Here is a 70,764-nt window from a genome sequence, read left to right on the forward strand (position 1 = left end):
AAGGTTTTGTTTTTGGTCCACTGGTCCTTAAACTTCTAGAAACGACCCTCGGTGTATCATATGATAATGAGTCACTCACCTAGAAATCATAGTGTGGCGATCATTGTGCTGTTCTAAAATCTTAAAGCGGGACTACAGTTTCGCCACGCCCCTCCCAGTTTACGGGAAATAATGTTGTCTGGAATCTCTCGCGGAATTCAGACACGTGACGTGACGTAATTTGCCTAATTTGGTGAGAGTTTCCTACAGCCGGGATACTTGAAGCTCATGGCCACAAAGAGCACCGTTAATGCATTTGGGGAAAAAAACGTTTGGGTGTCTAGTTATTCAGACATCTGTCTGAACCAACGATATTAAAAGTGCGAAAAAAAAAACTTACTCACTGTCAGTGAGTCACTCAAAGTCTAACGTCCGTGTCGTGTCCAATATTCCAGCCATGATATATGAGCGATAGGCCAAGCTGTAACTACAGTACGTAAGGACGATCAAAAAAATAATATCGTTTTGAATATATATATATATATATATATATATATTCTATTCTATTTTATTCTAGTGTCTCAGTGTCTTGTCAAAATCTGAGACAATGAACATTTTCTTCAACTACTGTATGTTGAAATTGTAGTATTAACCATCATGGAGTGAATACGTTATTATATGTTTTACATTGCATACGTGGGCGATCTAACGTGCTTAAATGCCTCCAGCAAAGACATATTTCAAATGGTAAAAATATTGCAACATTGATGCCCTAAAGTCACAATTACATATTTAACACACTGCAGTACTGTGAGTGGAATTGTGTGGTTATAATACCTACTTGTGCATCATTGATAAGGTATCCTTTTATATTATGCTGCAACAATAAGTGCTGATAAATGTGAAGGTTGCACACCGGGCCAATTATGAAACTTGCTAATGAGGGTGGGGATTCTTTTGGAGAGTCACTCTCTTGACAAACCACATCAATGTGCACACATGCCTGTGGAGATGAGTCAGCCTGTTGCCACAAAAGCTGCCGTATTACATCGCCGTCCATATTCAATGACAGTTTTTGTGCTGATGAACACTACTGTTACACCTACGGGGAAAAAAAGTAAAAGCTAAACGTGTGAATTCAGGAAGCTTACTGACTGTCACAACAGCTGCTGAGTTTGCGGTTCCCCTGAGGACACGGTGGGTTCCCGGCATGGGCTGACTTCTCCTGGCCGCTGACTGTTGTACCGCTGTCTCGTGTTACTGCTCATTTGTGGTGGCCGGTTACAACCTTAGTTCTAGTTTTGTTCCATGAAATTGTTATAACTTATTCCCAACAGTCTATTCTCTTCAGTTGGTGGCACATTCCTTGGTCGCACTGATTCCAGTACATGGATTTTTTTTGGGGTCCAATCAGATTTCAGCTTTTACAAGTTGCCATATCAATCAAATCTGCCCAGGGCCTCTACAACCACATGCAAATTCAACAATAAGTTTTCATATATTAAGCAATCAGGTTTTAAATTTGTAGTCATGGGGGAAGGGGAACTAGCCATTGATGACATCACCGTTTTTCTGTCGTCTGATTGGTTGGTCAGAGCAAAACTAACAACACAGTCTGACTAGGAAGACACATCTGTAGAAATTTGCCCACATCATTGTAGCGGTGCCTGGAGAGATGAGTTTCATTCATTCCGTAACCATAATTGTGACTCAAAACACTTCTATCATTATTTCAAATCATCTTTCCCCATTGAAATGAAAGGAAATGACAATAATTTGTTGCAAGCCCTCCGACCAAAAAATACACACACACGCAGAAAAAACAAAAAACTTTCAATGTTTTTTTTTTTTTTAAATGAGAAAAATATAAATCAAACAATGCAAAAAAAATAACCTATGTGTGTGTCGTTACTGAATGCTGCAATTCGGTGAGCCTGCTTTGGCCACTGAAAGGCTACATAATACAGTAATGGATACACAAATGAAAAAGAATAGTACTTCTACTACTAATGTAAGTGACTCACTAAGATTATTTAATATCAGTCATTTTTCACAGAGCGTAAAGAATGTATGCATGTGAGCATCGTTGTAATATGTGTCAGCGTGTGCTGCCCTTTTGCTTAAAGGGTTACTGTAACTGTTAATACAATAACATGATATTTAAAAATTTCAATCATATCCTCGCATTAAACTAGCAGTCTTAAGGGAATGTTGTTTGGTTGTTTTACAAACAAAGGGTGTAATGCTGCTTGGTTTGAAGTAAACGTAAACTTTTAGTGGTATTAAAAAGATTGATATATGATTTGTATAACTGCGACGTGATAGTGGCGAATGAAGGGTTAGATGAAGTTGGGAAGTCCCTCCTATAAGATAAGATAAGATTCCCTTTATTAGTCCCACAATGGGGAAATTCGAGATTCGAACCCAGGCCTCCTGGGGAGACTGGGACCGAAACGCGGCGCCTTAGACCACTCGGCCATCCTGGCAGCCACCAAACGACACAACGACTGATGCATCTGGGAATATATCTTGACAATTTCAAGCTGAAAATTACTCAACTCGAAACAGGGACAAACACAAAGTGCCTTTTGCTCGCTTTATTATGGCCCGAGTCTTTGTGAGGTCACGTGAGTGCCAAAGTGAAACTGTCAACAGCACATGGACTTTCTACATGCCCCGGCGGATTGCTCATTGATCCATTTAACTGTCAAGTGTCCCGTTTCAGAATGCCACCCCGTAATAATGATGACGGCACAGTAACAGGAAGTGAGTGCTTTCCTAGTCCATCAAGGCGGTGTGTGTGTGCTCAAGGTGAGCGTCACATGACTCAATCCGCTGGAATTTCATGATGACATGCGGCACGTCTCGACGTTCTACAAGCCGGGACACGTTGGCCTTTCACCCAATTATGTACAACCAACGCTTGCCTGAGGTCATTAGGAAATGTGCCAATCACATGATGGTGTTTATGTAAAGCTGTAAACCGGTCTGAGCATTTATTCCATATTCAGTATAAAGTCCGTATACTGGATTGCTTGTTGCCCTCACCAATAAGACAATTCAGCAGCACCTTATCAGAATGACTAGGCCAAACTAGTAGAAAAGTCGTATTGAGATTTTTTTCCCCCCACAACAAATAGTAGGCATGTGTCACGCACTAGCAACCTCTGTATCACTCATATCAAATAAATGCAGGCAATTCCTTGCTCTCACATATAGAACAACTTTGTACTGCAGATGACATGACATGACAGTAGTAGTACTAATAGTGCACATGTCAACCAGTGCACAGTTTTGCTTGACTAGTAACAGGTTGTTTTACTCGTCCAACAAAGCAGCTTCAAATTATGAATGAGTATTTAAGTTGCGGCTGCTCTGCTCACGTTTCCTCCAAATGTGAAGGAAGTTAGGGATTCCATTGCACTTTACTCACCCGAAAATCACCATATTTATTCACTTACTCACGCACTTGCACCCGCCCACACACATCCCATCCAACACACCCACACAACCCACCCAGCCACACACACGCGCACACACACAGTTCAGTAGTAACAGCAACCTTATGCCACCTAACATTAAATCTATCTGGTTTTATAGATGCTGCAGTTTTCACTGCACATTAGGACACACAGACATTAGCTGGTCTGATAAAACTGATGACAATGAATAATAAAGTAATCACATGATGACATGTAGGTTTTCGAATAGGCAACTCTTCCTGGAAACGAGGTGCTGGCACTGATTTAAAAACCCACTATCTCATAAGGTGGGGGCTGCCTGACTTCCTGATCCCTCGGGCGATGGAGGTACGACCCCGTGCTGCTGTTTTGACACAACGACAGTTTTTTTCCTACTTGTTATATTATACAGTCAAAGATTAATTTAATGTATCAGAATTTCATTTGGACCCGATATCACTTGTAAACGTGACAAGAACTGGGGTGTAAGAATTCCACTGTCAATAGTTATTCCCTGACGAGGCTGAAGGGCCTCTTCCCTGGTGGCCTCGTCTTGAAAAAACTATCCACACGTAGTTGTAAATGTCATGGATGGATGTAGATATGTAACAATAACATGGATATCTTTGAAGAAGTTTGGAAAACAAGCCTGCCCCAGGACAGCTCTGAATGTTCCAGCAAGACGTTGGGTGTGTTGAGATTGTACTTTGCCTGATAGCGTAACATCTATGACAGCATAGAAAAAAAAACGTATAACTATAGGGTCCACATAAATGTATTATAGTCAGATTAGAAATGTGTAAAGTAGTTTTGAACAAATCATTTAAACAAACAAATACCATTTGTTGGACAATACTGATCTGACATTTATAATCCTGCGAAAGTGTTTTGTGTCGACTTGAGTCGCAACCTTTTTCTTACCAGCTGAGCTTCGATATCGTGCTGCCATTGAGGAATAGGTGTTTAGTACTAAAGCGTTAGTGGTGTGTATGAAAGATTTTTTTTGCAAGCTTGTGTCATCGCTTTTTATTTTGGAAGCTAACGTCAGCGAGAATTTGCAATTGATTTACCACATCACCGATACGGAGTAAGGGGACCGTGAATCATTAATGTTGACACAAAACAGTCATCGTTTTTTAAAATAGCTGTCATCTATTTTCAGTTATTACTTCCAAAGAGGTCGCCGAATGCGAAACTGGCTAAACAAACTATTCTTAATCGTCACAACAGCCACAATAAAAGGCACACTTGCAGACGAATGAAAACCGTTATACTGTGCCAGTTTCCCAACGTTTACTGAGTCAAGGCAAATATACTACAAAAAAAAATTTGGGAAATTTGGCACTCGAGGGACATTTCAGGACGAATCACATAATTGAACAATGTGAACGGCCAAATTTACAACAGGTGGAGCAATAAATGTCTTAATTCAATTCGATTATTTTTTTCATGTTTGAAACCTTCCTATTTAAGATGCCGTTCACATTTCAACACGATGACACCAAGACGATTCATAACTGATGTGTAGAACTCATACCCCGTCGCTAAGCCCTAAAAACGTTGAATGCTTTCAAAAATCAAATTGGATTTTTATTCCGGTTACAAAATAAAATTGCATTGCAGCGTTTTAATAAAACGCTTGTCAACTCAAAATCTAAATTACTCTTAATATACCACAATGATGCATCTACGCAATGCAAAAAAAATTCTAAAAGCTTTGACATTGTCCTGACAAACATATTTCAGGTTTAACACTATATAATAATAATAATAGTTTGACCATGTACCTCTGACACTTCTCTGTGCTCTTTTACTACGGGCGACAAAGAGCAAGTATGGGCTTGCTCACAGAACAAGTTCACAAATGATTTCTATTTTTTGTAAATGGGTCAAATTTAACCCACGACTTAACTTTTAATCTAATGATTATGAATGAATCCCCACGTTAATTGTGAATGGATCCTTAAGAAAACCATAAAAGATGCCGTCAGGCCAGTCGGACAACGTTTGGTAGGTGCCGAGGCCTAATTTGAGACCGGTTAGCACCCACGTCAACAATGACGGACTCGGGCACATTTGTTGATTTTGGCAGATGGTCAAGTACATCTGACAATTAAAACGTTTGCCCTTACTCTCTGCCTTTCAGATCAGCAGATTGATGTCTTAGAAAAAGCTGAAGTACTTGTTTGACGTGGACACCGGATACGTGCTGAAGAAACTCATGATCCTCCTGTTCCCTTACACACATGAGGTAATCGGACAAGGTGTTCACCATTTGTGAGAAGCGGATCCCCTATCATATTTTCTTACGCCTTATCGCGCCCCAAAGAGATATTTCGACTGTTAATCTATAACAAGTGAGCATTGGAACTTAGTTAGCAACGTTTTTATGCAGGTCGATTACATCACGAGCAAGCTGGCGGTGACGTGTGCCAACAGGATCTTTTTGACGGTCGTTCTGTCAACTGTAAATTCGTGGAAATGTTCTAGATTTGTAATGTGGATGTGTGCTACTGGATCAATATGAAAACTCCGAAGGCTTGGATTAATACGAGCGGCTCAATGGATTTGCAGGTCCAGCACACTCACACCTTCAATCGGATGAGACTGATACAATAAAGAGGCACACACAAGCACTTGATTGGAACTGAATAGTTCCTTCCAAATAAAAATGAGGAGCCTATTAGTCCTGTCACAGTAGAAGCCGGCAGTGGCGGTCTTTTTTTCTTAAGTGGAATTAAAAAGCGGTTTAATTAACTGTGAGCTCCATTGTTATTGTAACAAAACACTCAACCTCAACCGTGTGAACAAGTATGAATGAAAAAGGCCTTTCCTTGATTGCTTAACAAATAAAAGTGACTTGGGCAGAATGTACCATGCCTTGGGCTTTTTTTGTCTTGCATTATGAATGTAAACATTTCCTAACCAAAGTTGTTTCACTCTCTTAAATACAACCACATTAATCAAGTTGTTCCATGTTTGACCACAACCAGTTTCCCCTTTTCCTCCCTTAAAGGGAGTCCCGATTAGGCTGAACGTTGGCACTTATGTAATAGGTCTCTGTAAACATTTTCAAATTCAACCCCCTGAAAAACTCAGTTGTGATTTAATGCGTGTTTTATTACTACTTGCAGCTCATCTTGATGCCTGTTTTTCATGGGCATGTGTGAAACAAAAATATATGCACACAACTCTACTCATGTTCACTATGGTACTTGAAGGCCCGTATCCTTCATGTTGCCTTCCTTCGGCACACTTGAGTAATAAGGCTTCTGCAGAGCTTGCTGATGAGCTATCATTCGAATCAGATGTGTTGTAGGGAAACATGAAGGACAACGGCTCTCAAGGACTGGAGTTTACTGTGAGAAGAAGGGATGTTTCCTCCTGAAGTGTCGTTTGTGTGCGTGTGCCGGCGTGTGCGTGCGTGTGCGTGGCTGAGGCTGAACGATTGCCTAATGAAGACCCGGTCAACCTATCATTCTGATCATTCTCCGGGTCACACAAGTGATTTTCAAAGTGTGCTACTCCCTCTAGTGGTTGTTTTTGGAGGGTTTTTTTCAACACGTACGGGGTGAAACCTTTAGTCAATACATGACGTAAAATCCGATTACAATCCAAAGGAAATCGCACAAATCCCGCTTTCCAAATAAAATAAAAATCAAGTGGCAAATAAAATAATTGTATGCTTGATTATATTGCAACTTTTTTCTCTAAATATTCCAATTTTAGCCTGGTATAATATTATAATATATATAATATATCTTTTTTTTAATTTGTTGTGTTATTATTTTTCATGGTTATTTTTCTCCTATCTGTTGTCTATGTATATTATACATGCGTACATTAGGGTTTTTTAAATTAATTATTATTTTTTAAAATTTAGTTTTTTATTTATATATTTTTATTTTTGTTATATGCAGTCAGTGCGTGCACAATAGGCGTACACTGCCACGCAGGCAAAGTGACGTACGCCAATCGTAGAGAGTGGGTGGTGTCAGCTGGTGAACCACGTAGCGAGCTACCTAACGTTAGCAAGCTAGGTAAGTTTCTCTCCGCGTTAATTTTGTTGTTGTTTATTATCTGGTCATTTGTTGCGCAATGTGGATCGGATATTTATAATTCTGCTTAATTGTGTTTGTGTCGCTGTGAGTCTCAACCTCATTCTTTAACACTTAGGCTACTCCTCATTAGCTGTGCTTCGCTAGCCAGCAGCTAATGAGGAGTAGCCTTGGTGTTAAAGTTTAAAGGTAAAGCATTAGCGTTTGACACAGCAGTAATCGTACCGATTATCATGACATTTGTCCAAACTAGCAGCATACCAGTTTTGTTGTGTGTATGTACGTATTTTCGCATGCATATGTTCATGTGCCACTGTTTTTTTTTTTAATTTTATATTCTGAAAGCTAACGTCAGCGAGAATTTGCAATGGATTTGCCACATCACGGATACCGAGCAAGTAAGTGGAACGCAAATAACTAATGCTACCGCTACGCAGTTATCGTTTTTGAAAAAAAAACTCAACTATTTTTTGTTATTCCTTCCAAAGAGGTCGCCTAAGACGAAACTGGTGACACAAGTCTTTATAGACACATAAGTTACAATATTAGGTCCACTTGCATATAAATGAGAGTCTCCTTTCTATATATAATTTAAACAATGCTCAAGGCAGCTAGACTACTCACTAATGTTTGGGGGTTTCTGGCGGTTGACATTTATATTCAGGATGTAACAATATTTAATCGAACAATAAGAAGTTGGGTTGCAAAATTCACAACAGGTGTTTGATCCAGTTGTGGAGCAATAATGTCCTGGTTTAATTGGATTTGGGAATTTAAACAGTTATATTGATCACGCTCTTCACATTATGACGTCAAATCAAGACGACTCCGGACTATTGAATGAAAAAATTGTGGTTATTTTTGGGGCCTAGAACGGAAAAATTGCATTTAAATTAATTTCCAAAGTTTATTTAACGGCTTGGTCACAGAACAAGTTTCAAGATACCTCTGTAATTGTTTCCCCAGGTAAACACAAGGGTCGCGGCACTCCGACGGGCGGGGAGTCCATGTTGTTCGACGACACCAGCACCTCAGGCATGAACACTCAGGGCTATTACACTCCAGGCTACAACATGGCGGGTCCCTCCCACGACATGCATGCGGGAGTCAACAACTTGTTCGCTGATCCCATGGCCAATGCCGCAGTCATGTACGGCTCGTCCTTGGCCAACCAGGGCAAGGACATGGTTAATAAAGAGGTGGGATATAAAACTTTTAGTCAGTTTTTAGTTCAACTTGCTTTTCTTTGTCTGCATATTGGAAAAATGCTTTTTCATCCCTTGTAGAATCTTGTGACATTTTTAACCAGGGCATGAATTTGAGGCCCGTTTGCATCCACATCACCAATGACGGACTCGGGCAGTTTGTTGAGTACCTTAGACTATTAAAACATTTGCACTTTCTCTGTGCCTTTCAGATCAGCAGATTCATGTCTGTAAATAAGCTAAAGTACTTCTTTGCCGTGGACACCAGATACGTGCTGAAGAAACTCATGATCCTCATGTTCCCATACACGCATCAGGTAATTGGTTTATGTGTTCAACAGTCGTAAAAAGCGGCTCCTCCATCATATTTTCGTATGCCTTATTGAGCCCCAAAAAGATATTTTGGCCCTTAATATGTTGCAATTGAGCATTGTAACTTAAAACAGGAATGCCCTAATCATGCTGTAATAAACGTGTATGTTATATTACATTGAGTATTTCTCAGCAAAAGTCGAGCCTGTCTTGAGCAGTGATTGCGACAGACTGCAGTGGGTAATGATCCAATTCCACTTCCAATTCCTCTTAACTGGTCTATAAAAATGATTTAGTTGCGAAAACTAAAATACAATTGTGCTTTGAAATATGAGTGCAATTGCTCGGTGACAAAGCTTGTAACTAATAACACTCAAATCAGAAATTGTTTTCTAAGTGAAGTGAATGGAAATGTCCTTAATCTGGTTCAGCCGAGAAAAAATAAATAAATACCAACACTCTAATACTTCATACTTTAAAACATATTATTATAATCGTAATTAATGGAACAGAGAAAGTTAAAAAAAAAAAAAAATTCCAACTTCACATCAATTCAACGTCCAAATGTGCTTCTCTTTTTGGTGTGCCCGCCTTGGCCACTTGGGCACAATATAATTCGGACAGGCGGATATGCTGTTAATTGAGACCTGTCAACTTCTTTCAGCTAATTGGTACGGTGCTAATGTTTGTCGTTTTTTTACAGAGGCTAACAAATTTGCGAATGAGCTCTGTTATATTATCTGTCTAAATGTTTTGCTGTACCATTTGTGTTAAATTTCGTTCCTTACATAGATGCCATTTAGTGTTAGCATTAAGCTGGCAGCCTTTTCGTCTCTTGGTTTTACGCTTGACTGTAAACCTCAAGTGGGAGTGGCAATAAGCAACTTGATGCCTCTTTTTTTCTTTTAAAGAATTTTCAACTATTCCCCCGACTGTTGTTTATTCAAGGTACCACTGTAATGCCAATGAAGTATGCTCACATCTTAAACTGACTCTTGGTAGGATTGGGAGGTTCGCTACCATCGAGACACTCCACTAACACCAAGACAAGATGTCAACGCGCCTGATCTTTACATACCAAGTAAGCCAGCTTTCACACATTCACACTACGGTCAAATGAACGGAACAGCCACAAACAAATCGCAGTCATCAACTCAACCCTCGCACACATACCAACTCGCAGTGGGAAAAACTGCAATCGTTAGTTCCCTATTGGGAAATTACAAAAGTGAGAATGTGAATATTTGATGGACTCTTGGTAGTCCGTGCCCCATTGATTAACTGCACTCATGTATTGTGGCAAAAAGGAGGAGCGAACGGCTTTGCTCGTTAGCCACAGGTACGTATGAAATAAAAAAATTATAGTAAAGTATTATTTTCTGACAAAATATATCAATTCAGCATAACTGTTTTAATATGATCTAGTGGCGACTGGCTGGATTTCACTTTGAATCCAAAAATTTAATTTTTGATGTAAAAAGCACACGCAATGACAATTTTGAATGGCCGTTACAACAGAGACATTGTAACGCTACTCAGCTGTATTTCAAATTGTGAATTGGCGCTCAACTACTGGCTGACTGTCACGCATGAAAACTAGTTGCAAAACACTGCTCACTGCGTCACGGTTCAGTCGTGTTTGCCGAGGTTGCTTTGTGTGCGGTGGGCTGAAATCATCATTCAAGAAATGCACGCCCCCCCGTTTTCTCAATCACTCCGCCAAATACGTGTGGCATCACCATGAAATGTTGTACATTTAACCACCATCAGAACCAGCTTGGGATGTTTTAATTACAAGTGCTCTTTTTGCGGTTCTAGCAATGGCTTTCATCACCTACATTTTACTGGCTGGAATGGCTCTCGGCATTCAGAAAAGGTAAGAAGTTATTTGTTGTTGTTCTTCCCCATCTTCTAGCGTGTTGACTGACTTGTGGTAAAGGTTCAGTCCGGAAGTGCTGGGACTGTGTGCCAGCACGGCCCTGGTGTGGGTGATCATCGAGGTGTTGGTGATGCTGCTCAGTTTGTACTTGTTGACAGTACACAGCGACATGTCTACTTTCGACCTCATCGCCTACAGTGGATACAAATATGTCGGGTAAATATTAAATTCAATAAATATTTAAAAATAGACTATAATCGCTTTGGTATTGATTTCTACAACAGCAACTTAAAGCGTTTACAGTACTGTATACCGATAAGCTAACATTTTACACGATTCGTGTGAACATTTCAATTCTTAATTATCCTCGTTCGAACCCAAGCCCATTTCTCCTCACACGAAAACTGTGAACTTTGAAACTCTGTGCGTGTTTCTGCTAAACATTGATCTTTTTTCCCCAAGGATGATCTTCACCGTGCTATGCGGCTTGCTGTTTGGCAGCGATGGTTACTTTGTGGCGCTTGCCTGGTCCTCTTGTGCCCTTATGTTTTTCACTGTAAGTATTTAGTCTTGTCAAGGACAAATTCATTGGTACCTTGTGCCGTAACATCCGAGGTTTTCGGATTATGATCCTTTGCGGTTTAAAAGAAAAAATGCGTTTGATGAAGATTTGACTTAGCAGGCTCACTTTTTCTGGGTTTGGTCACGTGACTTTGGCAATGCGAGCCCGAAGGCACTTTGACATCAGTTTCAGTCAACAGCAGAGGACGTGGCACACAGACTGGCTGCACCCAGACATTTGAGGAAAATTAATGGATTATTCTCCTTAAATCATATTTCTCAAACACAAAATGAATTTGGGCTGCTGTGTTTAACCCAGTGGGGGCACAAAGAACATCTTGTTACAAAGTATTATTTATTTATTTATTTTTTTTGCCTTGAATTCCCCTTTAAGTCAAGCTGTCACTGTAGTCAGCACTTTCCATACTGGCAGTGTACCTAACGGGCGTGTCATCTAACCATGAATTGTGTGCAGGTACGTTCCCTGAAAATGAAGATCTTGACGTCGCTGACGTCCGACTCCATGTCCACCAGCTCCAGCGCCAAACCCCAAGTGCGCATGTACATCACCGTGGCGACCGCCCTTTTTCAGCCTGTCATCATTTACTGGTTAACCTCTCACCTGGTCAGGTGACTGTGAGGCGTCCACGTGAGCTGGATCGTCCAAGTGCTTTGGCGCGTGTGTGACTGTGTGCTCGCCACCTTCTCCACACGGTGCGGTTTTGTCCCTACACGGCGCGTGCTTGCACAGTGTTGAGCTAGCAAAACGCTTCAAAAATGGAAATTGTGTACTTGAGGTAACCAAATTGTACGAAACGTCTGAAATATTTCTGTGTGCAGTGATTTTGACAAAGGCTCATTTTCTCCCGTCTTACCTGTTTTTTTTTTTTTATTTTTAAAACAAGGGCTGCCACATTCATAGCTTGGTTTCAATTTTCTTTATTAAACATAAAAGCAATTTCCATCACTTATTCCATATCCTTGATGTCCATCTTAAAGTCCTCGTATTAGTACTCTTTTTGTCCTCGTGAGTAAGACAATTAAGGGCACTAGTAGTAGTGGAAATTAGTGGTGGGGAAAGAAAAAAGCATTTCTCGTAGGACACAACGATTTACCAGTGCACTCTTTGTCCTCTCAAAAAACTACTAAACATAATTTTAATAATAGTAGTTGGCTCCAGAAGTTGACGTGCCTACTAATTGGGCCTGGTATTGTTAACTAGTACAACACAGTGATGTTCTAGTAAGGTTTAATTGCTTATTAGTAGGACAAAAGTGGCGTGAATAGTGGGTGGAAAAAACTTTACTAGTAAGCCAGTAATTCTACTACTGCACAGATTTGTCTTACCAGAGAAGGTAAAGAGCGTACATGGACCTTAAACTTGGATCTTAAGGATATGTAGTAAATATTCTAATGGATTTAAGGAAAGCCATTTTTCTTTTGACATCCTTGATGAGGACGCTATTCGTGTGTGTGAAGCGTACCTACTCGTGGGTCCTATCAGTGTTACTAGAGATTTTCAATTGTTAACTAATAAGGTTTAATCATAGACTCGTCATCCAAAACGCATACCACATCCTGTACCATACTATTTAATTTTTCATAAATACTGAACTGGCTTTCCATAAACTCCTCTGTTTTGATGACATCACCACCATTTCCAAATCTGAATTTTTATTTATTTGATATTTGACAACGCATGACTGTTTGGATTTTTGTAAGAAAGAAATATATCCCGCTTTGTGTATTCAATTGTGAACGCTTGTGGACTCTTCCTTGTTTGTTGGATGTTCCACGTGAAATGCTGAGTGTCAGTGGTTTGGCACTTTTTTATTGCTGACGTATTCCTTTACCACCTTAAGTCATCTTAGTATCAAATACCTTGTTAAGTTGAGAAGCTTCATTTTGTACTTTGCTGCCATCTTGTGACATCTATAGATGTGACATCTATAATTATACACTATATATTTTTTCAATTATTGGTGCATTTTCCCAAGAGAATAATCACCATATCCCCAAGACGATTCGACCTTAGTCAGATCCCCACATTTTCAGCTGAAATGAAAGAAGTTGCGTGACGTGCCAGTATTATCAGCAGAGTGGCGCAGCGGAAGCGTGCTGGGCCCATAACCCAGAGGTCGATGGATCGAAACCATCCTCTGCTATCGGGATGGCCAATTGACAGTTCTCATTTTTTCTCTTTTAACCGATTTAAATAAGTGGCAAAATGCCGAAAGACTGATAGTCGGCTGGCTCAGCAAATAATACAAGCTATCACCAACTTGAACCTTCGTCGGGTTTACAGCCCAGTGGGTGCGCGCCCTCACTTCACGGTTCTACCGACGGGGGTTGGTTACAAATGGAGTATACTAGTCACCCCCCCTCCCACCACCACCACTAGTGCCACTTTCGGCCTACTAATCACAAACCTTACTAGTGCTGCACTAATATACTTGTCTTTTCACACTGGTTGATCGTGTGCAACAACAAACGCCCAGTTTTGCCTCACGAGTATCATATGGTTGTCCTACCAGAGAGAACAAAGAGTGTACTAGTGCACGGACCTGAAGCTGCCTATCAAAGATGACAGTTCGTATCTTGTTCCTGTCTTTTGTGATGCTGTACGCTGTAATCGGGTGCGCGCACGCCTGCCAGCCGGTTACGCGCCGCCTGCAAAGCGTCCTTTTCGGTTCCCATGGCAACCCAAACCACAAGTCAACGTACACGGAGCGAGAGAGGGGAGAGCGACAGAGGCGTTCCGGTTCCAAGTTTCGGGTCTCCCAAATCCACCTTGAATCCTGACAAAGACGAAACTTGACGGGCCGCTCGGGTGAGTCTCAAGTATAATTGAATTTTATTCGCACACACGAACAGATTAAAGTCAACAATTAGGAGCTGGTGGCTCACCTGAGAGCAAAAGGGCGGCTTCAAATTCTTGACTACACAGAGGGGACTGAAACTTTAGATTGCGGCGCCATTTGCCATTTGAACCGCTTTGTGCCTCGAAGGCGCGCAGTGCGCATGGTAAGACACAAACACTCGTGCACGATAACGTCTTGTTGAGTGAGGCCTGCACCTGTATAGCCTGTTGCCTGGACTGCCATGAGCACACTCTGGACTTTGAACGTTCTAGTGGATGCACATCAGAATTGAAGCTGAAGCAAATGGGTAACTACCTAAATTTTTGCAAGAAGGCACAAATGGAAGCTTTGAAGTGGGCGAAAGTCCATCTCCAGACCTCAACTCAATGGAAAATGTAGCTTTTTGTTTATGTGTGTGTTTCTGTCTTTGACCAACTCAATTATGTCATATTACATGGAAATAGTACATTTAATGCATCAATGGAAAGTCTGCCCAAAATTTGTGTCCATCCAATGAGTGATTTTACATATTTATTTTTTGGTACACCCAAGAGTTTCCCAACATTTATTGAGTCAAGGCAGAAGAAAATCTCCTGACACACTACCTCAAAAATTTTAAATATTGTTCGGTGGTGTCTCTAATCTCTGAATCTCACTTAATGGGATGTTGTCCCAAAATGTGTACCGAACCATGATTTAGAACAGGATTAATCGGACATGACAAAAATGGAGTGAGCCCACTTTAGTTATCAGCAGCTCAATTCTTGGTGGTGACATTTTTCTTTTTTTTTTTTGCAGAGGTTGCGGTGAATGATGGAGAACCTGTGCCACACCTTAGTGCCGTTGTCCCCGTGTCCCACCGCTTTTGGGGGGCCCTTCTCTGCCTCGTGTCACATGACCTCCCTTCCCCTGTCGCCCATCTCCTTCCCGCCGTCGCCGACCACAGCCGAGTCGCTCCCATCTTCTTCCTCATCTTCCTCCTCCTCCTCTTGCTCTCCCCTTTCCAACTGCACGCCGTCCCATCACCTGGAGGGTCCCCTGAACACGTGGGACCAGGACGACCTGACGTGTCTCAGTTGGCTGCACCAACGGGGCAACCTTCTCCCGCTCCAACCGCTCCCCAAAGCCACGCCGCCTCAGCCCCAAGGCGAGTCCGGACGAGATCCCGCCTCCTCCAAGCCGCCGTACTCCTTCAGCAGCCTGATTTTCATGGCTATAGAGGAGTCAACGGATAAGAGGCTGCCGGTGAAGGACATTTACGGCTGGATTGTGGACAAGTTCCCCTACTACAGGACAGCCAGCGCGGGATGGAGAAACTCAGTCCGGCACAATCTGTCTTTGAGCAAGAGCTTCTGCCGCATGGAAAGAGACAAAAGTCAGGTGGGTGCGTTGCACTTCCTCCTTACAGAAAAAAAAAATCTAGTGTGCATGTCTCAAGTCATCTTTTTACGGTGCCCCTTAGGGGACATGGAAGAGAAAAAAAAAATTGCGTTCCTCGCAAAATCTTTGCGTTCCTTTGCAAAGACTGCGTTCCCTTGCAAAGCAGCCTCATAAACAAACCTGCCCTGTAAGTTGTTTTTTTTTCGAGTGAATGTTTATTTATTTATTTTTTAATGCGCGTTTATGTACTTCCGGGTCAGTTTGACTAACCTTGCCTCGAATGCGCTGCTGTTCAAGAGACGACAGTACGTTGGAGGCGGCACTAATCATGGAGGAGGGCTTGGAACTGTCTTTCACTTATTTGAAAACCGTGCTTAATATCCAGAACTGATTTTATTTCTTTGTATTTCAAGCCAATTTCAAAGTAAAATTCAATTAAACTCGCCCACGGGTGAACACACTCCATCTTTGCTGCGTTTGTTTATACGGAAGATGACCCGGAAGTACATAAACGCGTATTTAAAAAAAAAAAACATTCACTCGAAAAAAAAAAACAAAAACTTTGCATTCCCTCGCAAAGTTTGCGTTCCCTGCAATCTTTGCAAGGGAGCGCAAAGATTTTGCGAGGGAATGCAAAGTTTTTTTTTCTCTCTCTTCCGTGTCCCCTAAGGGGCTCTGTATCTTTTCCCCTCTAAATGAATGGAAGTAATTTATTGACTTAAGAAAACATTTTTTTGATGTTCCTGAAAAAAAAAAGTATGTGAATCAATTACGGCGTGCCACAAGGGTCAATTGTTGGACTTAAACTGTTTAGTAACGACTCTTACTTGCTCATGCTCAATCATGATATTTTATTCTGGATGGTGTGGTGGCCATCGGAAATTTTGGGGGAACTCCCGTACGACCAGTCTATTCCAGGACAAAATAATGGTAAATCGGGGTCGGTATGCCCCACCCATCATAGATGAATAATTATCATTGCAAGGCAGCACAAAAAATGATTCAATTGATTTTGCACTGATCAACCTGAACATATAAACAAAAGAGTCAAACTCAAGTCATATAAAGTTAATTAGATCAAGCTTTTTGAATAATTATGAACTCATTACTTAAGAAATTCCAAACTCTGACCAACATCACCTTGGTTGCTTCCAGTCGGCCGGGAAAGGATCTCTGTGGCGCGTGAATCCAGAGCATCGAGCGTCGCTGCTGGAAGTTCTTCGGAAGACGCACGCCTACCACAGCAACAGCAGCAGCCTCGTAAACAAACCTGCCCTGTAAGTCCAATCACGCTTAGTTCCCATTTCATCATGAAGTCGCCCACATTGAGTCCGTTACATTTATTGACATCGTCTGTGGGATGTTTTCAGGCACTGTCAACAAGAGTGGGCTAACTCCATTTATGTCATTTTTGGCAGAGTCACCAAGCTTGCCTGAAAAGTCCAAGCAGCCATCAAATTGAACAAATTGTTATGAAACCTGATGAATGACAAGCACTTATACAAATATGTTGACGTACTGGCACCTAAGCTAAAGCACGATTTACTTTCTGGGATGCTTCCATCATAGAAATGAGAGTTGACCCAGCAGTGCTGAGCACCCTAAATCTCAAAACTGGAATTAAACCTTGATTTAGACATTTTTACATCCCTTTATTAAAGTGCACTGATCAACCTAGTAATATTTAAACCACTAAAGATCATTAATTTTCTGCTATTTACTTTTTAGTGACTGAATGGACTTAACTCACTCTTGTTCTAAGTGGTTCAATTATGCTCGTAATGCGAGATACTTTTTCCATTTGTTTTGTTTGTAATGTTATTCCAGGTTGGAAGGTGTCGACTATGGCGTGTCTGCAGTGTGCGACTCCATGGAAATGTCAGGTTAGTTAGACTCATTCCAAAATCTGAGGATTTTGGTGGCAACATTTTGGAAACACTGACTTTATTTGTTATGGGCACTATGGCCGACTGGTTAGCACGATGGCCTTACAGTGTCGAGAGTGTGGGTTCGGTTCCGGCTCCGGCCTTCCTGTGTGGAGTTTGCATGTCCTCCCCGTGCTTGCGTGGGTTTCCTCCGGGTACTCCGGATTCCTCCCGCGTTCCAAAAAACATGCATGCCAGGTTGATTGTACACTCTAAATTGCCCCTAGGTATGAGTGTGAGCGCGGATGGTTGGCAACCAGTTTAGGGTGTACTCCGCCCAGCTGGAATCGGCTCGAGCACGGCCGCGACCCTTTTGAGGAGAGGCAGTACAAAAAATGGATGGATGGATATTATTACTTCAGCGAAAATCATTTCAGTCATCCAGCTCAACCACCACGTGCTGATCGCTGTAGATGTATTTTGCTAGTCAAAATTCTAACCAGCTGAAGACTAAAAAATGCTGAGGCCATTGAGTGAATATCAAGGGTACTCTTGTTTTTTTTAAACGTTTTTTTTTTTAAATTATTACAAAGGGTATTCTTTTTTAATGCAAATGAATGAAATACAGTGTACCTCGCGTATTCGCAGTTTGGCATTCACATATTTGTGGATTTCTTATTGGGCATTTATACTCTTGGAAACACGCTTATTTGCATTTTTTTTTACCTGATCCACCGCTCATTCATGGTTTTAAAATTTTATTTTATTTTTTTTACAATTATTCGGGCTCAGGTGTGGGCCCCGTCACTGCAAATAGCAGAGTCCACTGTCTATGATTGCAAGAGTTGAAAAAAAAATCACAAACTGAAAAAGAAATAAATACGAGACTTACAATAAAACCTCGGAAACAACCTCCGGTAATAAAACAAATTTAAAGAAACTATTGCAGGGAAAATATTTGTATTCATCGGCAATGGGGTCATAGGTCTTTTGGGCTCTTATGGAAAAAAAAAAATTCTTTCTTATATATGATTTATGGACAGTTTTTGTCCTTTTCAAACAATAAAAACCAGTAAACCCACTCTTAAAACTAACTAATTTGAAAAACATAAAAAAGTCAAAGGGAAATAAAAATACAGCATGTATACCATAATGAAAAATCCTAAAAATATTTCAACCTTGGTGAGGACGAATCTGAAACGTAATTTCTTGGCAGATTAGGTTGACTTGACAATGAATAGAGGCTGGAATCTGATTGGAAAAAACTTGTACATAAGCGTACTGAAAGCAGTGCAGCCAATAGAAATGCTTCGAATATTGTTGACTGTTGGGTGTTAAGGACGATGATTTCTTGAAACAACTCTCAAAATGTAGGTTGAGAAAATAGTTCAGAGCTTCTGATAATGTTTTTGCCTTGCTGGTCCTGCCCGCTCACCACTGGTAATGAGTAAACTGAAACCCACTCACCCGTCTGTGAGCCTTTATGAATTTGAGCCTATAGGATATTTTATCAGTGGTGAAACAGCGCTGGTTGTCACTTTTACTGCTGCCGCCTTTTCAGCCTCTCGCCGACGTTCTCAGCATGCGACATTGTTCCTGTGTTTGCCTTCCATCGCCATGACGACAACCTTCTATTTCCGTGGTAACGCGCCAATAGCCTCCTTAATGTGGCCCGCCTTTTACACGCGGGCCTCCATATCTGCTCATCAAGAGCTTGTTTACAAATGATTTCGACTTTTCTCTGTGAAATGTGCCTCCCGTGCTCGGCTTTTGTGATTGAGATCATCAGGTGTCGTGGGAAAAATAGCAATTTCATTTCATTGCGCCAGAATGGTTTATTTGTGTACCTCTTGTTTTTGTAACCTATCCTCTTTTGTTGTCTGACAAACTCACCTATTTGCTGTTTTTGCCGCCATCTAGCGACCTTTTTTTTTTTTTTTTAGCAACAGCGACAGTTCAGCATTCACAAATTCACACTGGCCAAAAAAATTTAAATAAAAAGTGCACTGGAATGTTTGTGTTAATATTGGAAGGACATGATGAGGTAAAAGTTGAATGTTTCATTCAGACCAAAATAGTAATTTGCTACTATGTCATGGCATCTTGGGGTCAAGGAACTCTTTATGTTAAGCACTTTGTTACAGCAGCAGCTGTTGTGAAATTCAGTTTACAAATAAAGTTGCGTTGCATAGGATCATTCAGTTGAGAGTTTTCAGATTTACAAAAGTAGTGCTTTGCTGCCATCTTAAAGCAGTTTTGTGTCAAGAAATGTTGTGTTATGGTTGCTTCAAATGATCATTTTGTCCCTTGCAGATTGCCTCCCTCACACCCTGATGCTGTCCGCCCCCTCGCCCGACACCCCCAGCCGGGATAATCCCGCTTTCTCCGAGCACCCGGATTTCCCCTTGACCCCGGAGCATGAGGAGCTCGTGGCCATCGAGCCAGTGGAATACCAAGCGGAGGATCTCGGCGGGGACTTGGACAAAGACCCACTGGCTGACAGCGGCTACATCGAGCTGCACTACTATCAGTCCCCCGAGTATCAGTACTTGGTCTTGCCCGACGACACCGAGCTGGACCTGGAGACGGTGGAGATCCTGCAGCTGGATGCCGAGGCGCAGGAGGCGGCTGGCTCGCTGCTGGACTTAGCGGGTAGTGGATATTAAAAACGTTTTTGGTCATTGCTGGATCCTTAGCGGCGACAACATCACTGCCTAATGATTGCAAACTTGTAGGTTTTTCTGATAGGATAGGATAGAGTCTAGAACTGTATCATTTGTGTTCAAGCACTTGCTCAAACGTACATCATTTTGGGACACATGTTAACCAGTGTTTTCCAGGCAGCAAACTTTTACTCCATATCCTTGATTGGGACTCACCTCGTGCGTGACACGTGCCTAGTCGTTTAAATAGCTGTCCTGCAAAATGACAAAAATGAAGTCAGCCCACACTAGTTCACAAGCGGCTCGGTTGTACTACTACTTAAGTCCAAGTTTTTCATGAGGACGTTACTAATGCGGGAGACGTGCTTCGTGCCATTGGACCATTTATTTGTTATCCTTGATGAGGAGGCCACTGGTACGGCTTTTGGTAAGGTTTTTTGGAGTCACTAAACTACTAGTTGGTTCTATTAGTATGACTTGGTGCTTCTCGGTAATTTGCTAGTAAGGTTTAGTTGCATACTAGCCGGCCACACTAATAGAAAAAACATTGCTTAGAGAACACAAAAGTCACTTGTCAGACATAGTCAATACTAATACAATAATTATATTCACCACTTGTGCCACGTTTGAATTTGCATTATTCTGCTGGTTTTAAATGATTTTATATGGATAGATATAGATAGCTAGTGCCGCTGGCACGAGTAGTGGAGAAAAATGTTACTTGGAAGACAGACTTGTCCACCTTCCGTTCTGCAACTGTTTTGAACTGTGAATGGACAATTAGTATAGTACATATGGAAAATGAGGTACACGAGTAGGATATAGACCTGGGGTGGGCAAACGTTTTGATTGGCGGGCCACAATGGGTTCTAAAATATGACAGAGGGGCCGGACCAGGAGCAGACGGATGGAGTGTTTTGGTAACCTCACCTCATCGGAGAAAAAAAAATCTATTTAATTTTAAATGAAGGTGAACAAAAGCATTTCAACAAAATATATGTCTTTGAAAAACCACAGTATTTAAAAAATAAAACACAAACAAGGTTTATTCATTTAATTTTGTTCCAAGTTCGGCAGGCCGGATTAAAATGTTTAACGGGTCGCATGTGGCCCCCGGACCGTAGTTTGCCCACGCCTGCTCCACAAGGTGACTGAATTGTATTACTGGTGAGGAAAAAGAGTATATTGACCTCGTACATGGCCCGTGAGCTTGATATCAAGGATATGGAATTAATGACCCAACAGATTTCCATTGTCATCCTCAGGAACGGAAGAGGTTCTTCCAACTCATGTAATGCTGCTTAATCTTTCTAGATTTCCTAATTTTGAGTCGCCACATTTCTTAGTGTCACAAGCTCATTTGAAGAATTGTCTACTAACTACATATTTTTGTTACTTCAAAAATCAATAAATCTCATTCAAATCTTTTCCAACACGGCAAAAAGACAGAACTTGAAACATCTGGGTTTCAGACTGTGCGGTCTGGCTGCTTGAAAATGACTCTGGATCTTCACTCAGCGCGGCTACTGAATCAGGGGCGGAGAAACTGGGCGTTGGGGTGTGTTTTTAATGTAAATTATCATCTTCCAGGGACATTGTAAAATTCTATTATGCCGTATCTATTAACCAAAAGAACTAGTGGTGTGCATATGTTAACTACTGCACAGTTTTACCTCAGTAACATGTAGTTGTTAGTTCAACTTTGTCATTCTACTAGCTTGCAGAAGTCATACAGTAGCAGGAAAAAAACCAAACATTTCTCACGAGACAGTCTTGCTCCAAGTGAACTCAACTGTCTTACTAATGAGGACAAAGTGCCTACTAGTACATGGACACATCGGTGCACTAGTAGTATATCAAGTGAATGCTCAAATATATTTCTGTATCGTTTTCGAGCTAAAAAGTCAATAGGGGGCAGCAGATGACGGTACAGTCCTTGAAAATGGAGCGAACTTCTGTTGTGTACTGTATAAAATACAATGCAACTTTATTTATATAGTAGACACTATACTGTATACTCGTACAGTCACTAAATACTAGTATATCATTGGTACTATCACCGACTGCCCTCCAAAACATGCAGATGAAATACCATCATTTGAATTCAGATGAGTTATGGGTTTTTTTTTATACAACAATGAATCACCACTGCAGAAAGACATTTAAACATTCAATCGATATCGTACGCGTGTTTCGGTTGTCATGTACTAGTGCCATCTATTTCCTCACTGGTAACAAAATTAAGTGCACTATTTGATGAATAAAACTATAAAAGTTTTTCTCCACTACAGCTTTCCCTCGAAACAACGAAGAACAATGTGTACTAGTTGAACAACTGTGGCTTAGGTAAAACTTTTTTTTTCTTTTAACCATTCCTGCCTTTGCGTTATTTTTGGACACCAGTAGCACAACTTGGGTGTGCTCGTAGGACAACTACTAGTACACTAGGTGTACTACTAGAATGACTACATGTTGCTAGTGAGGCAAAATAGAATTTGTCCTGTTAAAAATGTGCAGATGTTAATAAATAGAATTTTATGATGTCACAAGGAGTACGAGTAGCGTACAGTTTTCAATTTGTGGTCACTGCCATTTTGTCAAATTTGTGCTTTTCAGGGTGCACCTGATTGTTCATCTGAATTCAAGGGAAATCTATTTTTGCTTAAAGTTTTTTTTAATCTAACAAATAAAATGTCATTTAGTTGTTGTGACTATTTGATTTTTTTAGGTTTAATAAGTTAATTTCCATGTGCTGCAATACTTATAGCTACTAAATTACCTTTTTGTAACTTATTAATGCAAATTTTATATATTTTCTTGAGATATGTTCATGTTAATCTGACATCTTTTCTGATGATGGACTTGTATTTTATTATTTTAGTGCTATGATAAAATAAAATTTTTTTTTTTTTTTCTGAACCGTAACATGTACTTTTCATCACATTTGCATTTTTTTCACTTTTACAGCTGTGTATCTTTTAGGTTCATTTACCAGAACATCAAAAGAAGACAGTTGAAGTTTGACATCACAAGGATTTTTGTTATAAATTATGAAAAGGGAAAAAAAGAACAAAATAATAAAAGAAATGAACGTTTTGGGTATTTTGACCATTTTTGCTTTCTGTAAATAAATCCTCTCAATGAAAGCATTTACATTTGTAATTTGGGAGTTATGTTATAGAATCAAACTAAATTTTAATTTTGCTGAAACATTTACCCAAAAATGCAAAAACTCCTCTCATATTTAAGAGCTGCGATAATATATAGAATCACGGATATATTGACAACTGTATTCTATACATTTAGAAACAGTATCCACTGTAAATATCCAGCATTTCCAAAAAGGCCACGTGTTATGTTATAGTCCAACACTTTTTGAATTTAGTGATTAATTTGGGCATTTTTAAAAGGCAAATTAAATATTGTTTTTAAAAAAATTAACAGCCTAATCCCCTTGCGTAAAACCAAAACACATGACCGAGATTCCCATAGTGTACACTGTACACTATACAAGAAAAACTACATTCCCCATGTAAAATATTATTATGATGCATGATGAGTGTTGTAGTTTTTAGACTGACTGATCCAATAGTTTAAATGTGAGCCATAACACAATTTCCCGTCAGGTCTTGCGCGGGTTTAAACCCGGAACTGTGCAAGATTACCACTTGGACGAAATTGACATGGTTGTTTTCATGCCAGTGTCGTAGAGGAAAAAAAAGTTACGTTGCAGCGAGCTCCTCTAATCTTACCAGTTCGTCTTGAAACATTTTGAAGACTTTTAAGATCTTTCACACAACATTTCAAGCGAGGTAAACAAAGTCACAGTCGAGGTAAAGTTTCCTGTAAAACTTCAATTGCAACGATGCTGTGAGTTGTGCAAAATTCTCGTCGCGATTTACTGCTAAAAACGGCTAATAAATGTTAGCCTTTCTCTCTACAGTCGTTATTGTCGTCCGCATTTTTTATGATCAATGGCGCTAGATAATAGTTTGCTCAAAGTTTCATCAATGTTTACTGGATACGTCAGTTGTGCTTTGATGTCCGATGTGTTCGAACAAAGCGAAAACGAGTAAAGTGCGGTTTAATGGAGGAAAGCGCAGAAAAAGACATGTAACTTCGATTTCTTGTTTGTGTCAGTGTGTGTGTGTGGGGGGGGGTGTGCGCGTGCGTGCGGAACTGGACGTCATGAACGACTAACTTGAATCTATCCACAATTTGATATTGAGTACATTGCATCCAACGAACTCAGTGCTCAGAAATGTTGGCACGTTACCTCTGAGGACCACACCCGTTTGGTGCGTTCACTTGTTTTTGTTTTTTTGGGAAGTCAAAATATGGAAAGCCATAGGAGCATTTATTCCATATACTTGATATCCAACTTAAGGCCCATGTACTAGTGTGCCCTTTGTCCTAACTAGTAAGACAGTGCAGCTGACTAGTACAGCGACTGTGCATTACTGGTAACTATTAAAACCAGTAGTGCTGTGCAGCACTAGTAACAGTGCTAGGCCCAACTATTAGACATGTGTCAGGAACTAGTATCTTCCTGGATAAACCAGTAGTGCCAAAATGCCCAATAATAGTCGTAAAATAGTGGTGATTAATGTCCATGTATTAGTGCACTCTTTGTCCTCACTAGCAGCACAACTTTGTCATACTAGTGCAACTACAGCAACTACGTTACTCGTGAAGAAAAACTGCTTGAGTACTAGTTGCGTGCTACTAGTACTACTATTGACATTCTAATATTTTAGAAGTTAATATCGCACATAGTACTATCAGTGCCAAGTCATCGCTCTACGTAGTTACATGAAGTTGTCCTACAGTAGTGAAATAACGTGAGCAACGCACATTTGTCCTGTTAGTGTGCTGAATTGTACTACTAGTGAGGATGAGAGTGTACTAATATGTGGACCTAATTGCTTAAATCGTCTTTCCAAGCAAGAAAGCGCTCGTTGTGCTCCTCATGGTGGGCGCTGACTTGTTCCTCTGCTGAAGTGCCAACAACAAAAGAGCTCCTTGAAGGCTGTCCAATCCACAGTGCGCCGCATAGCCGGAAGCCAAACAGTGTGACACTCATTGGGGCATTCACATTTACTGAATGATACAGAGGTGCGCATTGTAAACATGTGTGCGTTGCGCCGTCACCGAGTGAGTGTGAATTGCGTAGCTAATTATATCTTGTCCAGAAGGCTTCCTAACGTTCTTCTTTTTATGGGGTCATCTACAGGCGCTTTCGGGGTTACAAACAGCGAGCAAGGAACTCGTTTGCTGGGCGGCGTAAGAACGTGTGGTTTGCCGTTGACGTCCTTTGAACTTGGCGCCAGTGGCAACATGAAACTCGTGCAATTTTGCCAACTACAATGAACTTGTGACATTCTTCATAGTTTGTCATATGAAACCCATTAGCCAACTGTACATTGACATCAAATTAACTAGTTACAATTAGTTACATAGCGTCACTTTCAGCCATCAGTTTTTATCCCATTAATTGATGGGTTCGTGATAAAATAATAGTTTCTTAAAAAATTGACAACATAAATTATTCATTTAATATATGACATTATAATCCAAGTTATGAATTTGCAAATTTTTAATTGATGTACTGTGTTATGAACTTGGATATGTGGCGTAACACTTACATCAAGTTTTTAAATCTGAAATTTCACGTAAAAATCACAATATACATAATTTTCTGGCAATAGTGTAAATTACTATTAGTATTTTTTTTTTAAGTATTAATTTTTTTTCTTTGGACCATGCTGATTTCAATGTCGGACAGAAAAAAAAATTGAGACGACTGATTAATTGACTCATTAATTTAAGAATATATAATGACTAACCCAACTACTTTTGTGGTCTGTTAATAGCAATAAAAAAAAATATCTGAATTACAGGCGGAACTTTTGGCGGTTTTGCAATACTTAATCCTTTAGTATTTGTTTAATATTATAACAGTGAGAAAAATGGGCATTCCAATTTATTTTTTACATTTTATTTATTAAAATATTTATTCCAATTTATTGTTTTTATCCTGTGATGTCCTTGGTTTAATGCTATATTTTGCACATTCCAAAAGACCTGATATAATCTGGATGATTTATGATGATGTGGTTGTTCCTACAGTCAGCAGCAATGGGGAGCACGCCGGGCCCGGTTCAGATCGTGACGGTGTGCAAGGAGGAGCACTCCTTCACGCTGGACGAGGAAGCGCTCGCACGCGTCCTCTTGGCCCCGGACGTGCGAGACAAGCATGTGGTGGTGCTGTCGGTGGCTGGCGCCTTCAGGAAGGGCAAGAGCTTCCTGCTGGACTTCATGTTGCGATACATGTACAGGAAGGTGAGTGACACCAGGGCTCACGGGCGTCCAAGAATTTCCCTCTGATTTTCCCGCATACCGAAAACTCTCAAAAGAGGCAGGGATCACTTTTTGTTTAACAGTGTTTTTTACAACCCTGCTAAATTGACGAAAATGGATGCCACTTCGCATATTATTGCTCGTATACCTACACATAACTACGTTAGCCCGATGGAAATATATTCACTTGTTGCCGCCACTGCCTAGAATATATCCCACGGGATCAGCCAAGACTTCGTTACGTTGCACTTCTGACATGAGATTGAGCTAGATAATAATGTGGAATGAGGTCTCCGGTGGTACACTGTTTTTTTTTTTTTTTTTTAACCTTTACTTTGACTGCAGTATCTCACAAAAGTCAATAGAGTCCTCACGTTTTTGTAAATACTATCTTTTCAAGGGTCAACATGGAATAAATTATACATTGTTACCATGATACCATGTTCTTAGCCCGAAAATAACTTAATACAAAGCCATTAATGTCTTATCATCATTAAACCACTGGCAACGAAAGTGAGTACACCCCTAGGCGAAACGGTCCAAAATTGGCCCAATTAGACATTAGACCTTTTCCCTTCACTGTGTCAAATTCTCAGGTGTAAATGGGAAGCAGTTGTGTTGAATTCTAATATTTTTTATCTATCTATCGATCTATATATCTATCTATATCTAATCTATATCTAATCTAATATAATCTAATAGTCTATCTGCTAAAATTACATGAAAAGTCAGAAATGAGAATATTGGCTTGGCATTAACTCAGAATTGGCCATTTGGATCTGCAGTTTAAAGTGAATCTTAAAAGTGAAGGGTGAAAATAAAGTGCTGGTTATTCCTCGTCTTCATTGTATTCTTGGATCGTAATGTGCATAAGGCTGAAGGTTGAACACCAAAACTACAGAGTCACACGCAGTTGCCCCTCCCTGTTGCAACATGTGAACTGACAAGTTTGCTGTCAAGAAATTATTCGAGATGACAGGGTGGAGCGCACCAACCAGCTGATTCGTATTGTTTTCGTAGCACTACTGGCTTTACTGCTAATAGTATAACTCTAATCGCATTTGTGTGTCTGCATCCACAGTCAACCTATCAAAGATGAGTCAATCAAAAGGTGACACACATGGTAGTTTGACCTCACCTTTTTCTCGCCATCGTGTAACCACAGGGTGACGAAAAGTGGCTGGGTAACGACGATGAGCCTCTGACGGGCTTCTCTTGGCGAGGCGGCTCTGAACCGGAGACGACTGGCATCCAGATTTGGAGCGAGGTCTTCCCCATCCAGAAGAGTGATGGAAGCGAGGTGGTCACCGTGCACCGTCCACATGAAGCAGAACAGGACAACTGCTAGAATGTTACGTACGCTTGCGCAACACGATGAGATGCGAGGCAGGAGACGTATGAGCAGTTCAGCCTCCTTTTTGTCATCATGTTCATACGTGAATGAGACAAAATGTTAAGAAGCGGCTTACAGTCGACTCGCTGGCACTAGTGGCCTACTAGTATGCAATTAAACCTTACAAATTTGCATTTATGTTCCACTACTAATATTTACTATCCCGAACTATTCGGCATTTGTCCCGCACTAGTCGCCTCCTTATCAAGGATGTCGAATCAATTCTCAAACGGCAGTAAGTTACTTAAATCTGTGTCCTCACTTGTAGGATAAGTGCAGTGACGATAAAAAGTCTTCACACCCCCTGTTCAAAAGGCCAATTTTTGATATCAATGTATAGAACCATTCCTATCATGAATGTGACCTTTAGCCTGTACAACGCAATTGAGCAACACAAAATGAAACGTTTCCGCAGGTAAAAGTAAGCATGTGTGACTGATTGCAGTGTGAGAATATGGTTGCACAAGTGTGCACACCTTTTTGTAACTGGGAATGTGTCTGTTTAGTTTGAACCAATCAGATTTAGACTCATGTCAAACGCAAGTCAGCACAAATCTGAGGCAATTTAAAGTGACTCTGATTAACCACAAATAAAATACCGATGCTTTTTCTGATATTTTCTTTCTAACTAGCTAACACTCGCCGCTAATTTGACTGAAATTCTTTTTAGTGTTTACCTCAGTACAATCTCCCAATATATCCCAAAATGCCTTTGTTTTTAACAGAAGGAATATATGATAAAATGATAATGGTCTTGTTTTATTTCAAGACACGGATATCCAGAGTAGGAAATTTGATCCTGTTTAGTTGAACGCAAAGTTGTTATTCTGGATTATGAATGGCAAAAGGCGTCTACACAGGTTAATTAGATATTTTCTGCCATCTAGTGGAAGAGTATTTATTTGCCTTGTCGGCCACCAAATATCTAATAATTAGTGCTGTCAAGTGATTATTTTTTTTCACTAATTAATCACAAAAAAATCCATGATTAATTGTGATTAATCACATTTTTTAACTACCATTTTTTGCAAAACTTATAACAGATATTTACTTGAATAATATCTTGGAATTGATGCAAAATCACCAAATATCAAGTATATTTAATTCAAAGACTGTTCTAATAGCTTTCTTAGATTCTTGACTACGATCTAAAAGGAGACATCTTTACAGGCATTTATTTTTGAAACATTTCTCAAAACTGCCCACAAGCGCCACACTCCAGCAGTGTTGGTTTGCAAGGCCAAGTGGTAACTTAAACACAGTGTTTTGTTCTGAGACGTGCTAAAGACAGCTAATATGGCACAGTACTTGCAAAGTATGCTAATTATTTTTTAAGTAAATCTGAGTTAAAATATTTAACCGAGTTAAAAATTTTGGGATTAATTACCTGAGTTAATGCTTTAATTTTGACAGCCCTACCAATAATATATGAGATAGCACAGTTCACAACAGCTGCAGCTGATGAGCAAAAGACATTATTGGTAGTTTAAAAAATAAAAATCATAATTCCGGAGAAATAAAAGTGGAAGAATGTGGATTGTCAAGCATCTTCTTTTGTTTCCTGCAGGTGGCAGTAGTGCTGATGGACACTCAGGGAGCATTTGATAACCAGTCCACAGTGAAAGACTGCGCCACCATCTTCGCCCTCAGCACCATGACGAGCTCCATTCAGGTGATTACATAACATAGAGACGTGCTTGCGGACATTTCTGAGTCAGCGCACATACAATACTCACAAAAAGTTGACATTACTGGAAGAACCTGAAATTCACACACCCAATTTGACCTTCTATAAACTATTGAATGCTAGCTGTTTCGTGTTTCGGTAGTTTTTGCACAATTTTATGAAACAAAGAGCAGAAAAGCAAAATTCAACAAAGGCTTAATGAGAAAAATCTTACAGCCCACCACCAAGCGAAAATGTCATAAGAAGTCACACTTGTCACGATGTTGCTGGCATAAGTAGATGAACCAAGATAGAATATTTGTTGTGGATAAATAATAATTTTCTGACCAATGACGTAAAGATGGATCACATTCCACAGCTCATGAACGTGTATGGTAATCACTTGCATATAGTACACGCGGTATATTCTAAAAAAATGAATAAATCCAGTTTTGTGTAATACAAGCGTTGTTTCTTGTTTGTAGATCTACAATCTGTCCCAGAACATTCAGGAAGATGACCTGCAGCAGCTTCAGGTTTGTTTATAATTTGAACTCACGTGCGTGTTGCTGCTTCGAGCATATCCACAACATATAACATTGAAATCGTTAGTATTTTTTTTTTCCTTTAGATTAGATTTTTTTTTTTTTTTTAAACTCATCAATGGTGTTTTATTGATGTTTTCTTCTTTTTTTTTTTTTTTTAATAATATGAGTGTTAAGGTGTGAATATTGCTGCTCTGACTACTCTGACAATTTAATTTGACTTCTTTCTTCTAATTTTCTTATCATCTGACTTGCCATCTATCCATCCGCAGCTTTTCACCGAGTACGGCCGCCTGGCCTTGGATGAAATCTTCCTGAAGCCCTTCCAGGTATGACATCTGCTACATTTTGCGACATTTAGTTTTTGCTGCATTTGATTTCAAATTCTTTTTCCCTTTACAGTCCTTGATGTTCCTCATCCGCGACTGGAGCTTCCCTTACGAGTACACGTACGGCTTTAAAGGAGGCAACGAATTCCTGGATACGCGGTTGCAGGTAACACAAATGCAGACGCAAATGCGAGCAAGCTTTGGTTCCACTGGGAGATGAACTTCCCTGCTTTGTTCTCGAAGGTCAAGGAGGCCCAACACGAGGAGCTGCAAACGGTGAGGGAGCACATCCACTCGTGCTTCACCAACATTTCCTGCTTCCTGCTACCGCACCCTGGCTTGAAAGTTGCCACAAGCCCTTCTTTTGAGGGACAACTTAGTGGTGAGGAGTCTTTTTTTTTTCTTCTTCTTCCCCCTGTAAGTATTTTACACTGTAAAGTGAATGAATACATTCATCCACACGTTTATGCTTATTAATAGTATTCTTGAGTGCCCATTTTCATTCACTCACTGTCAAGAAGCCATATCACATACCGTCACTTTAAGTGAACAGAAAAAAGACTTCCTTGCACACTTCTCCAAATAAGAAGCGAGGCGTGCTTACTTCAAGTTCTTTTTCTCCCCCCCGGTTGAAGTTGACTGTAAAACGTGCCTGTGGCACCAACGTCTATCTTCTGTTTATTTTCAGCGGTGGCACCAGAGTTCAAAGCGCAGCTGATGATTTTGATCCCGACTCTGCTGCATCCTGACAACTTGGCCGAGAAGGAAATCAATGGAAACAAAGTCACCTGCAGAGGCCTGCTCGAGTACTTCAAGGTAACAGCCTCTCAATCTTCGGTGTGGTCCTGTGTGTCCCTTCTCGTGTTCTCATGTTTGGGTCAATGCCGAACTTGAAAAGCAGCTCGTCCCATGTGGAAACTGTCATCTTTTTCTCATCAGGCCTACATCAAGATTTACCAGGGAGAGGACTTGCCCCAGCCGAAGAGTATGCTCATGGTAAGTGCGAAAAAAGATTCTCTCGTCACGTTTGGCTCGTTTTGAGATGTCTGTTTGTCCCGCCAGGCGACAGCCGAGGCCAACAACCTGGCCGCCGTGGCAGCAAGCAAAGATCAGTATTACAGGAACATGGAGAAGGTTGGTTCATGGTTCATGGTGCATCAGGACAGGACTCTCCTAACTGCGTTGTTAACACGGAACAAAAATACCCCGACGTTGTTTTTAAGATCAGGTCTTGCAGCGAATGTTCCCTTGTTTTAAGAAGTCAGTTTTATTATTTTCCTGTTCTCTTGGTAGATAATTTTTCCTAAAGTACCAGTAAGAGTAAATATATTAACTAAAAAATAAATTAAGTGCTATTCTAAAAAGTATTTTGAGTGCCTTGAAAGTGTAAAAGCACCAAACAAGTAAAAGCTCAATGATTTTCCTTGAATGAGTGTTTTTCATTTCATGACCTTTTTTTTGTTTTGTCGCAGATTTTACAGTGTATGCGGACGTGTTTCTATGAGAGCTTATCAAATTTGCCTTTTGTTTTAGCAGATATTATTTGAAGTTATGTAAGAAGTTGCTTTAATGAAGTTGTTTATTCCACATTTCATGATGTATTTTTATTTTTTTTAGAGCAGTTTTGTTGTGAATGTTTTCTTGTGTTAAGAAATCTCGTAATAGTAGAAATATTTTTCTGTGCTATTGGAAAATAATTTTGCTTATTTTACGAATTTATTTCTCAATCAGTTACAGTTTTTTTTAAGCGTTTAAGGATTATTCTATTTTAGGTAATATAATCATACTCGCTTCATTGCCATGGTTTTTTTAATAAAAATTTTAGTTTAGGCTCCAAATACCTGCATCGCTGAACAGGTCAAACGGTATCGGAAATGACGGAATAGCTCTTATAAAAAGATGGTACTTTCTAGAACTTGGCATATGGTGCACTTTCTTTTCTATGAGCTGAAATGTGCTAATTTCACTGGAATCTTCCGACTTGAAAATCCTCCTTTGGTCTCTCAGATGTGTGGTGGAGACTTGCCCTACGTGTCTCCCGAATCTTTGGAGGAGAAGCACCAGTTCTACTTCAAGGAAGCTCTCTACTCCTTCTCCTCCACCAAGAAGATGGGCGGCCAGGAGTTTTGCGACCGCTACCAAGAGCAACTGGAGAAGGAGCTGGAGGAGATGTGGGAATCGTTCAGCAAGCACAACGAGGTCAGCGACGTCTTTTGCGCTCGTTAGCCGGCCGAGGCAATCAATGCGAGCCACTTGCGTGGTTGCCGCAGGTCACAGTGGTGCAGGGATGAATGGCATCAGGTGGAAGAAAATTTAAAGAGCATGTAAATTGAATTTTTAGATTACTTTGTGCGTGCATTACACATATTTGAAGGTAATTGCAAAAAACATGCAAAGAGTAAGAACTGCCGTACTGAATTGTGGAGAGCGTCAAACTGTTTTGCTGTTTCAGTTTTCATGATTTTTGGCGAAAACGTTTGAGTCCGATGAACTTCAACGCCTTCCTTTGCCTCTGTAGTTATCTGATGCGACATGCAGTTGGCTAGCTAGCTAAAATACAGCTTCCCTTCGGATAACCTTCTTGACGCTTTAGCCTTAAGTGCGCGCATGTCACAAAGAGAAAAGCGAAAGAGTGAAGAGGTCGGAAATGTTTTCCAAAAAGTCATGACGAGAAATGCGGAAGAGTGATTACAATTTTCTTTTTAATCATTTAAATTTGGCAAGATTGTACACCTGCTCTTCTCTATGGTTTTATCAAATTTTGAACTTTTTTTTTCACTTCACTGGGAATTTTGCTGCCCGTCACTATATGCTGCTAGCAGAAATAGATGAACAAAAGATAATAATTTTCAGACCAATGAAGTGAAAAATAGTCCAATTCACTACGGATCAATTTGTTGGCGTTGCTGTTCTTGATATAATAATAATAATTATTATTATTATTTTTTTTCTGTGTATGTGTATTTTCGTGTGTATCGTTTTTAAGTCCAAGAATCTTTTCCATTTAGTGTCTGAATCTGAACGGTCTTCTCTCTCTTGTTTTCTTTATTTAAATTTCATTAATCAGATTAATCAGTAATAAAGTAGTCATGCTTTAATGTCTGTCTAAATCAGATTTTTTGTTTTCTTTGAAAGTCGAAGAATTTGTTCAGCGCCTTCCGAACTCCGGCTGTGCTCTTCGTGCTGGTGTGCCTCCTGTACGTGCTGTCGGGCGTGCTGCTCTTCGTGGGCCTGTCCACCTTGGCCCTGGTGTGCGATTGCGTCCTGGGCCTGGTCATGATGTCCATGCTGACGTGGGCCTTCATCCGCTACTCGGGCCGCTACCGGGACGTGGGCGGAGCCATCGACCAGGCGGCGGGCACCGTGCTGGAGCAGGTCAGATGACGTTTGTCGGTTTTTATTTGATAATTTGGCAACAAGGTTTGCAAAATTCATGGATGGATGTCAACAAAATACATTTGCAAGCATAAAATCTATAGAAAATACGTCACCATACTATAAGACTTAAAATAGCCATCTCATGTGCTGCAAGTTATCAAATTGAAACCTATTTAAACACATTGGAGACAAAGTTTGTGTAATCCGTGATAGGTGAGCTGCAATCTCCGGGTGGCTTACTGCGTTCCATTTCATGTTAACACTGAATTGTGCTTTGTAGCGAAAGGTTGTTCTTAGGTCGTCTGCCAATTGCTCAGTCACAAGAGAGCGAGCAGAGCAGCAAAACCTTTGATGCTTCGCAGCGTAAGCCGCCGTGTTTTCGCAGACTATATTGGGTCATTTCAGGCCTTCTGAAACGTAGACAATCTAATACGCCGTTATCACAAATAAACAGTGCTCTCATATCCTGAGTGTCAGGTTATTTGTAGAAAGCAGTTTCCCAAACGTTCGTATATGAATGGACACCTCAAAAATAAGGAATGATTCTTTCCTCTCCAGTGGAAATGAAGGCTGTTTGACTTGAAACAAACATATTTGTTGGATTTAATCAGACGCCATTAGAATAAAAAGTCAAGTCACAACAATCTAGAAAGCAACCTGGCCTTGGCCGACTGCGGAGTTTAATCAGAGTTCAGCTCTGCGACTGATGTGATTTGCTGGCAGCTAAGTTCAGCTCCCTGTTTTGGATATTTGTCACAGAGCTGCATGCATACTTTGAAGGCCCACAAGGCACGACATGCAAGCAACATCAAAGCAGTAGGGCGTCATCAAATCAAGGTTCAGACAGCCAACATTGTGAGGGAAAAAAAGCAAAAGCCAGTCCGAGTACAATGGTGCCTTTACTTCCCAATATATCAGCAGCGAGATATGAACACATTAAACTGAGCCCCTCAAATGCTAAATATTAAGATCATGTACACAGTACAGTATGTGATGTTATATTTAAATTTATTTATGTATTTATTTTTAAAGCTGCAGCTTTTGTGAAATGCATTATATAAATAAAATGCTATTGTATTGTAATTTACTATCTCTTATTACACCAATTCTGTGGGCCTCCACTGGTCTAAACATGATACTCAGTTTCTATTATATATTCTTACTTTTTTTTTTTTTGAATAAGAATTATGCAGATTAATCTATCAATTTTCATCCTCCCTCGGAGGCTGAAATGTCCTCATTCGGGTGCTATATTAAACATTTGGGCATTTGTTTGCATCCGCAGCTGCAATTTAAAAAGGTCAATGATGTTTGAGCAAATTAGGTGGATAAAACTCAAAATACTTCATATTGATTTCATCGTATTCATTCATTACATTTTTACTGGGCCAATCAGGCCTGCGTCAGTGGCCCAACACAGTCACGTCATGGTGGCCCCTGTTAATGTAGAACAATGCTTATTGTAGACGCCAAATAGGGGTCAAATGTGTGTGCGTGTGTATTACTTTTGTTGAGCACTGTGTGGCGCTCTGACTGATTATATAAAAGGGAAGAGCAAGAAGGTAGGCCCAGGTACGGACTTGAAGGGCATACAGGTTTTTGACCGCTTGGGCGGAGCGTGTGCAACTTTATGGTGTTTTAGATCGATTTTAATATTGACGATTGATAAATAAACCTAACCTTTTAACAAGATACTCATGGACTCTTTGGTGAATAACATCGCAAAGCAATCACAGGTAGCAAAGCCGCCAGCGCGTCAAGCCAAGCCAATCTAAGCAAACAAACAGACAGTCAATACCTCACTAGCCTACTAGTATACTGGCTAGTACACTTATATTGCCCTTTGCTCTCAACTGAAATTGATTCGAAAGTCCCCGCGTGTTCGCATTGCAAGCATCACAAGATCAAACCCAGAAAAAGGGGGAGCTGTGGTGTTCGGAATACGAGCCCGAGGGCACTTTGACGTCAATTTCAGTCGACAGCGGAAGGCGTGGTGTACGCCCCCTGATACGGATGGAAACCAATGAATTGTTCTGCTTAATTTTTATTCCATTAGTACAATATTAATCAGAATATGGCGTTTAACAAAGTGGGAGCACCTAGAACATATTATTGCAAAGAAAATGTTTGCCTTGAGTTCCCTTGCAAAAGGAAAATTAATCTACCAGACTAAACATTTGAACCACTTTTTAGAACAGGCGTGGGCAAACTACGGCCCGGGTGCCACATGCGGCCCGTTAAACGTTTTAATCCGTCCCGCCGAACTTGAAAAAAATTGAATAAACTAAAAATTAATAAACCTTGTTGAATGTTTTATTTTCTAAATACTGTACTGTGTTAAAGACATTTTATTGTAATGCTTTTTTTTCATTTTCATTTAAAATGAAATGTTTTTTCTCCGATGAGGTGGTGACCAAAACACTCCATCCATCTGCTCCTGGTCCGGCCCCCCTATGTCAAATTGTAGAAACCATTGTGGCCCACCAACCAAAACGTTTGCCCACCCCTGTTCTAGAATCAATATCTCGCCACTTTAACTCTTAGTTAACAGGCCACATATGCTTCCTTTCCTGGCTCGAGCACAAAATGAATGAAATTGGGCCTAAATTGAAAAACTATTCCGACTAAAGTTTGTAAGTCAGGGCACCAGTATGCGAAATTGTGAAATGAACTGTTGTCTTTTTCTCTTGTCAGGCCACGGTGGTGCTGAACAAGTCGAGAGGGCAAAGCCTCGCTAACGTGAAGAAATCCAGTTAGAGGACCTGCAAGGCTTTTGGTCATGTCTACGCCACGCCGAGCTGCGCACAGCACAGACCCGCATTCAGCACGAAAGCCTTATCATTGGACCACCCCAACCCACCCCTTTCTCTGGGAGAAAGCTGCACACATGCAACACAGAAGAAGAAAAAAAGCACAACAGAGATTTGTTTTGTTTTTTTGTTTTTTACACAAAATGCCAGCATCTGTCGTATCTGCATTTGGACATGTCATTTCAAATCCGCACTGGCAAAAGCTGCCTGCTTTGAAAGCATCTCACATTCTGTTCATTCTGCCGCGTTTACAAAAAGTTTATCAGGAGAAATACTTTCCAACGGTTACGGGATTCTTCTAAGATGGCTGGCTTTTGGAGCTTTTATATGCATATTTTAGCGGCTCTATTTTTCTTTTTCTTTTACCTTGTGCTTTGAGCTCATTCCAATCTCGATGGAGATGTAACATTCCTGTTCATGTTCAGTTGGGCACTTTCATTGAAGTAGCAACAAGGAGATTGTTACAATATGCACTTTGTGGCATGCCCAGCAGCACCAACTGAGGCAACAGTATACAGTGAACCCCTATTCACCAAAATAGGCCAGTAATTGACGCCCCCCAAAATTAAGATATTTAGAATTCCCTATATATGCCAGGGGTGGCGGTAAAACACTACTTTTGTCTAAGTAGACCTCCTCACCTCTCTTAAGCATTGTTCATTGGCATCAAATGGCAAACCACCATTTTTTTAGTCTCAATTAAGCCCTTCAACTCATTTCAACAAAGTTCCTTGCCACCAAGATGGCAGCGAAGCACTAATTTGTTCAAAATCGAGCTCCTCAAATCAGCTCAATAGAGTTCCTTGATAAGGTCTTGATGATACTTTAATATAGTTCCTTGTCACCAAAATGGCAGCAAAGCACCGTTTGTCGAATCCCCAAGTCACTTCGACATAATTCCTTGCCAGAAAGATCTTAATGTCTAAATGAAGCTGATCAACTCAATGTCACGTGGTTTCTTGACCTCAGGATGGCACCGAGATGTTGACAAGACACATTTTTTTGTCGAACAAAAACTCTTCAGCTGAGTTTAACCGTTACAATGGTCCCAAAATGGGGGCAAAGCACTACATTTGTCCAAGTGAAGCTCATCAATCCGGTCAACATTAACACCAAGATGAAATTCATACTTAAAATAAAAAAAAATAGCATATTGGTGTATTTTGGAAATGTTGAACTACAATCTTGTGGGGGTTCACTGTGGTTTTAAAAAAAGAAAAAAAATCATGCATTCCAAATTTTCTGGTGATCGTTCCCTTTATGTTTCATGACATAGATTTTGATACAGGAGAGTAGATATTTTTTAGAATTTATTTATAGGAAGTGCTTTCTGCGATGTTTACAACTCCAAAGGTTCTATTGATTGACGAACATCATCGCCTAACTTAATGATGTAGTGACCAGCTAGCCAAAGATTTAGCTTCGCTTTTGCAGCCTCTTTGAATTAGCCCCTCTGGATGATGAATTTACTGTACTTATAATGCTAGTGCGTTAGCAAGTTTTATGCAGTATATTCAAAATGGCAGTAAAATTATTAACATGTAAGAAAAGGATGATGATGAAAAAAAGTGTGTGATTGTGCTGCAGAAGGACGTAGTGTAGATTTGCACTTTGGTGACGAAGCAAATAAAAAAATGGATCATTCAACATTCGATTTGGACGTTTGAGCCTTTGTTTCAAAACAATCGACAAGCAGAAAAGAAAAGGAACATTTTGGGTTGTTTTTTTTTTACTGGCAAGAATCTCCATGGAGACTGACACCCATCGAGAAAGGAGGTATTCACCTTTATGCGACCAGGCTGTGAATGGTGCTTGCTCAAAGCCGCTCACTGTTGGCTACATTTCCAAGGACTTGCTCACAAACACTCTTGTACAAGTGGACAGATGAAAAATAGAAATGACGGAAAATAGAAATCAATTTGATTTATGTGATCTTCAAGAAATAATATATTTCAGTTTTAAAGATTAGGGATCTACAAATTTTATTGATTTACAATACACTCAAGGGGAATTTGAAATCATAATCTTGTATATTTATTTATGTTACTGAATGTGTAGCTTGGTCGTGAACTTGCTTTGTATTGCAGCTGCAGATGGTAAAGAATTAGAAATATGGCTTTTGATTTATGTGCATCCGGGCCTTTTTTTTTCCAGGTGACTATCCCATCTCAATTTGGATATATGGTGGTCACTGGCCAATCACAGAGCACATGTAGACAAACAGCAATTCACATTCCCACTTACAATTCACTATGTAATGAAGCTAACGTGCGTGTTTTGTTTTTGTTTTTTTAGTGTGGGAGGACGTTAGTACCCAAAGAAAAGCTGTGCAATAACTGGGGGAACTCGCGGAGTGTATTCGGGAAGTCAGTTTCACATCTCCACTTCTTAAAATAAAAGATTTGCTCTGTTGGTGTGCTGTAAGCCATTATGCCTCATTGATAAACTGATGTTACATAAAATTGGCACCTTGTGCAAAATTCGCTAAATGTACATCATTTAAAACATACAAAATTAAATCCATTAAATTATACGGTTTTCATGGGTTATATACAGCTGAAGATAACCAATTGTATTGTATCATATAATAGAGCCAAAAGGTAAAATTTGATGTGAACGCGAGATCTAAAGTTGGGAATCACACCGTTTGAAGTGTCATTATACTTGCGTTAAGATCATAGACCTCACAACTGACGCAATCACGCCGAAGCGTATGACTTTCCAATGTACGCTGACGAAATGAAATATGCATGGCATGATGAGGGCGTGGTTTTCACACAATCAATGACCCACAAAGAGTCAATGCGAATTTATGGGCTTTCATACAACAAAATGACTACAGTGACGTCTTCAACAGCTTTAACGTGAGCCTTTTATCATATTGACGGCAGCTTTTCATCGACGGTAGCATTCAGTTTTGTCACTTCAAACGTGGTAAAGAATCGTTCCGCTTTTACATAAATTAAATTTTGAAAAAAAACACTCCTCTTTTGTCTGCTCCTTGGCCTCCTCTATTCATTCTATAAGTGTGTAAGCGTGTTTCACAAACGTCGACCATGGCGAGTTTTTGGCGTTCCTTGTTTCCTTATATGGCGATAAGCGTCGGGAGGCCACGCCCCTCCGCGTGGCCGAGCGAGGCGCGTGCACAGACCAACGTTCACTTCCAAATAAGGAAGTGAGTTCAACGAAAACCCGCAGAGGGGAAGGAGACATGACTGGCCAGAGAGAAACAGGGAGAGGGAGAGAGAGAGAAAAAGAAAGGGGCTGGATAATAGACAAATGAACGCCTCTCGGTCTCGTTCAAACGTCCCTCTGACGTTCAGCTAGGTCCAAACACAACGCCTGATTTGTTACTGTAAAAAAAAAAAATACAACTCTCACATCTTGCTCCGGGCAGCTTGTTTGCTAAAATAGAATAAATAAAATATAATTTTGTCTGACAGCCGTAATCACTGTCAAGATATAAAATGACTTATTTTTATTTCTAATTGAATTTATCACCTCTATATTTACAGCACTCGTTATGTGACTCAGTATTTTGTATTTTTGTGTTTGACACAACACCACCACAGTCAATTTTTTAAAACCGTTATTTATCTAAAAGAAAGCCCAATGAGCTCAGATCAGAATGTCTTTCACGGGGGAACACATAGACACCGCCCATAATAAGAACTACGCAATAATTAATGTGAAAACACCTGTCTAAATGTTGTATGTTTTTGTGAATTTATTTAAAAAAAACTCCCGTACCCCTTTTGTTTGACAACCACAAACGCTATCAGTCAGACAAACAACAAATCAAATATTTGTTTTCAAATGTAACTACCCTAAATCCCACGCTACAAATTGGTTTTACAGAAATAACATTTCGGTGTTCCAAATAATAAATGGAAAATTTTCACAGTCTGACATCGGGAGCGGGGTACGGGGGGTGGGGGCTACGGGCTCGAGCACGGCTCTCACGCTTTCAAGCTCGCGCACGTCAGCGCGTTCACGCCGTAACCAGAGCGAGCTGGACCAAGTCTTCATCATCATCATCATCAGACCTCCATTCAATTTCTGGCCAGACGCTGACCAACTCAGAGCTACAACAATGGTACGTTTAACGACGCTTTACACAACATTTGACCTGTTTTGTGTACTGGGGTTAAATTGAAACGAAAGCGTTTTACGAAGATAAATCCACCGCGACCCCAATTTACTCCTTCCAAAAAGATAAAAGCTGTTAGTTTTAGCATCGAGCCCCATAGAGAGCCACAGAAGCTAGCTTTATCGGGACCCTCCTTCCAACGATGTGTTTGTAAGTCGTGTTAATTATTCAAAATTGCTTCGTGGTAAAAGTGGGACTTAAATTTTAGGATTTGGGGGGCCTTTTCAAAACGTTCACGGCCTGACGCGCCTGGCGCCATTTCGCCCATTTCCGTGATTCGTCCGACATTAAAGGCTTTTTTTTTAACAAAGCCTTTTGGCCGCACTACTTCGCGTTTGTTGAGAAAACGACGAATCATCCCCGGTTGTCATGGCTGTGCTGCATCTTTGTGTTATTTGGCCGCGGGGCTCGGTGATGTTTCGTGTCGGGCTGGCAGGTGCAAAGCGAGCGAAGCGCCCGCATCTAACAAAGCTAACGGTATTGTTAGCATGCTAAGCTAACGCCTTCACATCCATTACGGCTGCGCGAGCTGCGATTTTTTTTTTCCTTATTTTTTTTCTATGCCTTCTTTGTCTCGTTTGATGTTAACTCGACTATACACAGCCACGGGCCTTCCAGCATGGTTAGCGAGGTGCTGTCGACGACGGGCGGAAATTAGTTTATAAAAAGCAAACCCCCCAAAAAAGAAAAACTGTATTGCTTTGTATACACGGCGAAATGCTCATAAATGGAGCGTCGCTTTTTTTGTATAGGAAGCCAGCGTCCACGCGTCACGTGTGCTGCATTCACGGCCCCACCCTGAATTTGGTGCAAAGAGCATCCTATGTTAACCAAACCTTATCATGTAATCGCCTAATAAATATCAAATTGGAGACTTGTTTCACCACGTATTTACTCGCTTGTAGTGGACATCGAGGCGAATTATGAAGCCTTATATAAGCCGGTTTTAGCAGCGGAAGCTAAAAGGCCGCCGCTTCCGGATCGTCATTGCGCATCTTCCCTTTTTTTTTTTTTTTTGCGGCGCAGTCTGTACTTCTCCGCGTGCACGTCACGCCATTTGAGGCGAGCACACGTATGGCAAGATGCATTTCTTGTACACATTTAATATCCAAGTTGTTGTATTCATAACTTTCTTTGTCCTCACTAGGATCATCGAGTTAAGCAAAAAAAATCAAATAAAATGTAAAACTGTAGTGCATGTGCATTTTGAAAAATGCTAATTTTCTGCCACCTCGCTGTTTGTAAAACTGGGCCTGTCGAATTCAGAGCTTTGGATTCAATTCCGCAGCATAGCAGCATGATAAACCAAAGTAATTTTGAAACATTTTTGGAAAACAAAAATAATTTGAACAAGAGCCCGGTAACCTTGATTAAATTTATGTGGATGACATGGTGATTGAGAATCGACGCAACTGTAAAGAAAAATATTTTCCCATTGCTATTGTAACTGCAAGTTAAAAATGGCATGGGTATTTTTGCTATTTGCTTAACAATCTCCTTTTATGCAATTTACTCAATATGTACACATTGAGTGTTCATAGACAAATACATACTTATATGTAAAGCTGTTGGAGCGTTTATTGGCCATCTACAAAAATAGTGTTTTGTGTCACTAGTAAGATGCCTGATCCGCTGACAACTTGAGTGTGTTGACTGTAATTTTGTGAATTTACAGGAGACTGAAAAACTTTTATGGCATTATGCAATCAATGGTGATCTAAGTTTAAACAGCTCAAGTGTTACAGTCATGTCCTGAAAGATTCCTCTTCTACTAACAAAGCGGATGCACCGGTTCCCAAGCTGTTTAGTGGACGATCTACTTGGAAGTTGTCCTTGACTTGGACCAATTTTCATTTGTCGCTTCTGCTACACCTAAAATGGCAAAGCTAGCCCTCTTGAGTGTTTGGTTGCTCTGCTATATGTTACTAGTGAATCCAACGGAGTCCTACTTGTGCCACTCATGACATTAGGAAATTATACTAGTCAACACCTACCACTTGCAGAGTACATGTTGTTGTGCCCAAAATGTCAACCCGTTTACAGTTTTGCCTCAATAGTAGTGTCATGTAGTTGTCCTACTGGACAAAGTAGCAGCGTACAAGTGCATAGACTTAAATGAGAGATATCAAATAGATTGACTAAATGCTCTAACAGTTTGCCAGGAAGCTCGAGCATTTATTTGCGGCATATTTGTTTCCATTAATATGATGTGGAAACAATTTCCTTGACTGGATAAATAGTGTCTCACATTTGTACTCTAAGTACAAGGTGGGAAGTGTAATATTGTTGTTGATGAGTAATGGTACATTCTAATATGTCCAGTGAATGAATAAAACGGTTCATCACAATTTCAGAGATTGTTTTATTGCATTTTGGTGATGTTGCCCAATGAAAGTTGCTGGTTGTGTAAAGTGAGGGCATTTCTGGTCAACTTCCATTCAGTTGTCAGGATCTCAAATGTGAACTTGTCACTTGGACCTTGCCCTCATCGCCAAGGATCTCCAGGAGTCTGATTAGATTAGCAATTCAAATTTACTGCAGTCACTTTATGGTGCTGTTTGATTGCGACTAAAGCAAAAACAAATTTTAGAATCAGGCATTGAACAAATGCTGTCTTATTGTCTTTGTTTTATGATTCAGAGATTTAAAAAAAAAAATAGATGAGATGTAAATATGACGGCGACTTGTGATGCACTTCATTTTGTTTATTGGGCAAGATGACAGCCAAATACAAAATAATGCTTGCAAAGAGCATGAAAAGAAAACATACACTGAATGACTGCGCAGTAAATTCGATGTTGCTCACTTGGCCACGCCCTTTTAAGACGCATGATAACACGACTGCAACAATGTGTGTGACTTTTGTCTTGGCTACCTCAGTACATTTCTCTACATTCTATTTTGTGTGTATTGATAATTTGCAATCTAGTTAATTCATTCCATACCTATGCTTGTACCTCAAATCTTGTCCGGTTGAATGAATGCAAACACAATGTGTTTCAGCCATCTGAAAAAGCTCCCAAAATTCATTTTAATGTCCCACTCCCTCCGTGCCACCTGCTGATATTATCCTTTCAGTGCAACGAAACCAATGTGAATTGACGATTACTGGATGTTGTGGAGTTTGCTGGCACCAAGTGGTGTGTTTCTGAAATAGAGCATTCCCATCTCAAGACAGAAAATAGGTCAGGTTGCAAATGGCCAATTCTTATCATGCTTTTATGAATGTGTGGGTTCCTTTCTAGTTAAGTCCACCATTTGAGAATGAATCATTTGAATCATTCCCACTTCCTTTCCACCCTCAGCAAACATGATTGTCACACTTTAGCGCCTCTCTTGATTGTGTTTCTTTTCTTTTCTTTCCTGCCTTGTTTCCTTTTTTTTCTTTGTCCATTAGCTCTCCTGCCTCCCTTCCCCCCATTGACACATGCAGGCTCACACACATTTGGTGGCGTCCTCCTCATGACACGTTTTCCCTGAAATGAATTGGCTTAAGCAGAGTCAGCAGACGCAGCGGCGTGAGTGGAGGGAGCATATGGGACTCGTCAGTGGGCCAGACAGAAGCGCCATTGTGGGCCACTTGAGCCCTGTATGGCATGCCTTAGCTTAGCGTAGTTAGCATAGTCTCCGTCCTCACCTCGCCCGCATGGTCGGGCAATGGAGGTGGAGTCTTTGTGTGAATGCTCTTCAGCTTTGTTAGTTATTGCTTGTTTGTCCACATTTCTCAATAGGGAAAAAAATCCAATGTTGAATGTGTTAAATGTTATGAGAGCGCACAAATATTATTAGCTAGCATGCTAATATTAGTGCTAGGAATTTTTTTTGCTTCGTAACCAAAGCAACCATTTAGACTTTTGTTATTGTCCTAGATTTTTTAAAATTATTTACATAAAATAATAATTATAAAAATATAACAAGTCTGTTCTCTCAATTCAAGCTATCTGATGACGAGAGCTGTTTGATACCAACTTTTTCCCCTTCAGACCGATAGTAATCAGTATTGCATACCCACTGATGCCTGACAACTTGAAATTAGTTGTCTGTTGACCATCATCACCTGGATGGCTAAGAATATACACAGTCATGTATTTAAAAAAAAAAAAAGCATTTTACAAAGAACGTTGCCATTTTTTATTGACATTGTTAGTTAAACGACTGGCTGACTATGGTGACTGACAGCACATTAAGCTTGCTGTTGCTTGTTTCTTAAAACTAAACTGAAGTGGGCTCCTCCTCTTGGTTCTATTTTTCTGTGTGACTCTGTGGAAACAGTTGTGTGACGTTTTACTTGAGTCGTGTCTGCCCGGCCATTTTGTCCCACGGCCAACAGCCGGTCACGGCCACACCTCAGCAGAGTCACATGCAGCCGTCGGGCTCTTGCTTGTCCTTTTTTCTTCCAACCCGACTTTATTATGGGCCATGCAACACTGTGGCGATTGTTTGCTTTCAAGGCAACGATGATTCAGAACGTCCTTATTTTTCTTGGCCACATATTGGCTGCAACATCGTAAAGTCGTACCTGCTGTTTGGGTCGTCTGGGCGGCATGTTCGGCTGATTCGACATGTAGATTTGCGTCGGGCCAAATCACTGTGATTGGCTGTTCAGCTAGCGAATCAGTGCACTGGACAAGAACGGGAAGTGACGAAAGCGGGCAAACACTAAAATTCGAAGCTATTCCTCTAGAACAAATACAAAAATTTTTCATCTCCTCTATGGACATAATACCTGGTTGGACAGAAGAGTGGTAGACAAAGTAAATACTCTCATTCAACAAAGTCAGCTGTTACTGGACATCATGTGAAAGGCCACACAGTCGTTTTTTTGTGGCGTGTTCACCGGTCCGATCTGAAGGCCGACGCGACAGTTGGCCATGACGGCGGATTGGTCTTTTAGGTAGTGTAAAATATCCTAAACTTCTTATGCCGCAAGTACTCCAAGTTCTCAAATTATTTGGTAGGGATTTGTTAGTGGGTTTAAATAAGATTAATAAGGTTTAATATTTCACAAGGTCATCAATTTTAAAATCGTATCAAAGAATGAATGGACATTAGTATGTGCTAGAAATTCAGCCTTATTTTTTCCCTATACTTTGTGGCGGGATTGAGAAATACTATAATGTTCCAAGAGCCATATGATTTCTAGCATTTGTTTGATTTAGTCACAGTGAGAGTCTTTTGGAAATTTTGAGTTCTCATATGTCTGATGTGGGCATTCCTCCACAACTTTTCAAACAACGATTTGATGCGATCACAATTTGTTTTCGTGGCCTAACTTTGAGTAACCCCAAATCCACATCCTAATTTGATGTCCTATTCCTACCGCAGGCCTCAGGTGTGAAAGTAACAGATGAAGTGATCGCTGTCTTCAACGACATGAAGGTGCGCAAGGCCCAGGCCAACGAGGAGGAGAAGCTGAGGAGGAAGAAGGCCATCCTCTTCTGCTTGAGCAAGGACTTGAAGAACATCGTGTTGGATGACGGCAAGGAGATCCTGCTGGGTGACCTGGGCACCACCGTGCCGGACCCCTACCAGCACTTTGTCAAGATGCTGCCGCCTGACGACTGCCGCTACGCCCTCTACGACGCCACCTATGAGACCAAAGAGACCAAGAAGGAGGACCTGGTCTTCATCTTTTGGTGAGGCTTTTAACCTGCTTGGGTGAAATCTGGGCACAGATGCATGTGCAGTGCCACTTAGTGAATCAATTCTAACATAAATCCCAAACTTCCAGTTTTTAATTAACCTCACTCCCAAAAAAATACATGCTTGTATGATACTTCCCAACACCTGCAACTTGCAGCGAATTTTGGTAAATGCGTCCAATTCTCGTCAACAGGGTTCTTTGCCTCCAAGATGCCCACAAAGCTCTACTTTTGTCTAAATGAAGCTCCTCAACTCATAGCAGTGCCTTATCGCCAGGATGGCAGCAAAACACTACAGTTGTACAAAGATGATGTCAGGATAATATTTTTATTGCTTTGGCCTGAGCAAAAAACAGCAAATGGGTGAAATTTTCACGGAACAAAAGAATTATGTCACAGTTTTGAAAAGACCAGTTTTGGATAAAGCACCACCCATCGTTGCGGCATAATAGTCTAATTTTGATGTCAGTTTTTGGGGCTAGAGACATGGATGGTTGCCTCCAAATTTTGCATGCTGAAATTCTGCAATTTCCAATTCTGAGATTTTATGACAGTTTATAATTTGAGTATTTACTTTTCTCAGGGCTCCTGATAGTGCCCCCCTGAAGAGCAAGATGATCTACGCCAGCTCAAAAGATGCCATCAAGAGAAAGTTCGAAGGTCAGTACAAACCCCTTCAGTTTGTAAACAATGTAAGATAATTTATGAGCGCGGCTAAGCTGGAGCCAAAACCAGCATGCTCGCTTGAATGAAAATACCAATTGGCATATTTGGACAGCATTATTTACGTCGTGATGGACACGGAAAACGGTCATTTGAGTCAGCACTCTATTTTCATGACCAGAAGTTGCACTCTCCCGAACAAGTGTATAAGGCTCGCTGTAATATTGGTAAAACATGCGCTAGTCAGAACATACATTAGCATGCATAGTTGCCTTTATCAGTTGATGTTGATAAATGTCATCCTAAATGACTGAAATGTCTTTTTAAACTTGACCTACTGTGTTACCCTTCAAAATAAATGTCTTAATGATCATTTGGGTACACAGAAATATCAATTGTCAAGCAATAACTAGACCTGCCAGGTTAGCCTTTTTAAACCACATGTGGCAAAGCCTCTTTACCTTCCGCTGACAACCCAGGCTAAGCTTAGCTGCTTCGCGACATGCAAAGATATGACCGGAATGGACAGTTGGTGACCATGCCTGCACATTGAGCGATTTGGTGTACTGACGCACTGCGCTGGCAAACGATGACCCTGTATTGGGTTTTGAGGCTCCACATACAGTAGATTTTACTGGATCGTTTATTCAACCCAAAAAATAAAACAAACCGGGGGAAAAAAAGTCAAGGAAGGAAGATTCTGATTACCATGAAGAGAGGAATTGTTCGCATTTTGTTTAATTCCCTGCCCAGTTGACCATTTCATAGCCGGGTACAAATGAAATTATAAATGTACTTAACTAGTGTTGTAGAACCCAATTCAGGTGTGCATAAACTGTGTGTTTGTTTGTGTGTGATAGCTTGTGGTGTTTTAATGACACTGTCATGCCATTTCAAATCACCCCAACGCCAAGTGGCTGACTGTCAGCGACTCATGACTCATGGAAACTAGTTGGCGTACTCGGCGCTGCTTGGCCGTTCTTGTCAGGTTCCACTGCATCTGTGTGCCATGGGCTTAGTAGTGATGAAATGCTAACATGCCTTTTTAAGCTGTGCGATGGCGCCGCCTTATGACATTTTAAAGTGAAGTAGAAAGCACAAAAGTAATATGCTTTTGGGACATACTTGTTTTTGCCCGCCATGAGACGTTTGGGGAAACTCTGAGTCCGAGGTGAGGGGAACCGATGTCGGCAGTAGAGTATTTTCTTGCCGTTTGGCTGATCAGATTTCTCTGTGCCTTAAGTTTAGGAGCCAGGTGCCTTTCTGTGGTTTTGGTTGCTCAGCAAGCACAGAAGCCCAAGTTTCACCTTCGCTTCCTCTTCGCCGCTTCAACTGGAGTGTGCACATCTTCATGTGTTGCAACTGATGCTGGATCATTTTACCGTCTGCAGCACATGTGCGCGGGCGGGTTAATGCTTCAGACCAGGAAGTCGTTAGCACTCAGGACAGGTTGCCTGTTTTTTCACTGAAGCTTTTCCAGTTAAAGGACAGACTCTGTCAGGGCTTTCCAAAGTCCTGCCCGCTTTAGCAAAATTATAAATCTTAACAATCATCGTTTGAAAGATTGACCATGAAAAAGTGGCTTAAAGAGTAAAAAAAAAAAGTAGCCAATACTTCATCAATTCGGCTAATGAGCACAAATCGGGTGGGCGGGTCTATCATTACAGGACACAAAAAAGGAAGGAACAGTGTCTGAATTTGAACAGGAAGTAAACCATTTTGTGACTGCTATATACACATCTCCCCCCACCTCCTTCTCTCTCATCTTCTCACTGTGACGTGCACGCACTCATGGCCAACAACGAGGTGCTCCAAAGATGACATTTCTAGGTGTAGACTTGCAGATTTGGCTCTGTGGCTAACTGCACATAACAAATGATGCAAACCAAAGTGTTGTTATATAGCGGGAGTGGAGCCATGGGACCCATCTTAACCAAGCCCCAAAATATCAGAAGAACTGAAATTCTAATGCCTTTAAAAAATCTATCATGCCTTTAGTCCAATGTGCACACATCCCAACTTTTGTCTTTTTCTTTCCTTCCTGTCAGGAATCAAGCATGAGTGGCAGGTGAATGGTTTGGAAGACCTGAAAGACCGGCACACCCTGGCGGAAAAGCTGGGCGGCAACTCAGTAGTCAGCCTGGAGGGTTGCCCTATATAAATATCAGCCCTCACCCCCTTTCCCTCCCCTAAGCCCCTTTCCCTATTTTCTGGCTTCAGTGGAGGCCTTTCAGACACATCTGTCGGGTTTAGCTGTTCGTTCCAGTTTGGTTTGGAGAAGGGCAATGAATAAAACAGAAGAATCCGAACCAGCAGTTTGTGGGATATATTGCGGGTGGGCCTGGGCGGGGGTGCCAGCGACAGTTCACACATGAAAGGTGATTAATTGCAAAATCCAGACTGTCATTCCAGTTAAAGAATATGAACAAAACGCAAAGATGAAAAAGAAAAGGTTAAATTGAGTAAAGGATGTTGTGATGTTTCAAGATACAGGGGTGGGTTTGTTCCATTTTGAATGGGACACGGATCGACAAATGTTAGCTTTCCAACCATTCTGCTTTTTATTTCATACATTTTTTTTTTTTTGCCAAACTTGTACTAAAGTTTTGTAACTGTAGTTAAGATCAGGTTTAATGTCAACTAATTCACACTCTGGATTGCTCAAGACGTATCAAACGTTCTCTTGGACAACATGGTTTAATATATATACAGTATATATGCATTTTTCTGTTTTGAACATGCAAAACTCAAATTTAAGTGGTTCCCTTTCATTTCTAATTTCCTGTTCTGAGAATGGCATTTGATGTAATTCACACATTCCTCAAACCTTTTTTTTTTTCTTCAAACCAGGATCTCCTCATTAGGAAAGACAAAATGTTGGCATTATGATGGTCTTGATGGAGAGCGACATGTAAATGAAACACCGGTGGTCAGATTTGAGACTGAATATTGAATGGTGGATGTTTTGTATCGTCTCCTATCTCTAATAAAAAAAAGCACTAAACTCCTGACAGTGGGTTGATATTCTTGTACACTAAATTGCCTCAGCTCACAATGCAAGTTGTTACGCAGAATTTGATTAAAATGTGTTTCACTTGAGGTGTAACTAATTGACTGAAAACTGATCAAAAATATTTTAACTCAATAGCACAAATCATCAGAATTTCAACCTCTCAAAAATCTCTCCCTGAAGGCGAACTTGATTTTTGTTTAATCCAAGCGAGACATAACACAACTTCTTGACCACATGAGGGCGCCAGAGCACCACTCTTAAACCCTGCTCAACAGACGACTCCAGTGCTGTCATAGAAATCTCTTTATTAAAATATATCAAGCATTTCTTCAAAAAATAAAGTTAACATTCTTTCTCTCAAGCTCCTAACATTCTTCTTTCCAGATGAAAAATATGTAGTCAATCCTGGATTGATGTTGAATCAATCTTTAGCTGTTTTCTCGACAAAGAAAAATTAAATCGATATAGACCTCCACAAGAAGTGATTCTAACCTTGGAAAGATGTTAATACTATACAGTAGAAAAAACTGGTGGTGGTTGAGCAGGGTACACGCACGCATACCGATAACGATGATACTGAGCTTTCAATCAAAATCAGTGAGGGCCGGAGTCTTAATGTCTGAACGGCCCGTCAATTTGATGTTTATGATCGTGAATCCTAATGTCAACACAGAGTTCATCTGAGTAACAGACTCAGTGATTATGACTTGAAATTGAAATATTACCAATTAAGTTGACTGCGCACAATGAAAATCGGGTCCGATTGTCAAATGTCTACAAGATTTTCCTGAGCGATTATTTTGTGGCGTGTGTTGAGTGATTTTTTTTTTCCCCCTCCCTGTTCTGCTGGGAAAAAAAAAATCATGCCGACAGCGATTTATTAGAGCAGTTAGTACACACATGCTGATTTCTTTTGTGTGGAGTCTCTCATTTCAAAAATCGGTGAAGCCGTTACAACAGGGTATGCGTGTACACCTGCTACTGACGGGTGTTCTCTCAAAAGCGAGTCCCTCCTTCTGCGCAGAGGTGTCAGTCCTGCGAACAGTCCAAACGATTTCCGTGCAGCCAGTAGCAAATCTGCGCAAACTTGAGTGGAGTGATACGCACGGCCACGTTGTAGTCACGATTCTCTCCGTCCACCTCCAGCCACTGATGCCCCGAAAAGATCCCGATGACTTTCCTTTCCCAGCGTTCCAAGGAGTTGTCCCACACGCGGCCGTAAACGCCCGACCCGCTGGCACCTGGCCGGGCATCGCAGTGCTGGTAGATCAGGTCGCTGGACTCTTCTTCCACCGGGCAAAAGCGATAGACCAGCTCTCCGGGTCGGTCGCTATCGAAACCCGAGAAGTGTATGCGGCGGCCGGCTAGGCCGTCGAGGGACGGCGCCACGGCCAGCTTCATGAAAGCCCGCCGGTGGGGCCAGCGCAGCTCCAGAAGGGCATAGTCGAAGTCCATGCTGAGCTCCTGGGGGCCTTGGATCCACCCCTTGGGGACTCGGGTGCGCCTCACCCGCACCCAGCGCACCATGGGCTTCTTCCCGGACAAGTTTTCCACTGCAGTCTGGTTGAGGGACGGCGGAATGAGGAAGCCCACCCGGAGCTTGCGCGCCCCCTTTACGTAATCCTTGCCATCATGGAGGCAGTGGGCAGCGGTCAGGACGTGCCAGCGGGAAACCAGGACCCCAGTGCAGCCCGTGGAGATGCGCACGGCCGCCGAGAACGGGTAGTCCAGCAGGAAGTTGTCTCCCTGGATGTTGAAGCGGCCGTCAGCACCGTAAATCTGCCGCCGAAGACGCCGGCGTCCGATCCTGCGGCTGGTTGTCGAATCCACGATCCCGGCGCCCTCCTCCTCTACGTCCACGGTGGTCAGTGTGCGAGAGCCGTCCCAGTAGAGTGTCTCGAAGGCCAGGTTGTCGGCGGCCTGATGGCTCGGTCCTCCTGCGTGGTGGAAGCAGCTCGAGTTGCAATGGGTGGTCAGGTCCAGATGAGGGCGGGCACTGAAGCGGGAGCGCACCAGAGGGGTTGGACGATGGGGGACCAGAGTGGGGACTGTGAGGTGTGTGGGTAGACGGTGGGGAGGCTCCAGGGAGGACGAGAGGAGAAGGAATGGCAGGAGGAGAAGAAGAGCTGGCAGGGGGCGGCGGCCACGCTCACTCATGGTGCTGCTGGAACAACACTGGCAACACACACACGTGCACACACACAGTAGTGCATTAGTTTTAAGTACTTTGTTATGCATTCACGAGGGAACAAGGGTCTGACTGACCTATTATACTTAGCTTGGTTAAAAACCAAACCCTTCATGTTGTAGGTCCCATACCTCGGTTAGGTTAGGTTTAAAAAACTGAAACCTTGCTTTCAGTGGTTCGGGTAAGGTTACCTGTCGGCTTACCTGTGCTCAAGTGGTTAGTGGGCTGTCACTTGTATCGCGCTTTTCCACCTTTTGTACTCAAAGCGCTTCACACTGATTCGTATACAACTTCTTAAGACGCAGCATACATCCCTACCTACCTACCTGTAGCTAGTTCGGGTTAGAAAATCTAACCCTTCTTTTCGGGTGTTAGGAGTAGGTTTCTTGCCTATTTATCCGGGTGAATGGTTAGCATTACCTACTCACCTATTTAGGATGTAGGGTTAAATAAACAAACCCTTCCTCTCAAGGGTAAGGTGACCTACCTTCCAACCTAAGCCACTCAGCATAACCTTTTCTCACAATGTTCCCAAACTGTAAAATCTACTCAAGTGTAAAAGCTCCAAAAGGCGTGTTAACAATGACCCACTTGTCCGTGTGCTATAGATTATCTGAGTAAAATAGGATTTCAAGGCAAATGCGCAAATAAGCACTTTTATGGACGTGTTTACATTCCAAAGAAACAAAGAGGAAGTCAAGTAACCTCAAAACAAGCTGTTTCTTTAAAAAGAACGCAAAAGAATGCCCAATCGCTCTTCGTGATCAACACAAACTCATGGCGTCTAACCGGCCTGGAACTGCTTGGTTATGTCCCATCTCCGTTAAAAAAAATCTGAGACATGTCCATGGTGTGGATTTCTCTGATGGATTACCAGGAGGACATTGCTCATGTGGAAGCGGCTTGAGGCACTGGTGCTATGAAGAGCCAAGGTGGGGCTAAGTGAAACCAGACAGGTTGAGACAAGGTGGCGGAAAAAAAAAAAGAACGTTATTTCTCACCAAGTGCAAGGGCGTGGCCTACGTAGGTTTACACTTTTCACACATAAAAAAAGACCCTTTAGTGAAATCCTCATAAAGGAGAGCTGTGAATGCAGAAAATTGAAAAAAAAACAAACAACAACAATAAACGGATCCAATCCAAATCAAGGCTGAGCCAACAGTGGACACTAAATTCCTTCTTTTGTTGGAGAGAGAGAGAAAGAGAGCGGGAGAGCAAACAAGTCAAGTTTTGTTTGAAGCGCTGCGTTTTTCTTCCACTCACTGTTCGACGGACATGGCATGCAAATACTGCCAAAAACAACCCAGTCAGAATAAAAACGATTCATTCTTTTTGCACATCTGCTTCTAATACACAATATTGCACTCCAGTCGCGTACGTGGAATTAACAAACTATACTGCACAATACGGTAGCCCACTTTGAGCTCATTTCATATTTATTTATTTATTTATTTATTTATTACGACTGGAAGACCTACATGCCCTCGCCTGTGAATCAATAAAGGGACTCATTATTTTAAATACAATATACTCGTGCGTATGTACTACAGCAAATTCTTTTGTACGTGACCAAAAAAACGAAAGTTTTTTTTTTTTACTATTAAAAAATGTGTTTGCTGTTTCTGTATTACTAAAAGAAGTGCGTGATTACTGCTGTCTCTCCATCCATAACTTTCAAGGTGTGCATGTAAAAGTTCACATTTATCAATGGCCGCTGAATGTACCACAGGTGAAAAGCGCAATAGGAAAAGTTTGTCACATAAAAAAAGACAGGTAGGTTTTTAAAAACAGAATAAAAATAAAAAGATAAAAAATAGTGTAATGTATATTACCTGGTTTATGAATGGGTGCCGTCCGTGTTTACATCCATTTCTGTCTTTTTTATTGCACGCATATGACGAGTGAACTGTGGATGGCTTCCCCGGTGCTGGTGTAACCTCCCCGGCAGGAAGGCAGCCGGTGCGGCGTTGGGTGGCTTCCTCTGTCCGTCCTGTTGCGCCTCGACGAGTATTGCAAATGACGCTCCGGAGTCCGCATGCACGCGCATCCACCCGAGTCCACTTGCGCGTGGAGCTTCGGGAGCGCCTGGTGCGCAGCTCGCGCTGGGTCCTAGCGCCATACGCTACATTATCTCGAATGAAGCCTCTAAGTAAGAAAAAAATGTAGTTCTGATTGATTTTTGGAGAATATTGTCTTTTTGTAGTCTTTTCAAAAACAAAATATGTATTATTAGAAGAGAATACAATAGTATTTTTGAAACTCACTGGTTCAAAACCACTTATCTTTTGTAAAACTAGGACATGAATACTAGGCTATAATGTTGAGAGACTATTTGGGATTTTTGTTGTTGTTGTTGTAGATCAAATTGAAGCGTACAAAAATAAGAAGACATCTCCCATTTGTGTGAAGTGAGTAAAACGTTTCTGTTCTTTTTTCAGGTAAAAGCTATCATTTTTTTAAATAAATGCATCTAGACACATATTGAGCAATTAATTAAGTGGATATTTTTTGGCGGGGGTGATATTTATTGAGACGGTTTTAACTCCAAGAAAATCATTTTGTAAAAAAAAAAATCACATAACTTTAAAGATTACACTGTATTATACATTGTAGATAAGAATTATAACAAGTGATTACAAACTCTTGAATTAAACCTTAACTTAAATGCACTTGATCAAGTCATAATATTAACCCTTCAAATAGGGAAACAAGTCAAACCCTGATTAAACAGAAGAAATTTCACAGTTGGACAACGTCCAACCGAGCAACGAGGTTGGCCACCTCACTTGACCTTGGCCTCCAGCTCCACTCGGAACATGTGCGAGCGAATGGAACACCAATGAATTTGGTTCACGTCACTCGGACACTCGCGAGGGGTCAGCAGGGCCAAAAAAGAGCGCCCGGTCACTGAGATGCAGCGCGCAGGAATGTCCACACGTCTCAAACCAAAAACACCAAGCAGGGTGCGCACAATACCGACCTTGTTGGACTGCACACACACGCACACACCAACACGCACTGACACTCACATTTTCTCTTTCTCTCGCTAACGCCACACTCTCACAAACACTTACATGCTCTCATTCACACACACACCACAAACACACACACACACACACACCCCGTTTCACATGCACACACACGGACACTCACACACTCATTCTAATGTTATCACTTTTTCTCATAAAAGCCACATAATCTCTATTTCACAATCTCTCATGTGCTCATTCATACACACCACACAAACCCACTCACACTGTTTCACATGTACACACACACACGTACTCTCATGCAATCTTTAATAAACATAAACTCTCGCAAACACACAAACCCACTTGCACTCTTACACCCACTCACTCAAGTTCTTATTCAATCGCACTCAACCACACGCTCTCATGACAGCATACTCTCTTACAAACTCTTAAACACACCACAAACTCCCACGTGTACACATTCTCTCATTCACAGCGCACACGCTCCCATTTACACACACAATCTCACACACTCACAAAAATACACAAAATGTCACTCACTCAAACACACAACTAGACACTTTCCCTTCACTCACTCACTCACTCACTCACTCGCAGGAAATTGAGGCCAAGACAACGTACTGTTCATGGTCCTCCCTGTTACTTTCCATAAAGTTGTTTGACATTTATTGGACATCCTACGGAAGCGGGAGCAATTGTCCTGCTTCTAAGGACAATGCACACTCGTGCACACAGACCACAAGCTGGATTTCCAGAATGTCAAATAAAGATTCAAAGGGCTTTGCATACAAATTGCACGCAGATGTGTTTTCCTTGTAAAACTGACAGTTCAGTCACGATCAACGCATGATCGCAATTAACACCCGCACGACTCATGGCCTTACTGCGGGTCCCAGTTGAAGTTTACTTGAAAATGAAACACTAAACAACAAGAATGAACTACATTGTCTTTTAATTCTTAAACTGTCTATATCTTAATGCTAATTACAACGTAAAACGCTATAGATGGGCTCTCAAATAGTATCATTGTCACAATAGTTGTATAAACCTTCAACCAATGGATATTTGAACAGAAACAGAAACACATGCAGACAGCCAACAAAACACTCGTGAATTACGACGAATATTACTGCGGCCTACAGAGGAGTAACTCGTAACCATTTCCATTTATGTATGCGTATTTCTATATTATACTGCCCCCAGGTGCTAAAGAAATTGCACAATATCCATAAAATCAGATAAAAGGATGTGACAAAACTGCATATTTTATTTAAGAAAATATTATGGAGGGCTACTTTTCTATAAAAAACAGGCAAACATTTTGTCGATTTTTGAGGGACTCTTGAACGGACTAATGTCATTTTCATTTATTTTAGTGCGGAAAGATTATTTGAGATATGCCATTATGGTAGAGTTGCTTGAGCATTTAAACTGTGCCCTTGGCAGACAGTTTATAATACATGTACTGGTACACACTTTGTTCTCGCAACTTTGGCTTCCTAGTGCAGAGATGGGCAACTACTGGGGGACCACAAAGGACGACACTTCCAAACCCAAAAGACTGAAATATTGACATTTTTATTGCATGCCCCTCTGGTGGATGGCTGTGTTTTTTAATATATAATATATATATATATATATATATATATATATATATATATATATATATATATATAATTTTTTTATTTATTTATTTATTTATTTTTACCAAACAATACTAACTGTGACATTTTATCATTTAAAAAAAATACTAAAACTAATAAAAAGATAAACTAAAAAGAAGCATTTTTGAAAAAAAAAACAAAAACTAACAAATCCACTCTGAAAAAAAAAATCTAAACAAAATCAAAACGAACTTTAATGACAAATCCAAAACTATGATGTGGTTGTCTATAGAAAGAAAACTGACTGGACTTTGTGAGCATCGTCTGTTTAAATAATTCTAAAGTATGGTTAATGACAAACAGCTGTTGTCTGATGAGTGAGTCATCTGCAAGCAGGTGAGTGAAACAGAAAAAAATGCTCAACACATTTCTGAGGTCTCCCTCCGTCTGTCGGACAGGATTTGTCTGCGAGCCCCCCCCACCCACACTTTCCAGCATGATTCATCGGAGAAAATAAGGAAACCCTGCGACGCGTTCACCTGAAGCAAGCAGCAGCTGTCACGTTCACAAAAGCGCCTCCGTTCATGCGGCGCAGAGAAAAGCCACCACGGAAACTTAACGTCAGCTTGTTTGACTTTCTGAAGGATGATTCCTTCCTCTCATTACTGGTAGCAACGTTTGTCGAGTCTGCAGGATTCCACGACGGTGAGGTGACTTCAGAAAAAATGGAACAGCTCACCAACAAACCAACAAAATGGCCCGATTCATATCCACTGAAATAATAACCCAACTTTGTGTTAATTACTTGACAAATGTGTGAAATGTGGGGCCGCGTACTTGAACATGTTGCTTCTATTGTGTGATCTGAATGCCTACAAAGGTTGCTTGTGCCATATGGGGCAGTTCTTGTCAAACCGGGAGGAGGTTAGGTGGCTACAAAATCATTTGCAAAAAATGTTCATGTGCATACCTACGGGGCCACCAATAAAACAAAGATTAAAAAATAAATTCCTAGCTTTGGCCCAACGGCATCTTTGTAGGAAAACACTCAAATTGGTGTTTTAATGATAAGGTGGTCTTTGCAAAACTTTCTCTCCTATAAGGGATCTCTGGATCAAAAATGTTTCTTTACTACTGTAATAATGACGTTCATTCATAGAAATTCACATATATTTATATAGAGTGATAAGTGCCAGCCAAAGAGTTCCATTTAGGAGGTGACCAGCAGTATTTTGGACCAACTGGAGACGCTTGAAATTGGATTGGCTGAATCTAAAATAAGAGCATTTTCGTGAATCAGCCGAGATGTAACAAACACATGGATTACTGTTTTCCAAGTGCTGGAGAGGCTTTTCTTTAGCAATCTGCTTAAGAATTTAAATAAAAGATGGAATTAACAACAGCATCAAATAGCTAGCCCTATTTAAAATCACGCTTCAATTTAAAACCCAAATTCGAGCCTGTTGGCTTTAGATAAGACTCGAGTCAACAGGGGGAAACTGGGACCAAACGTCATAAAATCCGTATTCCTTCTGTGAACGTGTAGTGCCATCCAGGCTTTGATTTAACAAGACAAAAGTGCCGTTACGGAGAAAGGGTCGCTTAGCGGAACATTTCATTCACGCAGCAATGAAAGGAAATACGATGCTTCTTGAAGATGGACTGCAAGGGCGCCAAATAACCATTCGAAACCGTTGGGCCATTTCTGGTAGTAGTGAAATTTTAAAATCTATTCTAGAGCTGACTGGGAGTAATTTCCAGATCTCTTTGTTCTGGTCACAACCCGAGCTGCAGCGCACTGAATGAACTGCAGCTGTTTGATGCTCTTTTGAGGGAATCCGGTCAGAAACCCCCTGGGCTGTTTGAAGTTTCACATGGCTTGTTTGACCGTGAAGCCAATTATCAGATTAAAGCGTGTGAGCAAAAATCCCACTTTGCTGAGAGAAATTGTTACGAGGGGAAGGCGAGATGGGGGCTCCCCTCGCAGCATGACGGCAATTCTTCTTGTGTCCGGCCCACCTTGCATGCCTGCGTGTACCCATGTGGAACGTACACACTGTTGCACCATAGACGCTTTGACTTGTGTTCAACCTTCAAAGCCAAGGAACATGAGACAAACTCACGGAACACCGACAAACAAAAATGGCACCAATCTCGTCTCAATTCAATCATAAACGCAGTGAACTGTGGAACACTTTGCGATAAATATGTTGTCATTGGGCATTCTGCCATCTAGTGGAGGGACATTGAATTGTTCTGGCTGGCACTATACATTGCTGGCATAGAACAATCAGCAATAATTTCCGAATCAATTCAGTGAAATTGGATAATTTCCTGCACGGTGGAAGACCGGTTAGCACGATGGCCTCACAGTTCAGATGTGCAGAGTTCGATTCTGGGCTACGGCCTTCCTGTGTGGAATTCGTCCCTGTGCCTGCGTAGGTTTCCGTTTCCTCCCACATTCCAAAAACATGTATCGTGTCATGTTTCTGTTTTGTTGTCTGTTTCCCTCCAGCGCTTCGTTCCGGGTCGTGTCATTGCTGGCTGGACCTGGACTGGGCTACCTTCCAGCCACGCACCTGTTACTCATCGCAATCATTAACCACGGACTATTTAACTCATTCACTGCCAGCACAGGTAAAATGAAAGTACGTCTATATCCGTCAATGGTAGCGAATGAGTTAAGGACAACCATGCCGACTACTCGGAGTCGGATAATTCCACTTGCTCACGTTCATGTTGCCAAGTTTTTTTCTTCCCGTCTATCGTGACCTTTTTTCGCGCAGAAAGTAATTTCATTGTTTATATTTAATCACGTGAATCGGTATCGCTTGTCCCTCAGAGGCAAACGCTTTTCCTTCCATTTTTTTTCTCCTTGCCAATTTTGCAGGCGTTTTTTTTATCCACCTTGTTATTTTCCTGGTGTGTTTTCCACCAGCGTCATTTGTTGTACCTTGTCGTCTTTGTGCCTGATTTAATTTTTGTAAAATAAATATTTTTTTGGGGTAAAATTGATTTTCTGTGTCTGCGCTTAAAGAGTCATGATCTTTTCCAGAAATTCTGGAAAACCCAAAATTATATAGTAAGTTTAATGGAACACTCTAAATTGGCCCTATAGGGTGACTGTCAGTGTGAGTGTTTGTTTGTCTTTGTCGGTGTGCCCTGCGATTGGCTGGCAACCAGTTTGGGGTGCAGCTCCAGCGCGGCCGCGACCCTGGTGAGGAAAGCGGTTCAGATAATGAATGAATGGTTGTGAATCACTGGAATAAAAGTCGCCAAATTCCTGACGAATAAAAATACCGCCTCTTCCCCCCCCCCCCGTCTGCAGCACGTGCGCTGGTGTTTTATGACTTTTTCCATCCCGCTTCTTCACTTTTCATCACACTCAGCCATTTATGTGTCCGCAAAAGGGATTTTTTTTTCCATATTTGCGTGCTTGTGTTTTTGTAGCGCTGGACAAATAACCGCAGAAGGGGACGGTCGGGGGGGGGGGGTCACTACTAAACCACAGCTGATGAAGAAACATGAAGAAGTGTGCATCCGCCGCCTCCAGTCCCCGGTCCTCCTGCAGGGCCTTGTGGGTATTCCGCCGCAACAGCTAATGATGTCATTCCAGTCGGGCTGCACACACTTGGACGAGCGAAAATGGAAGGAAAAAAAAACCCAAAGACTTTGCGAATACAGAACAGAAGCGAGGAATGCAAAGTAAGTGAGTGCGTGGAAATGTATTCGGAGCAAAGCGGAGCGTGTGTCATCACATCGCAGATGAGGCGAAGGAATTTGGAAGAGCATCAAAATTACAACGATGCGTCTCTGCACCGACTTGACTCATCAGCAAGATCAGTCGAGCGTGTGCCAAAGCAATAAAAGGAAAATAATGACCTGAAAGAAGGCATTTCACGGTGTTTGGAAAGCCACTGTGCATTTACATATTTATCAATCGACAAAATTTCAATATGGAATCCATTTTGTCATTGTTGGGTTGAAACATTTTGAGACGTTGTCATTTTTATTGTGATAAGTACGTTTTAAAGACACCCGTGTCTCCACATCCTTCCGGTGCAGCACTAGTATCTGCTTTCAGTCACTACTATCCTGTCAGCTGGGCCGCCAACGGGTGCTCCTGAGAGGCACGGATTGATTTCAAGGTCCTGCTTTTTGTTTTAAAAATCCAACAACTTCACGCACCCCCTCCGAATTCCCTCCCCTGATGCATTTGACCTCATAACCCCCGTTGCTGTGTCACAACCTCAAAGAGAGTCGAAGACGACGCAAAATTTCATTTTGGGGCCGTCGATACATGACAATGTTGATAGTTGTCTTTTATTCAAACTTTTCGAGCATTAATGATGACGCACTATTTGAGATACTGGATAGACGAGGAGACAAATATAGCGCTCTGGCCCCGTGAGGACGAAATCGAAATGTGATTGGTTGAAGAAACAGCCTCAATGTTAATGCAGTCCGAGTTACAGATTTTGAGAAAACGGCTGAAAGTGGTCTGATAGCGACCCCACAAAGGGCCAAATAAGCTCAGGGGTCCCGTCCTATCGCGTCCAAAAATGAAGGATATTCCTTTAGCGCTCGAAGAAGTTCCAAGTCCAACAGGAAAAAGAAGCAGAGAGAATTGAAAAGAGCAAATTGATGAGCATAATGAGCACATCATGAATCTCGAATTACATCATCTGACTGAGCATATTTGGCCAATCATCGAATGTGGACATACTTTCTGAATGATGTCGGAAGTACGACTAATTGTCTAGACTTTCTATCATTTCTGTGACTTTCTTGTCGGACGCTGAAAGTTGAAATCTGACTGGACAAAAAAAAAAAAAAAAAACGTCTACGTAAATATAGTGGAAAAAAACGTACAGCTAATAAAAAGCCAATTAAATGACAAGATTATAATGTTGGCAAGAATCAATGACATTTTATGAACCCAATATTCGAATTGAGTTTGTAATTGCAGTTTCGTGCTTCTGATTGTGTTAAAACCCAAATCAAAGCCTGCGACGTTCCGCTTTAATTTTCCGTCACATTTACGTGAACGATGCCAGCCCGCCCAAACCTTTCATGCAAGGATCCGAGCGTGAGGAATGGAGGCCCGAATATTTGTCTGCTTTCAAGTGCTTCCAGCGACTGACGAGGTTTTCATGTTTGTTGGCAGTGCAAGATTGAACAAAAGCGTGCGTGGGATGAAAAACGAGGTGAGCTCAAAGTCAAAGTGAGGCCCCTGCAGCTGCTTTACGTTGCCATAAAAACACAAAAACCTGCAAGGGCACCACTGGAATGGTTTGAACGAACGCCGGCAAGTAACCAAGTACAAATTCCTCTGTAGATTTATGTTTTTTATGATGGCTGAAACCAAAAAAAAAATTGCCCCTTGACAGGATTTTCTCATTCTTTTTGGTTATTTATTTTCAAAGAATTTCTTTAGCATTCCGGGTATCTACGACAGGCGTGAGAAACGCATCTGATGGTGCCACGGTTCACGCGTCCTCGTCTCCATGGAGGAGACACAAAAGCGTTGAGGACACAAATCTGTTGTAAAGCGCTCGGCAAACACCAGCAAATATTTGCAAGCTCGCAGTGAACATCCTCATCTCGCCTCGGACTCGCGACGACCACCGCAAACATGCCCTGACATTCAGGAGATGCCGGGTCCCCGTTTTCGAGCGGGGGCAACATTTTACGGCACAATGCGGCGTATCGAAAGACCATATGAAAACACAACTTTGTTTAACTCGATAGGTTTGGATTACACCGCAACGTCCCCAAGAGGAAGGCGGCTCCACTCCTTGTAACGATGTTCACACACGCACACACACGCGCGCACACGCACACACTCAGGATGAGATGCGAGGGCACCTGAGTGCAGCATGGAATGCTCCGAAATGTTATCCGATACTTCTTTGCTGTAAAAGTTTCAAAAAGGAAACCCACCCACAGGCACAACACAGTTGCTAGGCAACAGCAAACACTTGATAAGGGGCCACTGTGTTATCTGAGCTGCGTGTGTGTGCGTTTTTGTGTGCGTGTGTGTGTGTGTGTGTACAGCTGGCTTTGCAGTGACAGTGTTAATCAAAAGCGTTGACTTCCTGACTCGAGCTTCGTTTAATTTTGCAGCCTTGGGAACGATCGCTTTGTGCTCATGTCATTTGGATCACAAAAGTTCCACTAGTCTTCCAACCAAAACTTCAAAAGAAAATAAGGCATTAAAAAAAAAGAAAGCGATGATTCATCTTGGTGAGAAAGTGATCTTTGGTATGATGTCGACATGGGAAATATCCTTATTTGGATGATTGTCAGTAATTCTGTCATTTCAATAACAGCACTTTTATCAAGATTTTGTCTACATTGCCGATTTTGAAGCATTTTTTTTCTCGTCCTCGGGTTTTCACATTATATGTCAGCATTGAGCGAGCAGACTTTCATTTGTTCCGTGTGTTTAAAAAATCAGCAGGTGTTCAAAGATTCTTAACGACAGTCACATTGATGCGAATTTATACTAGCCTGTCTATGGCAGTTCATAAAATTAATTAACATCAAGCTAATGGACGTTTGGAATGATTGAATATGACGATTCATTCTCTTTTGTTTCGCGTGTTAGATTTACGATCAACGTCAACTCGGAGTGACAGATAATGAAGCAAGCATGCTTCTCATCTTATTTGGAGGTATGCAAGTGAGTCTTTTCTTTGTTTGCTTTCAGTGATGTAATATGGCAGTCTCCTATTTCTTGCCGATGAGAGAGTGAGAACAGGTGCAAAAGAATGAAAGAAAATAAAAAAAGTGTTTCAATAAGTTTAAGTGTGTCCAGTTCTATAAAGTGTATTTGGTTCGTCAATTTGGTGGCGTTTCAGGATTTGGAATGCGTCAGCCTGGATGAAATCAAAATTGGGCACTTGGACCTGCAGTACTGCAGTTCACCATCAAAACTACCACTAACAATACATCCGCTTTTGGAAACATAGAATACTGTAATTAAAACCAGCCCAGTAAAGTATTACAAATATATATATATTTTTTTTTAACACTTTTGGGCATCCAACATGTTTGCCTTACTGAATGCTTTTGCATGACGTTAGCGAAGAAGCATCTCACACAAACAAGGTCTGCTTTCTGTCCAAGGCACATGAAAGCACTTTCAATTCAGTCAGCCCCCCCCCCCAAAAAAAAAGAAAAATCACTTTACATTTACGCACACTTCCAGAGTAGTGAAAGAGGAGCTGAGCTGCATGGAAGGCCAATCCAAAACAAAAAAAAAAAACAAGAGAACGCGGCTTCTCTCTTTGCATTCTTTCCATCATCAGGAATTCGCAGAGCTTTGGATCCTGCGGGCCTTTCCCATCCGTCCACACGTGGGACCCTTCGTATTGAGCCAAACCTTTGAGTTTGCACCTTTCCAAAAGCGTCCCGATGGGCGCAGGTGGAAGGAAGTGGCGTATGTGCAAGTCATCTGCAAGTCTTCGACAAGCAAGTCAGCCTTGGCCAACATCCAGCGAGTCAAGTGCAGTCAACACTCAACTTTCAAGTAAGTGGCGTCAAGTCCTGACTTGAGTCAAGGAAAACGTTCAGTCACAAGATGAAGTCGCACGTGTGTTGAACCTTTTTGCGAAATCGCCGTTCATCTTGTGCAACTCCCACTATTACATTTTATACAAACATTTTTTTTATGGCTTTGAACAGGATACAGGAAAATCCCACGTTGTGCCACAACATGTCGGACAGAACTGAGCGCTACTGGAAGAGATGCGACATAATTAAGAGCAGGAAAAATACGAAGCGCAGGTCCCCTACTAAGCTGCAATAATAATCACTCATTTCACAGAGTTGTGAAAGAGTAGTCTACTAGTACGCTTTAATTTCGTACTAGTACGCCAAAAGTGGCACTTGGAGAAAAAACACCAACTGCTAAGTTGTAATTGTCACACGAGTGACGATAAAGAGTGTACTAGTTCCCGGAATTTAACCTGAATGTAAAAAGATCTGGAATATATGCTCAAGCAGCGCACCACAGAGATCCTGTTGGCAGTTCTGTGTGTGCGTGTTCGTGCGCGTGCGCGTGCGCGTGCGTGTCGAAGGCTTGTCAGCCGCTGAAGAGTGGCCCGGGCCAACTCGCTGGCCCATGTTCACCCACAACAAACACGACAAGGACACACGGAGCAAAGGTTTGAACCCGGGCCGCGCCACCATTACAACACGTCCGCTGGCATTACGATCCTTTTGATTGGCCAACGCACAAACTTTCTGGGGTCTTGGGGGGGGGCACAAAGAACAAACCGCTAAAGCAGAAACACAAGTGGTCTTTTCAATGCAGCAGAATAATTATAAGAGGGAGAACTATAATGGAAATAAAAAAAAAACGTAATGAATAATTAAATAAAAGTAAAGCCAGAATATGCATTTTATTCGGAACTAGTACACGGGTTCTCAACCTTTTGCATGGGCGAATTGTTTTTGGAGGACCTGCTTATTATCCTACAGTCAATTAAACATAACCTCCGAACCACCGAAACAAAAGTTGCACATTTTAAGGGAACAAAATACTAATTGTTAGTTTGACATTTTTAGAGAAAAGTTGTAATGTCATGAGAATAAAGTCGTATTAAGGGGAAAAAAAGAGACAAGAACATAGATTCTGTCGGGATACAAATTTGCAATCTGATGAGCATAAAGATGTTTGAGTTTAATTGAAACTTTTATTGAGATATTCTTTATATTTAAATTTGACATACAATGCATTTGAATTGCTTTTTTAATTCCAATTTTCTATTTGCTTAAATTGCTTAAAACATCATATTAAAAGTACGTTTCCAAAACAAAACCAACTTGGTTGGTTATGATGGTGGTACAACCATTTTTTTTTCATGGTACTTTACTTGGTGTAAAATACTTGACAAAAAAAAAAAAAGAAGCTTTTTTCATTTAGGGATGTCAGATATAAAAATCATATCACAACTTTAATTTGAGGAGTCATTGGATTAGTACGTTTGTTAGAATTGTCCCCATATAGACTTTTTGACCAGTGGACCCCCAAACTCGGCTCAACTGGGGGCAACAGTTTGAGAAGCAGCGCTCGAAATGAAATCTGTTCACTTGACTTGACGGCAAAATACGGAAACAGTGAGAGATGAGCGGGGCAGCGCTGGACTCCTCCTGACCTTTCTTGTTGCTGCTCTCAGCGCTCGAGCTGCTCATGCGAGGCGAGGGGAGCCCGCAGACACCCCCCCCCACACACACACACACACAAAAGTGTGTAAGTAGCTCTTGTTCTACTAATACTGCAGCTTAACCCATCTCTTAATAGCCCCACTTTCACATTGTCCAAAACAGAAACAATTCATACTGTGCAACAAATGTAATATTGGTAATAAAATGATACAAATGTTGAATTAAAAAAACATTGTACCTAGCAGATGTGCTAATTATGAAATTTATGAATGCGTGCAGATTGCTACAGATGAGTTTTGCGAGTTGAAGTTGGCTGTAACAAGCGCTGCTCTGAGCTGACGTCACAGAGGGCCAGCTTTCGGGCCTTGTGAGGACGAGATTAAAATCCGATCGGTTGAAGAAACCGACCCGCTTATTACACAGTAGTTACATACTCATAGGTCGAATTTGTTAAGGTAAGCCATTTTAAACTAAAAAGAAAAACCTTTCCGTAATTATAAGTGGACGTTTCGTCCAATCGCAACTCATTCGGTGCAACTTTATTTTGACACCTTTCCCATTCATTTCGCAATGCAGCCTTTGCTAATAAGCAGTTAACAGCTTGTCCATGAGCTGTTTCTCATGAAACGGTCGGCGTGAAGCGGTGTGCACTCGAAGAATATTTCCCAACGCGACCATGAGTCAGGAACGATTATATTGGGGGCTCTACCGTTCTTGGTCGTGATTTTGTAGAGTCAAATTACCCAAAATGTAACTTCTATTCCTATCTCTATAAATGATACGCTATAGAGTTCATGACCTATGAGCTGTAGTCACTGTGTTATAGTCACACTCTACTGTAAAAAATCTCAAATAAAATAGAACTGCGACAATAGCAAATGGGATGTTAGGATTGTGAGGGCTGAAGTTAAATTTGCGTGAAGCCCAATTCAAAACATTCGTACTTCTCTTTAAGTGAGCAATGAGCCACGTGTTGTTCCACACACATTGGGTTGATAGTTGAGGCAAGTATATCCGCTGTTGGGATCCCCCCGTCAAAACGTCCCATAAAAGCTGCAACAGTATCAGGCTGGGCCGGCGGAATGGGCCGCGAACACCCGCTGACCTTCATCTGATCCCTCCCGAACTGGAATGACAGCCCCAAGCGACTCCAACTGGCAGCCGGCAGCCGACGAGCGCTGGACTGTGAAGCCTTCGGATGTCTTAATTAACAACATACACACCGCAACGCGTCCAATCGTTGCAAGTGGAATGAACGGACGTTTGTGGCAAGTAACCATGTACAAATATTTTCTTACTGTACTCAAATGCATTCTTCGGCAATCTGTACTTCACAGTGGTACCTTACAAGATTTCCTGCATTGAAATGAACGTAAACTCCAGAAACGTGTAACGTGATTTTGGTTTGACTTAATTTGTCTTCGGGCAGTCGGCAGGGTACGCCCCCGACCTGGTTGCCATTATTGTGATTAAAATGGCATTAGTGGAATCAGAATTAAATCAATAAATCAAATCTGTTTTCAACAATCTCAGGGCGCTGTCATTTTGTCCTGCACCGCCATCTGCTGTCGGCTGAAAGTGACTTCAACGTGTTCTCGGGCGCGCATTGCTTACGTCATGTGATTTTATTTTTATTATTTATATTTGCAGATGAGAGGGGAGCTCTCCAATCTTGTTGTATGCTAAGTATAATGACAATGAAGGGCATTCTGATTCTGATTCTGATTCTGATTCTGATTCTGATCCAGATCAGAATACTGTGGTAAGACTAGTGGATAAAATATATCGCAAAGAAAATCCTTGCCTCGAGTTCCTCTTTAATATATTTCTTGCACTGAAATGAATAGAAACCCCAACATGTGTAAGATGATTTATTTTATTTTTTTTTACCTTAAAGGAGTTGAATCGGTACTTCTACTTTAACCAGAGTCTCTCTTTCCACGAGTATGTGTAGCCATTTTCTTAAGTAGAGAGCATTAATATTTTTGCCTCGTCAGCGCTTTGGAAGGAGGCCGCAATGTGTAAAGAGGAATGGGCTTAGACTGGGTCACCATGTGGTGTCACTGAGCAATAATCATACACAACGTGAACACGCGCCTTCATTCCACCGGCAATTTTTTTTTTTCCCACTTTAATGATGTCAGCAGGTGTCGGAGCGTGAACATGCAGAAAACACCTGAATGTCACTCATGCTCAGAGGCCACGACATTCGCCCAACACGAGTGGAGTGATCCTCATCCTGTTGGGGGTCCTCGTGCGGTGCTTCACGTCAGAGGTGGAAGGAAGTCACATCTGGGCAAGTCATAATGGGGTCAAAGGTTTGAACCGGAAAGCTACGAGCAAGTCTGAAGTCAAGTCGAGTTTTTTGTTGTCGTTAGCACGTCACAAAGCGTGACAAAATAATGACAAATGTTAGGAGGAAATAAAAAAGATTCAAATTTTTCTGAGTCACAAGTACTTCTACTCAGAAATAGGACAATATTTTTTTTTTTTTTTTTTTGGGGGAATGCTGACCAAGAGCATTAGTAAATCTGTTTGTTAGTTGACTTCTGGTTCACAGAAGATGATCTTATTGCACCGTTTTAGATTCCTCGATGGGGAGAATAGTGGGGAAAAAAGACAACAAAAAAAACAAAAAAATATTAACTCCCATTCACGTTCATGTTGGGTAGGGTAGTTAGTTAGCAGGTGACTTCATCGAGATGTTGAGTAATAGACCGCTTGGATCGCACCGTTTCCATTCTGGACGAGTTGCAATACATTCCTCATTTTATTATAGATCGAGGCCAATTTGTAATGGTTTCTTCCTGAGGTGATAGAAAAAGACAAGCAGCAAAGATAAAGCAGCTGTTTATGGCCGAAGCTTGCCAAAGATTGTCTTGTTTTGGACTCACACTAACGAGACAAGCACACAAAGTCCTTCGCTGATCTCCACAGCAAACACTTTTCATGATTCGAGGGGCATCAACAAGTTTTATTTTCTGGCTTGCTTTTTGTCACATTCTGGCCTCACTCGTGCTTTCTAATCACTTTAGCATGTGTCCTTTGCTCTTGTTTCTTTTTTTTTTTTTTTTCCTTCATATGAAGTCATGTTATAGGAAGGCGAGGAAGTACACGGATGCAACCCGACAATCACCACCACAATTACCACGGGACAAAAATACATTTTAGATGAATTCCCAACAAAATACGTCTTTGGTCTTGAAAACAAAACGAAACAAACACAGAATTTAAGAAAAAAAAACAACAACATTGCAGTACAGTAGTGTAGTAGGTCAAAGTGTTCTCAAGAAACGAGAGTATTTTTAATATTATTGTACAGAAACACAGCATGACTTAACGCACTGTGTGAACATTAACGCAGCTTATAGCTACATGAGTAAAACCAAAAACTTTACTTATTTAACGCTTTAGTCAAATTATAATAAAATGATTTAAAAACTGAAATAAAAAAATGCACCTAAATAAAAATTTTAAAACAAAAAAAGTTTTCTAAGATGAAAAAAGTGAGCTATGGTATCTAATCAGTGATTGGTAGGCGAACCACTAGAGGGAGCCAGCGTACAAAACTTTGAGTATCACAGTAAGACAAAAATTGCATTTTTGTGAATATAATCGTTTTCATTCAGTTTTTAGAGAGGAAAAGCGTTTTTTTTTTTCTTGTAAGATTAAGAGGAAAAAAATATCTTGAAGAAATTCACACTGAAAAATATGACTTTTTTTCTCTTGGTAAACTGACGTCTATCGTAATCTTACGACTTTATCTTGGAAAAATATACCTAAATTCTATCTTCATTCGGATAAAAAATGTGTTTTTATTTTTCTTATTCTTGTAGCATTGAAAACTTTTTTTCCTTGAAAAAAACCCCCATTTTTTTTCTCATTGAATTTAAAAAATTTATGATCGGAATTTGTTACCACTATTACGCCCTCGAAATGTTCAAGGACGCCCGATGCGGACCGAGCACATTAAATTTGCGTTGTATTTGACAATAAAATGATGAAACTAAATGATGACCACTTTCATCAGGAGGCCAAAATACATTTGAAATAAACACATTCGAGAGAACACGATGTCTTCTCCTCATATGAGGTCATTATTTTTGTTTCGAGTCACAAAAGCGTGCAAGCGAGCAGCTTTGCAACCTGTTTTTCATAAGTCACTTTTTTTTTTTCCATCAATGCTAATTCCTCTTAGCCATCTATTGTGTTTCGCACTATATGCTAGCGTTAAGCGAGTGGACTTTGGTTAGATGAAATTATGCGGCTTGGTTGAACATTTTGGTGTTCAAACATACAACGTGTAATTATCTTTTGTTTGATGCCTCACTTTTACTGTAAACTCCAACTTCCCTGCGCGGGCGGGCGTGACCCTCCGTGCTCCTCGCGTATTGAAGAGGTACGACGGCTTACTCGATGTCCAATTTTTACCGAGAATCAATGCATAAAAATGTGCGTGTCCCAAACCGAATATGTGCAGCATTATTTATGTCACATTCAGGCATAAATATTGTTATTCCATTATTATTTTTTTTCATTTTCATTTTAGCATTCTTCGAGGTAGCATGGTGCCCGAGCACCCTCGATTGACTTTATTTAGGTACCTGTGAGAGCGAGTCGTCTTTTCATTTC

General features: G+C 41.1%; 6 protein-coding genes across 9 annotated transcripts in view; 4 read left to right on the forward strand and 2 right to left on the reverse strand.

Moving 5' to 3' along the window:
• fosl1a (FOS like 1, AP-1 transcription factor subunit a) overlaps positions 1–105 on the reverse strand; it is a 7,484-nt gene extending 7,379 nt beyond the window's left edge. The window contains exon 1 of one of the 3 annotated variants that reach the window (XM_088294010.1): positions 80–105. The gene's annotated coding sequence lies outside the window, so the exon portion shown is untranslated. The other 2 variants (XM_088294011.1, XM_088294009.1) reach the window with 2 other exon arrangements.
• A 7,261-nt stretch (positions 106–7,366) lies between these two features.
• yif1a (Yip1 interacting factor homolog A (S. cerevisiae)) lies at positions 7,367–13,214 on the forward strand. The gene is made up of 9 exons (XM_088294412.1): positions 7,367–7,480; positions 7,844–7,896; positions 8,465–8,697; positions 8,916–9,020; positions 10,018–10,096; positions 10,834–10,891; positions 10,955–11,110; positions 11,357–11,450; positions 11,931–13,214. The coding sequence occupies exons 2-9, from the start codon at positions 7,866–7,868 to the stop codon at positions 12,087–12,089; spliced, it is 915 nt and encodes a 304-aa protein (XP_088150538.1). The 5' UTR covers positions 7,367–7,480; positions 7,844–7,865; the 3' UTR covers positions 12,090–13,214.
• Positions 13,215–14,178: 964 nt separating this feature from the next.
• On the forward strand, positions 14,179–23,028 carry LOC148338629 (uncharacterized). Its single transcript, XM_088294411.1, has 5 exons — positions 14,179–14,285; positions 15,115–15,696; positions 16,852–16,973; positions 17,524–17,579; positions 19,875–23,028. The coding sequence occupies exons 2-5, from the start codon at positions 15,127–15,129 to the stop codon at positions 20,225–20,227; spliced, it is 1,101 nt and encodes a 366-aa protein (XP_088150537.1). The 5' UTR covers positions 14,179–14,285; positions 15,115–15,126; the 3' UTR covers positions 20,228–23,028.
• Positions 23,029–23,867: 839 nt separating this feature from the next.
• Positions 23,868–38,357, forward strand: atl3 (atlastin 3). Its single transcript, XM_088292531.1, has 14 exons — positions 23,868–24,057; positions 26,354–26,566; positions 27,750–27,884; positions 29,545–29,649; positions 30,129–30,179; positions 30,461–30,517; positions 30,591–30,683; positions 30,761–30,899; positions 31,206–31,333; positions 31,457–31,513; positions 31,580–31,651; positions 32,525–32,716; positions 33,653–33,892; positions 36,590–38,357. The coding sequence occupies exons 2-14, from the start codon at positions 26,363–26,365 to the stop codon at positions 36,650–36,652; spliced, it is 1,536 nt and encodes a 511-aa protein (XP_088148657.1). The 5' UTR covers positions 23,868–24,057; positions 26,354–26,362; the 3' UTR covers positions 36,653–38,357.
• Positions 38,358–40,646: 2,289 nt separating this feature from the next.
• Positions 40,647–50,171, forward strand: cfl1 (cofilin 1). Its single transcript, XM_088292534.1, has 4 exons — positions 40,647–40,801; positions 46,181–46,491; positions 47,081–47,157; positions 49,209–50,171. Exons 1-4 carry the CDS (start codon positions 40,799–40,801, stop codon positions 49,319–49,321), a joined length of 504 nt encoding a protein of 167 aa, XP_088148660.1. The 5' UTR covers positions 40,647–40,798; the 3' UTR covers positions 49,322–50,171.
• Positions 50,172–50,461: 290 nt separating this feature from the next.
• On the reverse strand, positions 50,462–54,410 carry prss23 (serine protease 23). 2 transcript variants are annotated; one of them, XM_088292532.1, is made up of 2 exons: positions 54,194–54,410; positions 50,462–52,348 (listed from the first exon to the last, which is right to left on the reverse strand). In XM_088292532.1, exon 2 carries the CDS (start codon positions 52,328–52,330, stop codon positions 51,203–51,205), a length of 1,128 nt encoding a protein of 375 aa, XP_088148658.1. In that variant the 5' UTR covers positions 52,331–52,348; positions 54,194–54,410; the 3' UTR covers positions 50,462–51,202. The 2 variants fall into 2 exon arrangements, with proteins under 2 accessions (XP_088148658.1, XP_088148659.1); XM_088292533.1 differs by lacking the exon at positions 54,194–54,410 and adding an exon at positions 53,067–53,375.
• Positions 54,411–70,764: the final 16,354 nt, after the last annotated feature.

The sequence above is a fragment of the Idiotropiscis lumnitzeri genome, chromosome 4 (assembly GCF_059441095.1).
Source record: "Idiotropiscis lumnitzeri isolate Australia: NSW breed Sydney's pygmy pipehorse chromosome 4, RoL_Ilum_1.0, whole genome shotgun sequence".
NCBI classification, from domain to species: domain Eukaryota; kingdom Metazoa; phylum Chordata; class Actinopteri; order Syngnathiformes; family Syngnathidae; genus Idiotropiscis; species Idiotropiscis lumnitzeri.

What these genes read in the sequence shown, in the direction of transcription:
- LOC148338629 (XM_088294411.1), top strand. Translation starts at nt 15,127, where the DNA reads ATGATGGAGAACCTGTGCCACACCTTAGTGCCGTTGTCCCCGTGTCCC. An exon ending in TGGAAAGAGACAAAAGTCAG is followed by an intron (nt 15,697 to 16,851) that starts GTGGGTGCGTTG and finishes GGTTGCTTCCAG; the next exon opens with TCGGCCGGGAAAGGATCTCT. An exon ending in CGACTCCATGGAAATGTCAG is followed by an intron (nt 17,580 to 19,874) that starts GTTAGTTAGACT and finishes TGTCCCTTGCAG; the next exon opens with ATTGCCTCCCTCACACCCTG.
- yif1a (XM_088294412.1), top strand. Translation starts at nt 7,866, where the DNA reads ATGGATTTGCCACATCACGGATACCGAGCAA. An exon ending in ACATCACGGATACCGAGCAA is followed by an intron (nt 7,897 to 8,464) that starts GTAAGTGGAACG and finishes TTGTTTCCCCAG; the next exon opens with GTAAACACAAGGGTCGCGGC. An exon ending in GTGCCCTTATGTTTTTCACT is followed by an intron (nt 11,451 to 11,930) that starts GTAAGTATTTAG and finishes AATTGTGTGCAG; the next exon opens with GTACGTTCCCTGAAAATGAA.
- atl3 (XM_088292531.1), top strand. Translation starts at nt 26,363, where the DNA reads ATGGGGAGCACGCCGGGCCCGGTTCAGATCGTGACGGTGTGCAAGGAG. An exon ending in GCCTGCTCGAGTACTTCAAG is followed by an intron (nt 31,334 to 31,456) that starts GTAACAGCCTCT and finishes TTTTCTCATCAG; the next exon opens with GCCTACATCAAGATTTACCA. An exon ending in ATTACAGGAACATGGAGAAG is followed by an intron (nt 31,652 to 32,524) that starts GTTGGTTCATGG and finishes TTGGTCTCTCAG; the next exon opens with ATGTGTGGTGGAGACTTGCC.
- prss23 (XM_088292532.1), bottom strand. Translation starts at nt 52,330, where the DNA reads ATGAGTGAGCGTGGCCGCCGCCCCCTGCCAGCTCTTCTTCTCCTCCTG.
- cfl1 (XM_088292534.1), top strand. An exon ending in GACCTGGTCTTCATCTTTTG is followed by an intron (nt 46,492 to 47,080) that starts GTGAGGCTTTTA and finishes TACTTTTCTCAG; the next exon opens with GGCTCCTGATAGTGCCCCCC. An exon ending in CATCAAGAGAAAGTTCGAAG is followed by an intron (nt 47,158 to 49,208) that starts GTCAGTACAAAC and finishes CCTTCCTGTCAG; the next exon opens with GAATCAAGCATGAGTGGCAG.